Raw genomic sequence first — 70,523 nt, forward strand, 5'->3', positions numbered from 1 at the left:
CTTCTCTCCTCAATTGTTTCCAGCCAAAGCTTGGCTGGCACCGTTTCCGGGGACGAGCAAAAGTAAATGTTTAATAAGTAACTGTCCAATCGAATGACTTATTTTTCAGCCGATTTCCGCTCGGGGGACCGGAGAAATCTTCCAAAGCGGGGGCCGCGCTTCCCCGGCCACTGCCGCCCAGGCGCTGCGCTCACGTCCTCCCCAGGGTCGGCCGCGCGCCCGGGGCGCTCGGGTCCCGGGCCCCCGCCCCTCGGGTGTTACTCAAGCCTTGGCGCGCAGGGCGGAGCCGCGGGCCGGCGGCGCAGGTGGGGAGGGGCGGCCGGTGCGCGTCGGCGACACCCGCGGGGGGCGGGGAGGCGCGGCGGCCGCACCCCGCCCTGGGAAGAAGCCGACCAGGTGTGGCTTCGGCGCCGGGTGCCAGCGGGGAGGAGACTCGCGCCCCCGCCGACCAACACCACCACCCAGCCGCGGCCCGGCTCCTCTGCGCCCTCGTCGCCCTGCGAGCCGCAGCTCTCCCTCCCGCTCCCGCTCCCGGCCCGTCGCCGTCCCCGGCACCCGAGACGGCCCCGGTGGAGAAGCGCGTCCTCGCGATCCTTCTGCGCCCCCCAGCCCACTCCCCGGTCTTGGCCTCTCCTGGGAGCCCCTCGCCTTCTCCGAGCCGGCCGGCCCTCGCGTCTGCCTGGGCGCTGAGCGGCTCCCAGAGCGCCCGCCGACATGAGTTGCAACGGAGGTTCCCACCCGCGGATCAACACGCTGGGCCGCATGACCCGCGCGGAGTCCGGCCCCGACCTGCGCTACGAGATGACCTACGGCGGCGGCGGCGGCGGCGGGGGCGGCGGCGGGGGCACCACCAGGATGTACTACTCCCGGCGCTGCACGGTCACCGACCAGAACTCGGACGGCTACGGGTGGGTACTGGGCCGGTGGGCCGGGGCCGCGGGGTCTCCGCACTCCGCTAGCGGAATCCCAGCAGGCTGGGACCGGGAGGCACCGTCGTCCTCTGACCGACGAGGAAGCCCAGGTCCAGAAGGGGAACGGTCTCTTTGTCTGAGATCATGCACGCATTTCCTGTCCGCCCTCGGGCAGGCGCCAGGTGTCCCGACGCCGAGGGCGCCGCGCAGATCGGACTCTTGTGTGTGCGCGAACCCCGATAGGAGCGGCTCCTTCCCTGTCCGCGGGGACTTGGGCTCCCCTTGTTCCTTTCCACGAGCCGGGGCCGTAGGCGGGCCAGCGAGGGTGCAGGCAGGGTCGGGGCCCGGCTGCCGCCGGACTCTCCCCCGCGCGGCGGGCCGGCGGTCACCTCCTTTGTCCCGGCCCACAGGTGGGAGGTCAGGCGGGCGGGGCTGCCACCACTAGGTCCAATCTCGCTAACTGTAACCGAAAGTCCAACAGTGAAAGAGCGGGGGCTCGGGCCTGTCGGGTGGCCCGGCGGACGCGGCGCTGGGCTATCGCTACTGGCTCTTCGGCAAACTCGTGGTCACCCCGAGACCACGTCCGCAGCGGCGCCTGGGCTGCTCGGCCACCCGGGGGCTTTTGTATAGAGGCTGTGCGCCCCGGCTGCTCGGGTCCCGGGTCGAAGAGGCCCCACCTTGGCCTCCTCTGCTCCCCAAACCAAGTTTCCTGTTCCCCAGGCCCAGTTCGTCACACGGTAGCCCCTGCCCTCGAGCACACCTGTAGCCCCAGGTCTGCGCCCTTTTTATTCTTGGTTTTTAAAAAGCACCCGAGGACCGGCCTCGGCGTCTGGGTGGCGCAGCTGGGGCGCAGGGTCTTGCGCTTGGAGCGGACGAGTGCGGACAGGGGCTCGGGGAGGGGAGGTGCCGCCCGCGCTGCTGGGGGCAGCCCAGGCCCGGTCTGCCTCTCAAAATCAACGCGGAAGCCGATCGTGGGAGTCAGTTGGGTGGGGGTGGGGGAAGATAATGAGCCTTCGGTTGCCAGGTCCCTGGAGCCCGACTCGGGATTCCCACGTGAGCCGTGAGAATTTTGCGGCCCGCACCCCCGTCCCGGGCCCCTGCAAGACCTTCCCTTCTAGGGCTTTGAGGAAAGAAGCCCGAGTTCCAGGACTTTGTCGACCTTGCCTTGAGCCCTTAGGCTGGGGAGGAGCAAACTGAATACTGTCCGGGGGGGGGGTTGTTTTGCCAGCAGTTTTGGAGGCAGGGACGGATTACTCGAGTTGCAGCTTGCTTCCTGCTTCGATTTATTCCTTTATCTTCTCGGAGCATCTTGAAAATTTCGTTTCTCTTTTTGAGTTAGGAAAGAATTGCCTCAGTCTTGGAGCTCTTTGTTTAATGAACAAAATGCACCTGGGGCTTTCCAGGAAAAATGTGCCAAGCCATTAAGGAGAGTGGGGAGTTTTTTGTTTTTGTTTTTGTTTTTGTTTTTGTTTTTGTTTTTGTTTTTTTTTTTTTTGGCCAGTTTTCACTTTGGTTTTGAAGTTTGTTTGAAAACTTGGCCCAACCATTTAACTCCGAAACTTTCCTTTTCCCTCCCAGTCTTCCAGTATTTGGAAAACATACGCTTCTGAGTGTATACATTTAAATTCCAAGTCAGAATTTGCAAGGCTGCTTCTTTTTGGCATTTTATGAACCAAATGCTTTTTTTTTTTTAATGCTTCTGTTATCCCAGAGTCCCTATATTTTAAATGGACAATAAACATTACTGTTAATGGAATATTTCACTCCCTTGGCTTCTTGTAGAAGTAAATTTGTAATTAATATCTTGGTTAGTGAACTGCATAAAGATACGTGGTTTATGAGGATTCTTCACTGAAATGTTAAATTTTGGGGAGGCTTAATGTTTTCTCATAGCATCATTTCTTGTGTTTGATTTTTCCAGCCTAAAAGTTGTTTAGAAACCTGTCAAATTTCACGTCTCTCTGGGAAGGGAAAACAGACTCAAGTGAAAAAATCACCAAACTTGGAGGAAAGGTGTTTTTCTTTGCCTGGCTGTTGAGTTGCAGGGCCCAGGGGCGGCAGGCTGGGGGCTTGAGTTAGCATGCGGTCGTCATTCTTTCCCCGTCCAGGTACTGGAGTTTCCCCCGGCCTGTCCCGGCCTGCGCTAGTGCTGCATGCCCTTAGAGTCGGAGAATTAACACAATACCAGGTAGCCTGCAAATGCTGACTTCTGCATTTTAAAATGATGGTGGCAGACTGGAGAGGGTCGGGGCGTGCACCTCATCTGTTATCCTGGTGTGTTTATGGTTTTGGGTGGAGGGATCTCTTTGTTCCTGTCACACACTTTGAAGTAGGGTGCCATCTCCCACCCGACTGCCCTCTGCCACATAGATGATCAAGGACTTTAAAAGCACTTTTCTGATGGAAAGTTTTTCAAACGGTGTTCTGTTTTGTTTTTAAAGCAAAAAAGCAAAACGACAAAAACCCCAAATGGAACCAACCCCCCACCCCCAACCAGCATGAAAGCGACTGGTTGAATCTAAACTCACTTATTTCTAAAACTGCTGCCTTATTGGCTGAATGGACTGGTGATTTTTTTAAATGATCAGTGTTTGTATTTAGCCCTTCCCTAAATAAACTAATTTGAGTGTGCACAGAGCCCATATCTGATTTTTCTTTTCAAGTGATTTTACAGCCTCTTCTTTGTCCTTTACATTAATAACACTTGTCATTGTTCAGGACAGTGTTATTTCTCACTCTGATAATGCCTCCTTCCCCCTGTCTCCTGTGTCTTTGTTTTAGGCTGCATGGAATCTGCAACTACTTTACCTCCTTCTGTGCTCTACTTAGTATTTTAAAGTTTGGTACATGTTACGTGCTTGATAATTTAATAGGTTTCTTTTTGAAAATTTAAACTTCAAATTTTCTTGTATAGGATGTTATATTGTTTTCAACGAAGGTAGATTTACTCTAGTCTTATTCCTGTAGTCAAAAGGAATTCCTACGAATCTGTAGTGAAATTTGATGGCCCAGTGACAAAGTCCCACAGTCAGATCTTTCGCTGATCAAAGTGTGGAATTTGTGGGAGGATTAAAAGCCTAATAGAGTCATTAAGCTTCAAAAATATGTGGTTAAAAATATTAATGCTTCCTTCTCTACAAGACTGCTGATTTCAAAACCGAAATGTGTGTAATCACTACTTGAAACATACTGTAAAGTTTGTTTTAAAGTAACTTTGAAAAGAAGCCTTTTTCTTAGCATAAGATTAACAGATCTATTTGCATTTAATTCTAGAGTGGAAGGGAAGTGCTTAGGACAGAAATCTCACTTTTTTTGGAGAGACAAGTAGAATAAGACTTGCCCCAAATCCTAGAGTCTACTCCTGGCAGAGTCGGCACGAGAACCAGAGGCTGGTCACCTCTTCCCTTTGTCATCTGTCACCCTGAGCCTTTAGACCATGTACCTGTGTGAGACTGGACAGCCCTGTACTTACAGGATGAAAGGATCTCAGTTCCAGTCATTCATTCATTCAGTAAATATTGACTGAGCATCTGCTGTGTGTTAGATGTCGGGGAGATTCAGAGGGGAAATGCAGACTTCTGGAAGGACACACATGCTCTTTAAAGGGAGATAAGTCCATCAGGACTATAATGCAGACGGCTAGTGGACAGGAGGGGAGCACATGACTCAGAGGCTTCACGAGGGGAGAAGATAACGTCTGGAGTGGCGGCACTGGTAAGACTTCGCACAGGAAGTGGTGTCCAATTAGACTGGAGAATTTCAGCTGGTGAAGACGGGTGGGCAGAGAGTGCTCCATGGGGAGGGGAGAGAAGAGGGTCACAGGTAGAAAACCAGGAGCAAATTCGAAGCCTAGAGAGAGCTCTCCTTTGGGGCATCTGCTTAAGTGGGGAAGTAGTAAGACATAAAGGGGAAGCAGAGCTTGCCCGGAGCCAGAGCCTGGGAGACCTTGAGTCCATGGTGGGGAATTTGGATGGGCACAGGGGAGGCTTTGCAGGTTACCTGGAAGCCAGTGAAGGTCTCCTCTGTTGAAGGAGCAGGGAAATAAGACCGTCACGGTCAGCTTCAGGACCGCTTCTGCGGCAGCCGTGTGCAGAAGGGAGCTGGCTTAAGGAAGCAGTGGTGCCAGTGAAGGAGGGAGGTGATGAAAGTCCGATTGAGGTTGGTGGCAGTGGGACAGGAAGATGGATACAGTAGTGTGGCAGCTTCAGCTCAGAACTGGATCAGAAGGCAAGGGAGCACACAGGCTTAGAGTTGGGTGACTCATAGAATGATTATCCTAAATATACTTCTGGAAACGATGGCAAAGTAAGATTCGGTTTAGCTTAATAAATGGCAGAAAACATTTACATGCTGATTATGTTTGTCAATTATATATTTAATACAAATATCAGATCAGTGGTTAATAATAGTTACCATCACCTGCAAACACCTCCGATGTGCCAGGTAGATTGTAACCTTATGACAACCTTCCCATTTCCCAGATGGGAAGCTGAGGTTAAAGTGGTGAGATGACTTGGCCCAGGTCACACAGCTAGTTAGTGGTTGAGCTGCATTGGAATCCGGTATAACACAATGCCTCAAGGAAAGATCAAACCTAAATTATTAGAATTCATCTTTTCGGCTTGTAAACTCTTCTATCCAATATGAGTTTTGGTCTCTTTTTAACTTCTTGCATTCCTGGGAGAGATTTATTTCAGAACCATTCTGTTCTTTCACTAATACTCCTAGAGAGTTTCCATCTGGTTAGGAATAAAACAGTGCGATGCATTAAGCCACCTAATTGCTGAGTAGATCTACAAAACGGCTTCCAGCAAGTAGTTAATTTTTTCTCTAAATATGGGCATAACTTCATTGTTGTTCAGGTGATTGAAATGTCTTGGGAAAAAGAAAAAATTGCTGATGCTCCCACGCTGACTTCGGGTGGAGCTGAGGACGGCTTGGGTGGGTGTGACTTGGGGAGCCTAAGTCAGCCCTCAGCTGACCAGTCTTTCCAGCCCAGGAGGTTCTGGAAGGCGTGCCCCAGTCCCGAGGCCGTGGTGCCTGGGGCACTGCTTCCCCACCCTTGGCTTTCCTCTTTCTCCTTCCTGCACTCCTGGGAAAATGCTCAGGTGTGGTTCTGGGGTTGAAGCCAGCGCCCCACAGACCCCAAGTGTCAGTGAAACTCATTTGAAACAGCATCCCGGAAAATGCTAGTGCAGGCGCATGCTGTGAACCTCACCACCAGCACCTCGGGCTGGGAGGGCCCAGAACCCTCAGAGACCTCAGAAACGTGAGACCTGCATTGCATGACAATGACACAGGAATGAGAACCTATAGGTCTAAGTTTTTGCTTGGCATGAACATTTTTGACATGCAGACAGAACATCCCTTGCTTCGTCTGTTACCTGAAAAAAATTAGAAAGGAATTGGCTTCTTGATGGGTAACCAGGTAATTTTAAACGATTTTTTTTTAGGCTTCAGAATGAATACAAGTTTTCAGACAAAAAAATAATGCAAAATAGAAATCTCTATTTTGGCATTGACTTTGTAAAGGTCAAATATTCGTATGTCATGCCCACTGAATAAGGGAAAGGAAAGCATCTCTTTCTAAATTTTCTTATCCCATCAATAAATTTCTTGCAGTTAAAATGTATCACTCTCTTTTGGAGTGTCTCAAATAAGAGTGTCTCTTATTTTAGGCCTTATAGGTAATTCTAGGAACTGCTGAAAGGCCTCACACTTAATACCCAATCTTAATTTCTTTTTTTTTTTTTTGGTTCTCACTTCCCCCGCTACCCTCCCTCAATTTGCTGTGAGATATCCTTAAAATAATGAACTAGGCAAAGCTCATAATTGTGAACTGGGGCAAAAAAACACAAAATGAAAAATAAAAATGAAGTCTGAGAATCGTGTCCCAGTAGCAGCAGGCGCTCCCCTGTGACAGCAATCTTGCAGACAGGACTTCGTTTTTTGTGGGACTTTGCAGGCGGTACTGGTGTCTCCTCTAAGCATCCGGCCAACCCCAGGGGTGGCTGTGTTCCTACAAGTCACAGGTGCCGAAACTCGAGGGACAGTGCGTCTAAAGTCAACCTGCTCAAAGTCACCGGCTGTACAACCGGCAGTGGCTGAGCAGGGGGTGGACCCCAGGCTCTTTATGAAGTTAATGCTGTGTGATCAGGTTGCACTCCTGCCCCCGAATCCATCAAAAACGGTGTGAAAATAGTAAACATGGACAGGAAGTCGAACTTTATTAGAGCACTGCTTCCAGACCTCCTGGGTGAGGATGAAATGAAGGGGAGGCTCTCTTTCTAAAATGTGTAGAAAATTTTTTTTTTTTTTTTTGCTCACTGTTAGGGTGGGAGTTGTGTGTGTTAGGGAGGGCTCCCTGACTGAGCTCTTGAAATCAGGGTAATGAGTAGTAATGCCCTTATATCGGTTTTGTATTTGCCTCTGTCTTTCTTCTACGTTCTTCAACCAAACAAACATGCATTGAGTACCTTCTGTGTGCAGCCCTGTGTTGTTAAGTGCGTGTAGGAGTCGAGGTGACTAAGATGTGGGACTTTGCTCTCCAGGAGTGGGGCAGACAGGTGTGTAAATAACTTGGGCAGAGGCGGGGCGGGGAGAGTTCTGTGGAGGATGTAGCACTTGGTGTGTAACTTCTGAAGGATGATCCGTGACATTTCCACTGACGCTCAGTGTGTTTGGTGGGTCTTGGAGGTGGGGTCTTGTCCTTAAGTGAAGCAGTGCAATTTTTTCTTACAAACTTCATGTATCTTTTTCTTTTTGCTTAAGGTCTTTTGAAGACACTCAAACACAATAGTATATAGAACATGCTTTGAAAATTATAAAGAGCTAAGCAAATGGACTTTAAATCAGTATTAATGCATCACACAATTATCATGATTTCCAGCAAATATTTATTGAGCTTTTCCAAGGCCATTATTCCATGAACCTGGATACACATAAGATACCATATCTGGCACACATACAGGACCCTATGTTGATGGGATGAACAAAAAGAGGAGAGAAATAGAGATCGTGGGAGAGAGAAGGGGAAACGGGAAGAGGAAGGAAGGAAAGAAGGAATCTGGTGGAAGAGAAAGTATATTCACAAAAAGAAATAGGGTTAGGTGGCACAGACCAGGGTCTAATGAACAGCATAGATGATTGTAAAATGACTTTTATAAAACAGAGAGCAACTATTAAAAATACTTTTTACCTTGTGATGTTGCATGCCTCTCTTCAAAATATTTGCTTTGCATTTTTTTCTAAAATAATCTTGGAAAAAGTGTTAAGCTACTGCCTTCACAGTTAATTTTGGAGTCTTATTTTTTAAGGAAAGAGTGTTGTTTGGAGGTAGTCAGTTAAAGCAGATAAAGCTCTACAATATTGTTCACATGTTCACGTGGCCCATCCTCGGATGAAGATCCAGCCTGCGTTTTCCTTTTAGCCACTGATGAAAGGATCTTTCTGTAAACGGCTGGAACCATTACTTGTTTAAACAAGTTGTAGAATGAATTAAAAAAAATGTGCAGGCAGGTTCTTGGTGCTGTGAATCATTTGTCTCTGTGAGTCTGTGATGGAACAATTTCGGGAAAATTAACTTTTAAAGACAAGTTTTATTTTTTCAAGGTCAGCTATTAATTTTAGTTTAGAAGTCAATATTTTTTGATCGATTTGACCCTAACTAGTTTTGTTTTCTTATTTATTATTATTTTTTTGCATGACATCTTCCAACTTCCATGTCACTGAAGTGGGATTTAAACGAACTTGGTGGAGGCGGAGGGTATAGCTCAAGTGGTGGGGTGCTTCCTTAGCATGCATGAGGTCCTGGGTTCAATCCCCAGTACCTCCCCCAAAGTAAACAAACCTAATTGCACCCCCCAAAAAATTAAAATTAAAAAAAAAGGAAAAAAATTGAACTTGGAGCTTATTAGTTCAATTCCTAACATGGTTTGGAATCTCTACACCTCTAACATCAAGATGGTATGGAAGATTTCTTTGAAGCTAGAGATTTTTAAATTCCTTTTATGCTTGTTAAATAAGTATTTATTTAAAAATGATTTCTTCCTATATGATAGAATTTTGCATTTTTCCAGCGTGTACTGTACGAATTAAAGAGTAAACTTCATTACCTTCAGACAAAATGTAGACTTGGATTATTTTCAATAGGAGGAGTGAGTTTGGTGGTTTCATAAAATAAAGTTAGAGAGCAAATGAGCTCAAGAAGTCTTAGATATAATCTAGCCCAACAGATGAGAAAACAGATCCAGAAAATCTCTGAGATTTTTTAAAAAAATCCAAAACTAGGTGCAAGAATATGTTTTTTGACTTAAAATGTTTTGACTGACACACAAACTTTGAAAAAACACCCGTGTTCCCTGAAGCAAGTTCTGGCTTTCGAGCTGAAGAATCCAGCTCTGCACAGCGTCAGAGTGGCTGGTGGGTCAGAACCCTCTCTCTGTTGACGGTGCCTCCTTGGTTTAAGTACAGCCCGTTCTGGGTGCATCCTTCCCTGGGCGGAGACAAGCAAGCTGAAACTTGAAGGTGGATTCTCCCTTCTCATCAGTAAACCTCAGGGGGCCTCTCTCTCCCTTCCTTCATCTCGTTTTGATGGACTGAGCTGTTCCAAAGGTGTCCACCTGGTTCCATTTCTCACCTTGGTCTGTTTCCGAAGGACGTTCCAACCGAAGGGAGATTCTTACAGATGAGAGACAGGATCTGAAGATCTTGCTTTAAAAGACCAGATGCAGTCTTGAAAAGTTGTGTCTGAGATGAAATTTGGTTAATCAGGTCATACTTCCCCATAGAAAAATCATAGTACCAAAGATTCTTCATGACACTGTTCTAACACTTCAGCTTTTCCTGTTTTTTTGTTTTTTTTTTTTGCCTCTTAAAGAGATTAGATTTTTGTGCATTACAGTTATTCATCTGTTTCCTGAAATGCCAAGCAAAACACATAGGGTTTTAGTGTCTGTCAAGGGAACGTTATGGTGAATATAGGCAAGTCTTTTAGTAAAGCCTGAAGAATTTTTTTTAGTATTATTAACAACATATACAGTTACCTTTTTTTAAAAGTGCAAGTCCACCAATATTTTAAGACAACATTTTTTTTTTAAGCCAACATTTAATTGCCTCACCTCTTTTTCCTGGATTTAGTTCTTTTTTTTTTTTTTTTTTTTTTGGTGTGTTCTTTCAACTTTCACTGTATGATTTTTTAGCTTCAATTCACTTAAAAATTTATTTAAGCTTTTTGGAGAGGGGAGGTAGGTAGGTTAATTAATTAATTTATTTTTAAATGAAGGTACTGGGGATTGAACCCAGGACCTTGTGCATGCTAAGCACATGCTGTACGACTGAGCTGCACCCTCCCCGCCACCACTACACAGGTCGTTTCTAGGTGTCATGTAATTAACTACTCTAGTAGTTGGAAAAAAACCCAATGAGTTTCATATTTTGTTGTCAAATGAACTGAGTGTCATAAACTCACTTTAAAAGGACTTGTGCGTACACTTTGGAACATTCATTCACAAGTGAGTTTTGCCTCCCTGCTTCTGTCTTTTTTTTTTTTTTAATACATTTTAATTCTGAAATAATTTTAGGTTTGTAGAAAAGTTGCAGAGACCCAGGAGAGTTCTCGTATACCCTTGCCCCGTTTCCCCATCTGCCTCTGTCTCAGAGCTCACTGTGTTTGTTAGATTTTACAGAAGCACACATTATTAAATCACCTAAGAAACTCTGGCTTTCGACTGTGCTGAGAGCCATTTTCTTCGTATGCTAGAGACTGGCATTCTTTGTGGAAGTTGCCCTGGGAACCAGATTACTGAACAGGATTAGTAAATGCTTCAGAGGAAAGGTACTCTCGACCTGCTTCAATCAGGAAAACATAGATGATTACACAGGGCCTTCCTTAATTACCTATCCTAGAGTTCTGAGTGACTCTTCTGTAGTTCCTAATTTCTCCCTTTGTCTTTTGAATTGCTTTCCTGTCGGTTACAATTGGTGCGTTTGGGAACGTGTTCTGATTCTGTCCATTGGAATTTTGCACAAGTTTTGACAATGGCTGGAGTCCTGTTTATATCTCAGTAAGACGAGAAGTGTGCCAGATTTCCTGGCTGATCCTGAGTAGGAGGCAGAGAAGGGCTGCATTCATGCGGGGTGAAGGTGAGGATGGGGCGTCCTGGTTTTGCTAGGTGGGCGGCACTTTGCCGGGACCTGCCTGGAGGAGCCGCGGCCTCACCTGGGAGTGGCTCCCAGGAGAGCTGGGTCCTCACCCATGCACCTTCATACACTCAGCCAGTGCTGGCCTGCAGGGGAGCCAGGCTGGCAGGGACGGACTGCAAATGGGCGGTGGAGAGAAAGTCAGTGCCTCTCCAGTGAGAAGTGATGCAGAATCCGGCGCAGTGGGAGAAGTTTCCCATATTCTTGTGATTTTACCCGAGCTGTGCGTAGTCCAGCCTGGGCTTTTCACACTGTTTTTTGTTTTTTTTTTTAATTTAAACAGGGAAATTCTTTCTTTAAGACACACACAGACGCCCGTCCCGACACACACACACACATAAAAGAGAGTCCAGTACATCAAACAGGCATCAGACGGTTTTATCTGCAAGCGCAGGCCGGTCTGGCTGGAGGCCTGGATGGCTCTGCAGTCCGGGAGGAACTCGGGCACGTTCATAAGACCTTTTCTTAAACATGAAACAATAGTTTAATACGCTTTAAATCTCTCTTAAATCGAGCTCCAGTGGGCTGGGCTGTGGCAGAATGTATCTTGGCAAATTAAAAAGTAAGACTTGTTTTATTACAGTTTATTCTTACTTACATTTGGAGCACATTAAATTCCTATAAGCTCGCTCTTTAAAATGTGGCAAAACGTGTTTAAACACCACTGTTGTCTTAAGGTTTCTGCCACGTCTTCCAGGAAAGTGCTGCATTTGAAAGGTGCGCCTGAATAAGCATCATGGTGCAGGAGAATGTTCTCGGGCCCTTTGGAAAGGAAAAGTGGCTTGTTTTTGCATTAAAGATATTTAAATTTCCCATCACTCCCTTCGCACCATCATTTCTTTACCATTATCGCCTGTTAACGATGATCACAGAAAACATTTTTATAGAATAAGCTTTTCTTTTGTCTCCTACAATTGTCCTCAGCCAGGCTGGCCAGTGGAACTGTCAAGCTGTGGGTCTGACGTCACCTGCCCCAGAGGCACTGGTGATGGCGTTAGGGACCGCGGTGGGTTGAGGTGGGAGGCGTGACAGATAAGCGGCGAGAAATGTGTTTTCACAACTCAAAGGGATGTTTCTGGAGCAGATCTTGGACCTGGAAAGAAAAAGTTGATGTGAAGATCATCATTGGGCTAATTCGTACAATTGGGAAAAAGTTCCGTAGATTAGAAAATAGTATTTCGTCACTTTGAAGTGTCCTGATTTTGACAGTTGTCCTGCGTTTATATCTTTGAATGTCTTTCTTCTTAGGGAGTAACGTGCTGAAATATTTTGGGGTAAAGGAACACAATTGTTCTGAAATGGCTCAGAAAAGCGTGTATGTACAGACAGAAATACCCCCATGTACAGAGAGGGGAGGGGGGACAGGAGACACGAGACACGGGAGGTGTGAACACCTGGGCAGTCTGGGCGAAGGGCCTGCAGGAGGAGTTTTGTCTCGTTTTTGCAACTTTCCTGAAAGTTTAGAATCATTTCCAAATTGAAAAAACAAATGTCATGTCTGCTTTCTTTGCGTTTGTCTCATCAGTCAAACTGGGACCATGTCCAGGCACCAGAACCAGAACACCATCCAGGAGCTCCTGCAGAACTGCTCGGACTGTTTGATGCGGGCAGAGCTGATCGTGCAGCCTGTGAGTTTCCCTTTTCTCCTAAATGTCGTCCCCACCCAGTTTTGTTCCTGGTTTTGTACCGGGTTTGGTTCCTAGTTAGCTTAGCCTCACAGCCCTGCCCTGCATTCGCCTTCCCTGCCCTCCTTTGCATCCTTAGTGTTCAGAGATGATCTTTTGCAAAACAGACTAGACAGGGAAGTCTGTCTTCCTCACCTCTGTTGACTTCACAGTGGGAACCGGTTTTCACATCCAGCCTGTTACTGTTACATGGCTTTCTCTTCCTAGAAGTGCAGCCCAACGTGTGTATGTCACTGGATTGTCATGGACTGTGATGCGCACCACCAATTTAATGTCTCTTTTCAGGAAAAAAAATTAGCATCTGGTGAGAGCAATTCTACTGGAGAAACATAAAAAAAAAACCTGGAAAAAAGGATCAATGGAAAATTGAGGGAAAATGATAACATTCATGAAGGCCTCGTGATGTTTCTTGACATCACTGAGACAGCTCTGCATCTCACTGAAACAGGCTTAGGGGTCACGAGATCCATGATGTTTTCTGTGTACCCCTCCCCCCGCTTCCCCCAACGGTGACAATTCACTAAGTGTCACCCCTCCTCAAAACCAGGAACTTGATTGGCCCAGTACAATGAACTAGACAGCTTTCTTTTAAAGGACTGAAGCTTTATTTCCCACAAGAGGCAGGAAAAGCTCAGTTGATGGGTAGAAGACCTTACCTGGTGTAACAGTACAGTGTCCTTATCACAGTGAAATTCCAGTTAGATGGGTGTCCTGTGTGAATAAGAAAGACAGGCATGCAACAGAGAAGCAAGGGACAGATCAGCATTCGGTGAATATGCTTTTAAAAGCCTCTGCAAATTGGAAGGACCATCTGCACATGTTGGTTCCTGATTCTCCCTAAATTGACCTCCCTATTTCAAATTAAGAGGAGAATCTTCATTTCAGTTGGAGGGATCTGTTTGCAGTCACATGGAAGCGGAGAGGTGGGGGACTTACAATATGTAAGTTGATCGCAGAAGCTTTTGCTTCCATTAACTCACATGAAGCTTTTCTTCCCGGTATTGTGTGTTTCCTTCATGTGAACTCTTTCTCTTAGGAACTGAAATATGGGGATGGGATACAGCTGGCTCAGAGCAGAGAACTGGATGAGTGTTTCGCCCAGGCCAACGAGCAGATGGAGATTACCGACAGCTTGATCAGGGAGATGCGGCAGATGGGCCAGCCCTGCGATGCTTATCAGAAAAGGTACCGTCCGCAGAGCGAGGTGCAGGCGGGAGTTACACTCCATCCCGTGTCCCAGGTCCTCCCTCGCAGCAAGCACAGATACTCCCCGCGGAAAGGCCCACTTGCTTGGTGTTTTGCAGCTCTATGTGTCTCTAGCACAGATTGACTTATCCCACTACCTTCATCTTTTGTGGAATCTCAAAGCTGCCGGGAGAAAGAATTCAACAGGCCTGCTCAAGGGGGTGTGCTTATTCTGAAGAGTCGGGTTTGCTGTGAGATGTTCACTGGGCTTCTGCTTAAGGGGCTGCAGAAGCAGCTTGGCCCAGTAGTTGACTTTTCAGAGTCTAATATTAAGTCCAGCTCAGTTTAATGAACATAGAAATGAGACTTGTATTGTTGAAAATGCCGTTGAAGGCAGAGGTGTGTGGTCTGATTTTGCGATCATGGCGCCCAGGGCGCAGGGTCCTAGGAAGTTCCCAGAGTGGATCCCGTGAGAAAGTACAAAATGCTGCTGGGTTGGGCAGAGACAGTTACATGCTCTCTGATGCTTCAGGCTCGGAGCATCAGAATATCTTAAGGTTTTGAATGTGATCAAGAGGAGAAGTCTTCCAGTAAAACATCTGTGTTCTCTGTACTGACCCAGAGGAGACGCGGAAAGGGGAACACCGGCCCGGGACGTGTTTTCCGGCAGCCGTGTGATTGTCTCCCTTTCCTTCCAGACTGCTGCAGCTGCAGGAGCAGATGCGGGCCCTGTACAAAGCCATCAGTGTCCCGCGAGTCCGAAGGGCCAGCTCCAAGGGAGGCGGCGGGTACACCTGCCAGAGCGGCTCCGGGTGGGATGAGTTCACCAAGCGCCTCACCAGCGAGTGTCTGGGCTGGATGAGGCAGCAGAGGGTAAGTCAGCAGCTTCCGGACTGAACAGGTTGGTTCTCAGAGCTCCCAGCCTGCCTGGGCCAGGTGTGTAGACGCGGCCCCGGGGGTCCGGCCTCAGAGAGTAACTTGCTGTTTTCAAATTTTCTTCATACCCAATTTAGAAATGAAGGTTTTTATTTTGAAATAAGTGAAATCTTCGGGTTTTTTTTTTTTCCTCCATGTGGCCTAGGGAACCAGTCTCATTGCTTTATGGTTGTACTTATCACACAGGTAATGTTTAGTAAGTATCCTTTAAATTGGTAGAATGTGCAAATCAAGTTGTGGCATAGTTTTTTTTTGATGGAGGGACTGGGGATTGAACCCACTACCTCGTGCACGCTAAGCATGCGCTCTAGCACTGAGCTGTACCCACCCCAATTGGAAAATCAGTTGTGGGAGTTAACGTGCTGAAAAACCTCATCGTTCCAACTTGAGTGGTCACTGAGCTCATCTGGTGTTGCTGATAGGTACTTAAGATTAAAAAACAACATTGTGGAGGTTCATTTAAAATGTTCACAAATTGGAGGAGCTGGACACGTAGTAAAACTGGATCTGCTGGTTTGGGTTTGTTCACCTTACAGTTCTAAGTGTCAGTTGTGTTCTTGTGCAATCATTACGTCACTGGTGTGGGAGTGAAGTCAAATAATGGCACCAGATGTGCCCAGCCTTTCCCTAGAGCTGGAGTTTCTACAAAGGATTTTTCAATGCTAATTATTGTTTTGTTGTCTTATGCAGTCATTATGTGCTGTAATGAACAGGTGGCAGGAGAAATAGGTCATCATCATGTCGATGGGAATTTTATAATGAAAACCCGGTACTGACGAACCGTCCTTCTGTGGAAAAGGTGGAGATGTTAGACGCATCAGTTGTGCAGAACTGTTGTTGTCGGAAACGGGTTTTTTTCCTCGTTGTTGGACCAGTTTAGCTGTGGGTCTGAAGTTTCTCAGCCCCTTAAAGATTTTTGTGTGTCTTCTTTCCTAAGTGTGAGGGCTTATGGGACTAAGGATTCATTCATTCATTCATTCATTCAGTTAACCTTTTCTCCCACTTATTATAAAGACTTTATAACACCCTCATAGAAGGTAGGGCTTATAGAGGAGAAAAGTCAGTCTGAATCCTGGAAACCTAAATGCGAACCTATTTTACATGTTTCCCAATCCCCTTCTAATCTTTGACCACAAATTTCTGGAGCATTTAATAGGTATTGGCACCATGCCAGGAAATGAGGGTGCCAAGATTATGTCCCATAGCTCTAAAAATGAGTATTATTGAAGAAAATGAGACACATACACTCAAATGCCAGATTTTCATGCAGAGCAGCATGGGGTTGATTGTGGGGTTTCAGCTGTGATGGAACTCTGCTCAGAGAGGAGCTGGGGCTGGGTGGCACACCAGCCCCTTGGAAAGGAGCCAGCGAGGGGAGGGGGCAGAGTTCCTAGGGCTCCAACTATCCCAGGAGGATCAGTGGTGTGGGTGAAACAACCTTTGAACCAAATTACTCCTGAAATGGCACATCCTCTCATTTTTAGTCACGATGACTGTTCTATAAAATGACAGCTCATGACTTGTCATTTTCTGTATTCATGTTGGGTGTAGCTCTGTGCAGATCCTTTGTTGCAGAGGCTGAACATTTAAAATTTTGGGCAAATGGGATTATCACACGGACTCAGTTTTCCATCGTGGTGGAGGAGCATTTCCTAATAGAAACGGTTGATGAGTGGCGATTTTCAGATCACGCGGTCCTTGTGGTTTCAAAGGGACTAAAAGCAGTTTTATCACTTACTGCTGGTTTGCTCTGGGGTTCTCGGACCCTTCCCTCTTATCCCGTCTTCCCCCAGCAGAGCCTGCATTCTTCCTCTCCCTCCCAGAGGACTGAGCTGCAGGCCCAGCTGATAAGGGAGTGGTGTCCCCAGAAGCACAGTCAGGACGCAGTCACACATCTCCCGGGCCAGGTTTTTGTTTCCCTGATTTGTGTTTCTGCTGATGTACGGGTCAGATACTATACACCTGGCTGGTAATGAGAGGCGGGAGCGGGAGCTCGGTCATCTCATTAACTTCCCAGTGTTTCTGTTTTAAAGCTGAAATGCGCTTCTGGGGACAAAAGTCAGAGTCCTGGGTAACTTAACAGTCGTCTGATGGCTGTCTGTTCTGAAAGCTTGCCAAGGACATGAGAACGTGGATGTGGCTTAAAACAATGTGTGTTATGTTCTTGCTGCAACACCAGACTGGAATGTCTGCCCTTGGCACGTCCGAGAGATGACACTGATGATTTGGAAATCTACATGAGCTCATGCGAAAGACGAGATAATAGACTCACTACATAGTGTGAAACTTGTGGAATAATGTTTGATTCTTTCTGTGTGGCATTCTTAAATTTGAAGTAGTGGAGACTCCAATTAGACAGATTTAATTTTTAAAAAGCTAACGTAAATCCACAATCTTAATACGGCCAACATTAATTGAAATGAAGGTGTTGAGTATATATAGTAATTTCTCTTTGAAATGGGCTGAGGGGAGTTTTTGCGTCCAGAAAAGCAATGCTAAATCCTGGATTTAAAGAGTCAACAGTTGCACTGATGAAAACAATTTAAAGAAAGAAACAATGAAATACTTCTAGGTCAGCTGTTTAGCTTGGGAAGTAGTACCTAGTGGAGCTGAATGAACAATTTTTTATGGACATTTGAAAATAACTGAATGTGGGAACCTCTGTTCATATCTTATAATATTATATCACATGTGGGTAAACACACAGCTGTGCATACCACTTGCATGTGCCCGGGTAGATTTTTTTTTTTCCTTCAGAGGATATGATCTAGGTTTCAAAGATCTCATTCCTTTTTTTTTTTTTTTTTTTAATTTTTTTGGGGGTGGGAAGTGATTAGGTTTATTTATTTATTTATTTATTTTAATGGAGGGACTAAGGATTGAACCCAGGACCTTGTGGATGTTAGGCACTGTGCTCTACCCTCCCCAACTAAGGACCTCATTTCTGAATCCTCTCTCCTCAGCCCATCTTGAGCTGGGGACAAGTAAGTTAAGGGAAGTCATATTTGGCAACCCCACCCTCCCCCCACCATTAGCTGTAAATCCCAGACCTTTGCAAAATTTTTTTTTTTTTTTCGTTTCAAAAATATTGACTATTTACATCTTTGTGTAATCTGAGTGGAAGTGTGTATGCCTGCGGTGCCCTGAGCCCTGATGCTGCAGGTGAGGGGTGGGAATGAAGGACACACTCTCTCTCTCGGCAGGCAGAGATGGACTTGATGGCCTGGGGTGTGGACCTGGCCTCGGTGGAACAGAACATTCACAGCCACAGGAGCATCCACAACACCATCGGGGACTACCGCTGGCAGCTGGACAAAATCAAAGCCGACCTGGTACTTTGGAATCTTTCCTTTCTGAGTCTTCAAAGAGCACAGTGAAGGGTTGTGTAATTACTCCATCCCAGCAGTGGTGGCTGAAACGGGGATCTGTGATTTCTTCCCCAACAGACTGGGAATTTTAGAAAATCCCATTTTGTAAATGGGGATGTGGAAACAGATAGACCTACTCCAGATGGTGCTAACCTTTTCCAGGACTGAGGGTGCACACACACGCATTTAGTGCAGTTGGTAAATGAATATTTGGAGGGTAGTAATTCGTTTCTGCAGAAAGCAGAGCACATCTTCAAATGGAGAAAATGGGACAATCGTGTAGTTTTATTTTGGTGAATCCTTGAGTCCTTTCCTATGTGGTAATTGAAGTGTATTTCTTCTTTATTTTTTTAATGGGGGTGCTGGGGATTGAACCCAGGACCTAATGCATGCTAAGCATGAGCTCTGCCACTGAGCTATTACTTTCCCTGCCTAAAATGTATTACTTAAAAAAAATTTGGGGGGGGGTCTTTTTTCTTTTTAAATTAAAGTGTAGTTAATTTACAATGTTGTGTTAGTTTCTGGTGTACAGCATAGTTATACATATATATATATTCCTTTTCATATTCTTTTTCATTATAGTCTATTACAAGATGTTGAATAGAGTACCCTATGCTATACAGTAGGATCTTGGTGTTAAAGACCTTTTTTTATTTTTAAATTTTTTGGGGAGGGGCTAATTAGGTTTGTTTGTTTGTTTGTTTTTTTAATGGAGGTACTTGGGATTGAACCCAGGACCTCATGCATGCTAAGCACGTGCTCTACCGCTGAGCTATACCTGGCCCCCATCCTAAACTGTGATGTTTAGTTTTATTTTATTTTATTTGTTGGAGGGGGCGGTAACTGGGTTTATTTATTTATTCTTAGAGGAGGTACTGGGGATTGAACCCAGGACCTCAGGCATGCTAAGCACGTGCTCTACCGCTTGAGTTATATCCTACCCCTGAATGTGTATTTCTAATAAAGGAAATTGTGTCTCATCCTGAATGTTTCCCTGGAGGAAAGGACTGACTTGAAGCTGGGTCCAGAATTATAGCCTAAAATATTGATCTGATCTTAAGTGCCTGGTTTCCACCCCCCCCCAGGTCTCTACACTTTTAAATCACTGACTTTTGTACTTTCTCTCACATCTTATGCCCCCCCCTTTTTTTTTTGCCTACTTTTGTCCACCTGAGTATCTGATCAGAATTTTCCCTCTGTTCTCTAAGACCTAGGGAGTCCTAAATGATATTTTCAAACTTTTAAAACTGTGTAACAGTGAGTCTTTAAGTGACAGTGATGAGCCCTTTGCTTTGGAGAGGTGCCACCCCCACGCCAGTGAGGGTCTGCCTTCAGACCAGCTGGGAAAGATCCCTGTGGGTGAACGGTTTCATAGGGCAAATCCCCCTTTCTCCTGGGGGAGCTGAAATTAGTACGTATCTGATGAGAAGGAGGTTTAGAAGGGCTGTTCTTGCTGTGCAAACCCTCGGGGCGAATTAAATAATTACCTGCTGTTGGTCTCCTTCTAGCGTGAGAAATCTGCGATCTACCAACTGGAGGAGGAGTATGAGAACCTGCTGGTAAGCCCACTTATTTCTAAAGGGTCTGTGTTCAAGGCAGTTCAGGTCCATAAACATGGGGTTTATGAAGGTAAGTCATCTGCTCGGTGTTAAGGACCCTGGAAGTACCTGGAAAATGTCCCGAGGGGCTTATAGATGCTAACTTCATTTCTACTGCTGCCTCCCCTTTAGAAGGGACTTTTAAAAGACTTTTTCTGAAATCAGTCCGTGCGTGGTGCTGTTCTGTTTGTCACTTGAGTGTCACCTAAATGGCATTTGTTCAGTACTTGCAGTTAAAGCCGTAAAGCTCTTCCACTTGTGAATTGCAGCCTTTTATGACATATAAGCAAAAATAAGACGTGTTTTCCTTTGAGAAAGATTTAGCAGACCGTCACCACCATTTATTTGAGGACAAACTGAATTATTACTTGACTCATAAGAAGAACTGTTTCCTTTCTTCTGCCTATTTGGGTCACCCCATCTTCACTTTTCCATATTTCCTTATTGGTCACAATACTTTTTAAATAATGGGGCTTAGTCGTGACACAACTCTTTTCCAAAGTGGGACTCATGGCACCTTGAATTTTGGGGATGTGGGAGAGGGAAGGAAAAGCTTGATTTATCCTTTTAAGAATCCATTTACCCTTCATAGTCTAAAACTAATTATTGAACCCAAACGTCAGTGTCTGGATTAAGACTCTTCTGGGTTAGGCTGTTGCCTTGAATCTAAAATTGCCCCCAAGTTGGGGTGGGTCCTTTCCACATACCAGGTGGTCACTAAACGCAAGAGGTTAACGTTGTATTGATTCTTGGGATTTTTGTGGGTCAAAGGGACCACCTGGGTTTATCTGTGAAATCCACAGAGAGCACCATTCACCTGCATGTGGTAATTCTAATGCTGCTTTGACCCTCCTGTGCAGAAAGCATCCTTTGAGAGGATGGACCACCTGCGGCAGCTGCAGAACATCATCCAGGCCACGTCCCGCGAGATCATGTGGATCAACGACTGTGAGGAGGAGGAGCTGCTGTACGACTGGAGTGACAAGAACACCAACATCGCCCAGAAGCAGGAGGCCTTCTCAGTAAGCCCCCAGAGGCGGGAGCTGGGGGCCCTTCCCTCGAGGTGCTGCCTCAGCGGCTGCGCGGTGGCCAGGAATGGGCTTGGAGTCATTTAATCGGCCACTTGTAATTCAGCTTCAGTTGAACGGTCAGGAAAAAAAAAACATTCCTTCCCGACAGCTCTTCAGTGACTTAAGAGGGTCAGGGTGGGGCTCGGCATCTCAGAAGACAGTAGACGGGGTAAGATGAGTCCCCTCAGGTGCCACTGAGGGTGTGTAGCGCGGAGGCTTCACCTGCGTGAACCCGGACGAGACGTGTCACCAGTCTGGCCTCAGCCACATACTGAAGGGTCTCAGACATCCTTTCTGGTCTTAAAAATGCCACGATTCTTGAGGAAAGCATAAGACAACTGTTTGGCCTCATTCATTGCCGAAGTGCAGTTTTGTATTTTACTTCCTGTAACTCCGGTGGGAGGGACGGAGGGCCGCCAGTGACTTGTTCTTGAGGACTTGTTTTTCTTTCCTTCACAGATTCGCATGAGTCAGCTGGAAGTTAAAGAGAAAGAACTCAATAAGCTAAAACAAGAAAGTGACCAACTTGTCCTCAATCAACACCCAGCTTCAGACAAAATTGAGGTCGGTCTCATGAGATTCACATTTTTGTCATGGGGTCTGGGGAGGAAGGGATCCTTTTCAAAAAGAAAGACTATACAGATAAATGATTCTTATCCGTCACAAAGCCATGCCGAGTTTATTTTATTTTTTGAGATTACCACCCTAGACCAGGATTGGCAAGCTTTCTCTGGAAAGGATCAAATAATAAATATTTGAGACTGGCAGGGTATTTGATTTCTGTTGAAATTAACTCTGCCATTGTATGGTGAAAGCAACCATGGCAACTTGTGAGCAAACGATTGTGGCTGTGTTCCAATAAAACTTTACTGATAAATGCAGGTGGTGGGCTGGATGTGGCCCTTAGACTGTAGTGTGCTGACCTGTGTCCTAGATCGCCATCCGTGGGCTGCACTCAAGGCTGACACCAGCTGGTAGCACTGGTGTGGCCATATTGGTTGCTAAACAAATCAAAATATTTTCATACCAGTTGGTAAGAGTCATTGCCTTAAGCCCCTCAACCCTCCGTGTGGGTACCTTGGGCCTCCCTGTGACCTAGCAGCTGTACAGGACCGGGGCTGAAGCCCCAGTGCCCTCCCCAGTGTTGGTTCTGGTTGCTCAGTGGCTGTGCCCCATTTGGGTCAATCTTTTGACTAATACCCCTAATGGTCTCCGTCTGTTAGAACTTAAATTTGATTTTTACGATACGAGGAGTTCCCTGTTGGGAAAGTTTGGTTTCAAATTTTAGAAAAAAAAAGTTGGCTCGATTTGGAATCAGATGACAAAGGCTTCAGATCGTTCATTCAGGCTCACCCACCTCCAGATGAGTGGATGCCTCTCTGTGGAGGGACAGCAGTGGTTTTCTTGTTTCAGGCGTACATGGATACCCTTCAGACACAGTGGAGCTGGATTCTTCAGATCACCAAATGCATTGATGTTCATCTCAAAGAGAATGCTGCCTACTTTCAGGTGTTTATACTTCGTAATCATTGAATTGTGTCTTAAGTCTTAATACCTTATCTTTTTTTCTTTTTACTTTGGAACTGGCTTTGTAGTCTATTTTTTTAACTTTTATTTTGGGGGGAGCTAATTACGTTTATTTTTTTAAATGGGAAGTGGTACCTGATGGAGCTGAATGAACTATTTTTGATGGACATTTAAAAAAAAATGAATATGGAAACTTCTGTTTGTATCTTACAACATTGTATCATATGTTGGTATCCACACACAGCTGTATAGACACACACCCCCCGTTTGCATGTGCCTGGGTAGATTTTTTTTTTTCTTCAGAGGACCTGATACGGGTTTCAAGGATCTCACTTCTTTTCTTTTTTAAGTTTTGGGGGGAGGTAATTAGGTTTATTTACTAATTTTCATGGAGGTGCTGGGGATTGAACCCAGGACCTCATGCATGCTAGGCACGCACTCTACCACTGAGCTATACCCTCAACTATTAATACCCTATCTTTTGAAGGTGTTTGAAAAATCACTGGGAGCAGTCTTCACAGTAGTGCATAAATGCTATTTATTGGTTTTTAGTTTAGAAAAACGTAGATTGGTCACCAATCAGGTAGTCTTTTGGTGTCACGTAAGTTAATAGACTTTCTGTCTGCTCTTTTCCTTGAACCACCTGTCAGATAGACCCGTAGGGAAGACAGTCCCTGAAGTAGAAATACTAGGCCGTACTGCTTATTGAGTTGCTGTTTGTTGACTTGAGGTCCCCCCCATTCTTCATAGTTTTTTGAAGAGGCCCAGTCGACAGAAGCCTACCTGAAGGACCTCCAGGACTCCATCAGGAAGAAGTACCCGTGTGACAAGAGCACGCCCCTGCAGCGCCTGCTGGGGCAGATCAAGGAGCTGGAGGTACCGCCCGGCCCGGGCCCTCAGCGGCCTCCCCTGGGGGTGGCAATAGGCGTGCCCTCCGACGCAGTTCAGGCTTGAGCTTTTCTGCAGAACGAGCGCCCAGGGCGCAAGCCAGCAGAGTCTTCATTTTCAGTGGCTTTTCTCAAAGTGCATTCTTTGCACACTCAGCCACTGATGAAAATTACTTTCACTTCAGTAGTTTCTGTCACTCAAAGCAAAAGTGGAGAGACTGCTGATGACTTAAATGCCAATTCCCTTGGGAAAGCATACTTCACATTTTATCAGCACGGTCCTTTCACGCCCTGATGGTCTTTCCCGCCCACCTAGTTCATGGCTGCGGTGCCTCTGCAGGGGCTGTGTGGGAAAGGCACCCACGGTCCCTGCAGCTGGAGGAACCGGTGGCTTTTTACAGCTGATGCACCTTTGCTGGTATCTCATTTGTAATGTCATGATAGCTGCAGTCACGCCCTATGAAGATCTCACGTAACATTCACAGAGTATCTATGTTTAAGTATGATTTTATTTGCAACGACAGAAAGAACGAGAGAAAATCCTTGAATACAAGCGTCAGGTGCAGAACTTGGTAAACAAGTCCAAGAAGATCGTGCAACTGAAGCCGCGGAACCCGGACTACAGAAGCAATAAGCCCATCATTCTCCGGGCTCTCTGTGACTACAAGCAGGACCAGGTGTGTGCTCGGTTCCTCGGAATGCTGCCAGACTTTCTCCTCCCTTTACGTACAGATTTTTGTCCTTTAGGAGAGCAGAACTTTATTAAAGTTTCAGTGCGCACCCTAGTAAATATCTTCCTTTTGTACACAAAACAACAAGCTCTCGGAAAAAATGCAATGGTTTTGTTCTGCATCATCTGATAGTTGTCAGTAATTAGAACAATAGTTATTTATAAACTATGCTAATTTTAAGGCTTAATACCTTTGGTTCTTCTAATATGCAAAACTTACTTATCCATGACTACTCATCTCTGAATTTCTGAGACGAAAGAAAAATGAGAAACATGACCATTAGGCTGCATGTAAACTGAATGTCATTGCAGATTCTATGCGGTAATTAAAGATCAATTCTTTAGGCTCAGTGGTACATAAAAACATTCACACAGGAAGATGATTTGTTTTTAGTAATTATTTATGTAATTCTCCCAGCTCTATTTTCTTATAAAAATTAAGGAGGATTTAAGAAATATCAAAAAAAAATGAAAAAAAAAGAGAAACATCAAATATGATCAGTTGGTTACACAGATGTCAGAAAACAGTGGAGTTCATCCTACCATGCAGAAATGTTTCAAGAACTTGTGTGGAGAGAAGAAAGGTGAAGTGGAGCTTGGAATACCTCAATGTCAAGCTTGTTTCATTTGACTAGTTAAGAGAGTTGTCATATTTTAAGTACCCATTTTAAGAAGCGATAGAGTTAATTTAGAAAAGAAGCTATTTAGATGCTGGAGTTAATTGAGAAAGTTTTCTGAGGCCCTGATAGCAGAATCTTTGTTTTTATTTTTAAGAGCAAATGAATGGGACAGACAACTCCCGCACTCTGAAATCTACTATATAAAACACAAACTCAACAAAAATAGAAAAGCCAGAGGGTGACTTTTTGCCTTCCTGAAGGATCCCTCACTTCACTGGTAGATGCCCCAGGCCATCTCTGGAAAGTTGCCCCCCCCCCCCATTCACTTCGTACACACCTTGCAGGCTCCCCTGTCTTGCGTAAAGCATCAGTCTTGGGTGTTGTTGGGACCAGCTTCCGTGGAGGAAACGCTAGTCAGATAAAAGCTGAAAAACCCGTTTGCATTCTGTCTTCACTGCTGCTTCTGTCTTTGAGATAAAAGATACACATGTGGACTCGTGAATAAAGCCCAAACCCGGGGCTGCTTGCCTTTTGCAGAAAATCGTCCACAAAGGGGATGAGTGCATCCTGAAGGACAACAACGAGCGCAGCAAGTGGTACGTGACCGGCCCGGGCGGCGTGGACATGCTCGTGCCCTCCGTGGGCCTCATCATCCCCCCGCCCAACCCTCTGGCCGTGGACCTCTCGGGCAAGTACGTGGTGGGTGCTCCTCCTGGCTGTGACGTGACCACGGGTGGGAGAAGTCGGGCCAATGCTCACATTGGACAGTTAGACACATCGTTCCTTACTGATCACCCCCCCCCCCCCACCGAGGGGAACCTGGTGAGGGTCCCGTGCCATCTACTTCATGTGAAGGTCCTACAGTTATTACTGCAGAATAGGAATGTCTGCTTTTTTTGAGAGGGGAGGTAATTAGGTTTATTTTTAGAGGAGGTACTGGGGGATTGAACCCAGGACCTCGTGCATGCTAGGCACGCACTCTGCCACTGAGCTGTACCCTTCCCCCTGGAGTAATCGTCCTTGTCCTGCACTTGAAAGGCGTTGTTTCAAAATTCTTCTTCCTTTTAGACAATCAGTAGTTTTGCCTGTAGCCTCAAATAGAAAAATGCCCTGAGCATCTATATTTGGCCATCAGTAGGTGGAGTGTTCCTTTCACAGACTGTCCATGGCAGATTCTTCCAGACTGTCTCTGGTGGAAGGCTTCCACCCCCTCGGGGTGGGGACAGTAGCACAATGAACTCGTTTGATGGAGAGCAAGTCTTTAGCGTGTTTTTTCCTTGGCGCCTCCTAGGATTGAGCAGTACTACGAAGCCATCCTGGCTCTGTGGAACCAGCTCTACATCAACATGAAGAGCCTGGTGTCCTGGCACTACTGCCTGATCGACATCGAGAAGATCAGGGCCATGACCATCGCCAAGGTACGTCCTCAGGACCACCCGGCCGCCTGGAGGTTTCCGCCAGGCGAGCCTTCTAGCTGTGCAGATGATGCTTTTGTGTCTCGGCAAGAGTCAGCTGAGCCTTCCTTAGAGGTTCTAGTCCGTCCAGCCGAGAATGGGAGGAATTCGCACGGGGCTCACTACTGACAAACAGAAGTACTAGTTAAAGTTACTTGACAAGCCAGAAGTACCTGTGGAAAAGGCATGGGGTCCTGTGATGCTCTGGATACCATCCACCTTAGATGTAATGGAAAATTAGTTTGTAATTATTGACTGGATATCACAGAAGTAAAAGGTGGGATAGAATTCTTGGAAGAACACCCAAAACATTAGTTACTCTAGATCAGTGGTTTTCATGTTGGGGTCCAAGGATCCCAGGTGAGGGAGTCTTTTGGGATGCCCAGGACAACAGGGAGGAGAGGGGCATGGAATGAGGGAGTTGGGAGCTCCCCCCAACCCGTTTCCTCTTTCAAGTCAGAGCAGTTTTGCTGTGATCTGCTTTACATTTGGGGTTTCTGAGTCCTACTGCCTTTAGAGAATAAAATTCCATAGGAAGAGAAAAATTGACAACCCACCGCTCGGAGTGTTGCCCCAGGCCCCACCGAGCCTAATGCATTTTCAAGCAAACTCTTCTTGGTCACACTTTGGGGCCGTCAGAAACACCCCTGCCTGGTTTACTTTCAGCTGAAAACCATGCGGCAGGAAGATTACATGAAGACAATATCTGACCTTGAGTTGCACTACCAAGAGTTCATCAGAAACAGCCAAGGCTCAGAGATGTTCGGGGATGATGACAAGCGGAAGATGCAGACCCAGTTCACGGATGCGCAGAAGCACTACCAGACCCTGGTCATTCAGCTCCCTGGCCACCCCCAGCACCAGACAGGTTGGTTTGGAGCTGCTCTCTGTTTGTATCCACCATACATACAGTTTGGTTTGTTTGTTTTTATTGAAGTATAGTTGATTTACAGTATTGTGTTAATTTCTGGTGTACAGCACAGTGATTCAGTTATACATACATTCTTTTTTATGATAGGTGATTATAAGCTAGTGAATATAGTTCCTTGTGCTATACTGTAGGACCTTGTTTATCTGTTTTATTTTTTATTGAAGTGTAGTCGGTTTACAATGTGTCAATTTCTGGTGTACAGCATAATGCTTCAGTCATACATATACATATATTCATTTTCATATTCTTTTTTATATTCGTAGGTTAATACAAGATATTAAATATAGTTTCCTGTCCTATACAGAAGAAACTTGTTTATATATCTGTTTTATATGTAGTAGTTTGTATCTGCTAATCTCAAGCTCCTAGTTTATCCCTCCCCCCACCCCCACTTTCTCCTTTGGTAACCACACATTTGTCTTCTGTATCTGTGAGTCTCTTTCTGTTTGTAAATAAGATCATTTGTCTCATTTTTTAAGATTCCACATGGAAGTAATACCATATGGTATTTGTCTTTCTCCGACTTACTTTTTTAAAAAGCAAGTCGGTAGTTTGCCAAAAACCAGTTTCAGAATTGCTTCTTTGAAAGATAATATCTCAAAAGCCATTTATACACTAAATTTTCAGAATCATATCAAAGGAAGTAGCTACGCTGTCATGCAGTGTGGATGGTTTTGTATTTTGAGGTATCATTCCCTTCTGGCCCGGAATCCTCTGACTCTTGTGGTCCTAATGTATTTTTACAGTAACCACAACTGAAATCACTCATCTCGGTTCCTGCCAAGATGTCAGCCGTAATAAAGTAATTGAAACCAACAGAGAAAGTGACAAGCAAGAGACGTGGATGCTGATTGAGCTGCAGAAGATTCGCAGGCAGATGGAGCACTGTGAGGGCAGGATGAGCCTGAAAAACCTTCTCCTGGCCGACCAAGGGTCCTCGCATCACATCACAGTCAAAATAAACGAGCTGAAGGTATGGATCCCTCAACATTTGGCTTTTTTCCAGGTATCTTTACATTTAACCATGAACTAATTAAATACTTAAAGGCAAGAAAACCTTCATTTTTCAAGGAAACAGTCTTCTGGCATGATTTCCTTTTTTCTTTCCCCTGCTTCCAAATTTATAGAAGGTTACCTGGGCTGGAGATCAAACCATCTTTGCTGTTAGTGTGTGAGTTGTTGACTCAGGCTGCAGTATCTGCCTTTTCTGCAGTGTCAAGTTTTTAACCACACATTAATTCGGCTTCTGCCTGAAGCAACCTATGATATGGGCTAGACAGGTAGAATGATCTTTATTTATAGACAGGAAACTGACCTGGAGAGATTGGGTGGGAGGCTGGGGTGGGGGATGTGTGAACTCCAAGCCATGTGCAGAGCTGGGACGGCAGCCCAATATTTCAGTGTTTAGCTCTTTTCCACACAGCCAGGCCTGGGCACTGCATTGGGCGGTCCAAGGCATGTGTCCTAAGGAAGTGGGTCACATTTATCCAGTGCTGGTAAGGCCTCCCTGCTGAAGCACACGGAAGGGCAACTCTGTTGCTTGAATCTTTGACATTTTGTAGGCTTTTTTTAATCCAAAAAAGAAAAATAAATTTTTAAAACTCAAAAAAATTTTGTGGGCTTTTTGAGAACGCAGACAACGGTGAGAAGCACACAGCTAAATCCAAAGTGTTCTGCTTTTTTTGCACAGAGTGTGCAGGCTGATGCCCAGGCAATTGCTGAAGTTCTCAACCAGCTGAAGGACATGCTAGCTAACTTCAGAGGCTCGGAGAAATACTGCTATTTACAGAATGAGGTATTTGGATTGTTTCAGAAACTGGAAAACATCAATGGCGTGACAGACGGCTATTTAAATAGGTAAACGCGGCTGACACTCACCTCAGATGTTTGACTTGTCTGCAGCTTCATTTTTGATTTGTTTTCGGGGCTGCTTACTTTCCATTTCTCTTTTCGCTCGAGGCTCAGTCACATTCTGTGCTTTTGAAAGAGGGTCTTTACGCCCAGTGTCCTCATCCCCCTGTTCTGACATCAAATGTCCCTTACACCTAAAGCATCCTGTAAAGGCCAGAGCTCAGAATTTTAATGTTAATGCAACGTGGTAGTCAGAATCATGATAGCGAGGGAAAAAATGAATTGCTCTGCTGTTTATAAAATAAGCAAAATAAATATTTCTCCACTTTAATACGGTTTTCTTTTATTAATAGTGGCCAGAGCCAAATGTCCAAAGTCTGATTATGTCCCCGTCCGTTTTGTTCACCTCTTGCTCCTCGCAGCTTGTGCACAGTCCGGGCGCTCCTGCAGGCCATTCTCCAAACAGAAGACATGTTAAAGGTGTACGAAGCCAGACTCACCGAAGAGGAAACTGTTTGCCTGGATCTGGATAAAGTGGAAGCGTACCGCTGTGGCCTGAAGGTGACGTGAAGGGCTGGCACAGTGGCCGCGCTTATGGGAAATAATACAGGACTACTCAGTCCCCAGTCATAAAGCTTCCCTAAGCTTTCATGAGATTCAAGGATGACTGGATTTTGTCGGCCACACATGGTTGACATCAGCCATTATCTCTGGTGCACTGTTGTCCAGGGCGTGTTGGCAGGAGCCACGTGAGAAAGTCATCTGTGGGGAGAGTAGTCTGGGGAATTCCAGTTAAACGTAGTTAAGCTGGTTACTGTTGTACTTTTCAGAAGCTTTACTGTGTTAGTATATTTTGTGATTTTTCAGGAATGGAATGGTTAATACACTTTATAATTTTTCAGGAATGGGGTGTCATATTTAGCATTTCCCAAACTAATTGACAATTTGCATACTTTTTTTAATGGGGTGGCACCAGGAGCAAGATTGCTGGCACAAATATTGGGGAATGACATCAGTAAATACATTTTCCTTGCAGTGTAGTGTCCGGCAGGAGATGAGATTGGTTTGTACTCTTTTTTTTTTTTTTTTTTCCCTCTTGTGACAGAAAATTAAAAGTGACTTGAACTTGAAGAAGTCATTGCTGGCCACCATGAAGACAGAGCTGCAGAAAGCCCAGCAGATCCACTCCCAGACTTCCCAGCAGTACCCGCTCTACGACCTGGACCTGGGCAAGTTCAGCGAGAAAGTCGCCCAGCTGACCGATCGCTGGCAAAGAATTGATAAGCAGATAGACTTCAGGTGTGCCAACCTCCTTCCACACTTTCTTCCCATTTGGTTGTTCCCCACATCCTGTCACTTGAAGTGATCACCGTAAAGCCAGTGGTTTTGTTTTGTGTGTAAGTTACGCAGCCTCGGCGCTTTCTTCGTGGCCTCGCTGTACCGGAGGCAGCTCTGTTGGTAATGGGACAGGGAACCTCCCAATAGCCAAGCTCGATGCCAAGTGCCATCCAGATTCTTAGGGAAACAGTGGAAGCCATTGATCAAGCTCCTTCATGCCCCATAAATTCAGGAGTAGATGCTTGTACATCTTACACAAAAGAAATGCCTTCCTACAAAGCGAGGTTTAAGCAAATATCTTGAATCCTGCTTGTAGTTTATTTTACCAGGAGTGCTTCTTGAGTTACAGATCATTGATACGTAATTCACATGCCGCACAGTACACCCACTGAAGGTGTACAGTTCAGTGTTGTGTCGTGTATTCAGAATGTGTAACCATCACTACAATCTTTAAGCTTAGAATATTTTTTCTTACCCTAAAAAAGAAACCCCATACCCACTGGCGGTCACTCCCCATCCCCTCACAACCCTCCAGCCCCAAACGGCCACCATTCTGCTTGCTGTCTCTGTAGATTTGCCTATTCGGACATTTCATCTAAACGGAAACATCTGATATGTATCCTTGGTGATTGCTTTTTTTTGCTGAACATAATGGCTTCAAGGTTCATCCAGGGTGTAGCACGTGTCAGTACTTCATTTCTTTTTATGACTGAGGGATACTCCGTTGTCTGGCTGTAACACATTTTGTTTATTCTCTCATCAATTGATGGATATTGGGGTTGTTCCCTGTTTTGGGCTCTCGTGAAAAATGCTGCTACGAACGTTCATGGAGAACTTTCCGTGTGGATGTCTGTTTTCAGTTCTCCTGGGTGGACTTGCTGGGTCATCGGGTAAATCTGTGTTAAATGTTTTGAGGAGCAGTAGCCATGCTTTAATGATTTTATTGTATCTGTTTTCCCCAGATTGTGGGACCTGGAGAAACAAATCAAGCAACTGAGGAATTACCGTGATAACTATCAGGCTTTCTGCAAGTGGCTCTACGATGCCAAACGCCGCCAGGATTCCTTAGAATCCATGAAATTTGGAGATTCCAACACGGTCATGCGATTTTTGAATGAGCAGAAGGTATGAGCTAATTTACCACTGCATTAGATTTCATTGGGCGTAAGTTGTATTTTCCTCTGGTTGTGTTTTCATAGCGGTACCCAGGTTTGAAATAATAAATATTTAATAATTACTAGTCCCTTTTGTGAATGCTTAAATCGTGCCCAGAGGAAAAGCAATGGAGATGTTTACAAAGAAATGTGCTTATGAATGTAGAATAATGTAACATTGTAGTAAAGTATCTTTGTGAATTAAGTGATAGGACCAGAAAAGAGTGCTGACCAGACAGTAATCTCTTAGATAATAAGAAGTTGAAGATCTTCCTTCTCTTTTCTGAATAGGAAACATGCTCATCTTTTAAGGTTTCGCTGTGAGAATACGGGTCGGAACATGTAGTAATAAACTGAGGGAAAAGACCAAGTAACAGTGGTTTAAAGAGTAAAAGAACATTTGTTTTAAAATAGGTGTGCACTTTAACATTTGTAAATATTTTCTTTTTTGTAAAGAACTTGCACAATGAAATAAGTGGCAAACGAGACAAATCAGAGGAAGTACAAAAAATTGCCGAACTGTGTGCGAATTCCATTAAGGTATGTTGGTTTCACAGAGGATGTCGGTTTTTCACAGAGAATATTATTCACTGTGTTTATTTCGGCAGCACGTATACTAAAGCGGGAATGCTGCAGAGAAGGTTGGCATGGCCCTTATGCAAGGATGACATGCAAATTCATGAAGCGTTTCATATTTAAAAAAAGAATGTGATTAACTGCATTATTTTCTGATTCACTTCAAAGGTTATAGATTTCTTGGGGACAGCGATTATGGCTTTTGTATATTCTCTCCTGAACAAACCGTAAACGCTTGTTATCCATCAGCTTGAATTCATTTTGCATAGGCAGTATCTCCAGGAATGGGCTGGTCTTCATTCTTGAAACTGGTGTGTCCAAAAATCCCCATTTAGCATATAAAGATGTGCTGCCTGGTTCAATAATGTGATGTTAGGTGCTTGCACATTAGGAGCATGTGATAGCCTTTGGCGTTGGTCATTAGAAATGCAACTTGGTGATTTAAAACTGTGGAATTTGTAGCTGTCAGTGATTCCTTGGAAGCCCATTAAGCATGTTTTTCTCAAACTTCGTGATTCTGCAGGATTATGAACTGCAGCTGGCGTCATATACCTCGGGACTGGAAACGCTGCTGAACATACCTATCAAGAGGACCATGGTTCAGTCGCCTTCTGGGGTGATTCTGCAAGAGGTACAGCTCTCATGACATATCTCTTAGAGTCTGCCCCTCCACATCTTCTCTCTGCCCGTCCCCTTCATGTCCTCCCTACACTCTCTGAATTCATCTCTTGTTACAGGGTAGCCACTCAGAAAGGTTTAATACATTCTGCTTTCTCTAGTGTGAGTCATCAGTTTAAGATGCATTTTAGGAAATGATCACTGAGAAGTCTGGGTCTGTTGTTTATATGTTCGAGACTTTGCAGAAACTGGGCTTAAATTCTGGGTTTAGTGAGGGAGACTTCTAAAAAGTGGAAAATACCTGGTAGATTTCGAGAAGACAACTTCTCAAAGGTATCAGAGACCATCATCTGTTCGATGGTTTAGGGGGAACACCCTGGAGTGATGAGAATGGAGTGCAATGTTTTCAGCCCTTTGTTTAGTGGTACATCTGGGTTTGGGAATCAGCCCACATGAACGAAAGAGAATTCACTCCTTAAATTATAAGGTCATCATTTGATGGTTTTAGAAAACAAAATTGGTCAACTGGCATAGGACGTTTTAAAATTTAATTTTTTTAATTGAAGTATAGTCAGTTACAATGTATCAATTTCTGGGGTACAGCATAATGTTTCAGTCATACATATACATACATGTATTCATTTTCATAATAGGACTTTTTTTTAAATGCAACAGCTTTTATTTTTCCTTTCTCTCCTTTTCTCCAAGGCTGCAGATATGCATGCTCGGTACATAGAACTTCTCACAAGGTCTGGAGACTATTACAGATTCTTAAGTGAGATGCTGAAGAGTTTGGAAGATCTGAAGGTAATTTACTTTATCTCCTTGGAGGATCCAAAAAGAAAATAGGATAGAACTTTATTATTACTGCCTCATTATAACATGGATTTGGACATACCCACTGGTACAACTGTATTTCCTCCAAACAGTTAGTATAATATAGTTTGTTCAGAAGTCAGGGGTCAGTTCTCTTCTCTGCTACCCTGCTCTGAATGGGCTTAGGTAGCATTTGCAAAACTACAGCTACTTTACCTTACCCCCCAAATCCAGTAATTTCATTTAATGTTTGGTCAAGGAATTTGCTTTCTTTCTTTGTGTTAAATCAAGGAGAACACCCTGTATTAGCGGGATTTGAATTCTGCATGTCGAGTGATTGTTTAATTCACTCCTCATTTCTAATACTTGATTTGAGTCCATATGGAAACTAATACTTTGAAATAAAAGAAACATAATTTATGAAATCATAAGCGTTTGGTTTTGGAAGAAATCACCTCATTTAAGAAAGCTGATAACTCAGAGGTGATACATCACTTACTGACATGATATAAGCAGTTGATGGAAGAATTATGACTGGAGTAGAGATCTCTTGAATTTTTATCTGGTAGCCTTTGTCTTGTATCACTCTTTATATGTGTACTTATGTGTGTGGTGTGTATGTGCACATGTGTGTGCAGGTGTGTAACAAGAAATGAGAAAGCACATTGGTCTTATGGGGAGAGAGTACTGCTTCTTATGATGTGAGGCATTTTTTTTTTCAACATACTTATTTAAAAAATTGAAATATCGTTGATTTACAATGTTGTGTTAGTTTCTGGTATACAGCATAGTGATTCAGTTGTATATTCTCTTTCATTATAGGTTATTACAAGGTAGTGAATATAGTTCCCTGTGCTCTACAGTAGGACATGTTATTTTTCTATTTTATATATAGTCATGTGTATCTGTTAATCCCAAACTCCTAATCTTTCCCTCCCCCCACCTTTCCCCTTCAGTAACTATAAGTTTGTTTTCTATGTCTGTGAGTCTGTTTCTGTCTTGTAGATAAGTCCATTTGTGTCATTTTTTTAGATTCCACATATAGGTCATCTCCTATGATATTTGTCTTTGCGTCTGACTTAACTTCGCTGAGTATGATCATCTCAAGGCCCCTCATTCAACATGCTTTCTATTTCACTTCCACAGCTGAAAAATACCAAGATCGAAGTTCTGGAAGAGGAGCTAAGGCTGGCCCGAGACGCCAACTCTGAAAACTGCAATAAGAACAAATTCCTGGATCAGAACCTGCAGAAGTACCAGGCGGAGTGTTCCCAGTTCAAAGCCAAGCTCGTGAGCCTGGAGGAGCTGAAGCGACAGGCTGAGCTGGATGGAAAGTCAGCCAAGCAAAACCTAGACAAGTGCTACGGCCAAATCAAAGAGCTCAATGAAAAGATCACCCGGCTGACGTACGAGATCGAGGATGAGAAGAGGAGGAGGAAGGCCGTGGAAGACAGGTTTGACCAGCAGAAGAGCGACTACGACCAGCTGCAGAAAGCGAGGCAGAGCGAGAAGGAGAGCCTGGGCTGGCAGAAACTGGAGTCTGAGAAAGCCATCAAGGAGAAGGAGTACGAGATAGAGAGGTTGAGGGTCCTGCTGCAGGAGGAGGGCGCCCGGAAGAGAGAATATGAGAATGAGCTGGCAAAGGTAAGAAACCACTATAATGAGGAGATGAGTAATTTAAGGAACAAGTATGAAACAGAGATTAACATCACGAAGACCACCATCAAGGAGATAACCACGCAGAAAGAGGATGATTCCAAAAACCTCCGAAACCAGCTCGATCGACTCTCCAGGGAGAATCGCGACCTGAAGGAGGAGATCGTCCGGCTCAATGACAGCATACTGCAGACCACTGAGCAGCGGAGGCGGGCGGAAGAGGATGCCCTGCAGCAGAAAGCCTGCGGCTCCGAGATGCAGCAGAAGAAGCAGCAGCTGGAGGTGGAGCTGAAGCAGCTCATCCAGCAGCGCTCCGAGGACAACGCCAGGCACAAGCAGTCCCTGGAGGAGGCTGCCAAGACCATCCAGGACAAAAACAAGGAGATTGAAAGACTCAAAGCTGAGTTTCAGGAGGAGGCCAAGCGCCGCTGGGAGTATGAGAACGAACTGGCTAAGGTAAGGAGCAGTTACGATGAGGAGATCATTAGCTTAAAGAACCAGTTCGAGACGGAGATCAACATCACCAAGACGACCATCCAGAAGCTCACCCTGCAGAAGGAAGAGGACACCAGCGGCTACCGGGCCCAGGTGGACAACCTCACCAGAGAAAACCGGAGCCTCTCAGAGGAGGTCAAGAGGCTGAAGAGCACTCTGGCCCAGACCACGGAGAGCCTCCGGAGGGTCGAGGAGAACGTCCAGCAGCAAAAGGCCACGGGCTCGGAGATGGCTCAGCGGAAGCAGCAGCTGGAGATCGAGCTGCGGCAGGTCACACAGATGCGGACGGAAGAGAGCATGAGGTACAAGCAGTCTCTGGACGATGCTGCCAAGACGATCCAGGACAAGAACAAGGAGATAGACAGGTTAAAGCAGCTGCTAGAGACAGAAACAAAGGAGCGCAGGTGCCTGGAGGAGGAAAATGCGAAACTGCAGCGGGCCCAGCACGAGCTGCAGAAAGCCAACAGCAGTGCCACGGAGACAATTAGCAAACTGAAGGTTCAGGAGCAAGAGCTGTTGCGCCTGAGGATCGACTACGAGCGGCTGTCCCAGGAGAGGACCGTCAAGGACCAGGACATCGCCCGCTTCCAGAGCTCCCTGAAGGAGCTGCAGCTGCAGAAGCATAAGGCGGAGGAGGAGCTGATGCGGCTGAAGAGGGCAGCCTCCGAGGACTCCTCCAAGAGGAAGAGGCTGGAGGAGGAGCTGGAGGGCCTGCGGAGGACTCTGAAGGAGCAGGCAGTGAAAATCACCAGCCTGACCCAGCAGCTGGAGCAGGCGTCCATCGGCAAGAAGAAGAGCGAGGATGACCTGCGGCAGCAGAGGGACGTGCTGGAAGGCCACCTGCGGGAGAAGCAGAGGACCCAGGACGAGCTGAGGAGGCTGGCCTCCGAGGTTGAGGCCCTGCGGCGGCAGCTGCTCCAGGAGCAGGAGAACGTCAAGCAGGCTCATGTGCGGAATGAGCACTTCCAGAAGGCCATCGAGGACAAGAGCAGGAGCCTGAACGAGAGCAAGATAGAAATCGAGAGGCTGCAGTCCCTGACCGAGAACCTGACCAAGGAGCACCTGATGCTGGAGGAGGAGCTGCGGAACCTGCGCCTGGAGTACGACGACGTCCGGCGGGGCCATAGCGAGGCCGACAGCGACAAGAACGCTACCATCTCGGAGCTAAGGAGCCAGCTGCAGATCAGCAACAGCCGGACCCTGGAGCTGCAGGGCCTGATTAATGATTTACAGAGAGAGAGGGAAAATTTGAGACAGGAAATTGAGAGATTCCAAAAGCAGGCTTTAGAGGTATTCACAAATATTTGATCGCAGCTCCACTGTGTCTTGAATGATGCACTCCGCGGTCCTCTGATCTCAGCTGTGCTCTTGCTGCTGGGGTGGCTGCTTGCAGAATATCTCACTTTTCTTTTGGTTGCTGTCTGCCACCGGCTGGCTGCTGCTGTGGACTGATTTCAGTGCTGTTTGCCTGGCTCTTTTGTCACTGCATCAAGTGTCCATCTGCGTGTGACCCAGGCCTGGCTCTGCTTTTAGACCTTTCACCTGGGTGGAGCATCTGAGATCACTTGCCTCTCAGTGACCCACTCTGTTTTCTACACACTGGCTCTTTGGGAGCTGTGACTATATTCGTAATTAAAATTTTGCTAAAGAAAAATCCCATTAAAGGGGTTTTCTATGCAATTTTTAAGTCATTTTTGAATTCTCACCTGCATGGTTTTTCTGCATGCCTTATCCTGTTCTCTCTTGATCATGGCCCTCCTGTGTTTCTTTTTGTTTGACTTTTCTTCTTTTACCCCCTAATTAAAACATTCAGCTTCTTTAACTTCTAACAACTGTTTGACTTAGGTAGAAAATATTTGTGTGGGGCTGGGTGTGGGGTGTGTGCGTATATGTCCATAGATTTGTATTGTTTTATTAAACATATTAGTATAGCTGTAGCAGGTGAGATGTAGGTATAGCGGGTGTGATAGCCTGGAACAAAACTCCCCGTATTTGTTCAAACCATAATTACTATTAAGAATGAGACAGGTCTGCAGTTGCTCCCATTTCCTTCTATGGGAAAATACAGTAAGTATAGAAGCCATTTATCAGAGTGGCAACATACATGCACAGAATTTTTTTCCATGAACTTGTAAGATAACAAAATAACAGTATATCCGAGGAAAACAGAGAAAGGGCAAATATGTAAATACACTTTTTTTTTTTAATGTAGAAAAAGGTTAAGTGATGGTAGTCCTATGATATGATCAAATCATTTTTTCCTGTTTCTTTCTTTTCACCTTCTAGGCTTCTAATAGGATTCAGGAATCAAAGAATCAGTGCACTCAGGTGGTGCAGGAGAGAGAGAGCCTTCTGGTGAAGATCAAAGTTCTGGAGCAAGACAAGACCAGGCTGCAGAGGCTGGAGGATGAGCTGAATCGCGCCAAAGTGGCCCTCGAGGCAGAAAGCCGGGTGAAACAGCGCCTGGAGTGTGAGAAACAGCAAATCCAGAATGACCTGAACCAGTGGAAAACGCAGTATTCCCGCAAGGAAGAGGCTATCAGGAAGATTGAGTCAGAAAGAGAAAAGAGCGAGAGAGAGAAGAACAGCCTTCGGAGTGAGATCGAGAGGCTCCAGGCGGAGATCAAGAGGATCGAGGAGAGATGTCGGCGGAAGCTGGAGGATTCCAGCCGGGAGACGCAGTCGCAGATGGAGACAGAACGCTGCCGGCTTCAGAAGGAAATCGACAGACTCAAACAGCGCCCGTATGGGTCCCACCGGGAGACCCAGACTGAGTACGAGTGGTCCGTGGACTCCTCAAAGCTGGTGTTTGACGGACTGAGGAAGAAGGTGACGGCGATGCAGCTTTACGAGTGCCAGCTGATTGACAAGACGACCCTGGACAAACTGCTGAAGGGGAAGAAGTCAGTGGAGGAAGTGGCCTCCGAGATCCAGCCTTTCCTCCGGGGAGCAGGCGCTATTGCTGGAGCTTCTGCCTCCCCGAAGGAGAAGTACTCTTTGGTAGAGGCCAAGAGGAAGAAACTGATCACCCCAGAATCCACAGTCATGCTCCTGGAGGCCCAGGCAGCTACCGGCGGGATCATTGATCCCCACCGGAACGAAAAGCTGACCGTCGACAGCGCGATAGCCCGGGACCTCATCGACTTTGATGACCGCCAGCAGATATACACGGCAGAGAAAGCCATCACTGGCTTTGATGACCCATTTTCAGGCAAGACAGTGTCTGTGTCGGAAGCCATCAAGAAAAATCTGATCGATAGAGAAACCGGAATGCGTTTACTGGAAGCCCAGATTGCTTCAGGGGGGGTGGTGGACCCCGTGAACAGTGTCTTTTTGCCGAAAGACGTAGCCTTGGCTCGTGGGCTGATTGACAGAGATCTGTATCGGTCCCTGAATGATCCCCGAGATAGTCAGAAGAACTTTGTGGATCCGGTCACCAAGAAGAAGGTCAGTTACATGCAGCTGAGGGAACGGTGCAGGATCGAACCGCACACTGGCCTGCTCCTGTTGTCGGTACAGAAGAGAAGTATGTCCTTCCAGGGAATCAGACAGCCTGTGACCATCTCTGAGCTGGTGGATTCTGGCATATTGAGACCATCCACTGTCAACGAACTGGAATCCGGTCAGATTTCTTACGATGAGGTTGGCGAGAGAATTAAGGACTTCCTTCAGGGTTCAAGCTGCATAGCAGGCATCTACAATGAGACCACGAAACAGAAGCTTGGCATTTACGAGGCCATGAAAATTGGCTTGGTCCGACCCGGCACTGCTCTGGAGCTGCTGGAAGCCCAGGCAGCTACTGGCTTCATAGTGGATCCTGTTAGAAACTTGAGGTTACCAGTGGAAGAAGCCTACAAAAGAGGTCTGGTGGGTATTGAGTTCAAAGAGAAGCTCCTGTCTGCGGAACGCGCTGTCACCGGGTACAACGACCCTGAAACAGGAAACATCATCTCCTTGTTCCAGGCCATGAACAAGGAACTCATCGAAAAGGGCCACGGTATTCGCTTGCTGGAAGCACAGATCGCAACCGGAGGGATCATCGACCCGAAGGAGAGCCACCGTCTGCCGGTTGACATAGCGTACAAGAGGGGCTACTTCAATGAGGAGCTCAGTGAGATTCTCTCCGATCCAAGCGACGATACAAAAGGATTCTTTGACCCAAACACCGAAGAAAATCTTACCTATCTGCAGCTGAAAGAAAGATGCATTAAGGACGAGGAAACGGGGCTCTGTCTTCTGCCCCTGAAGGAGAAGAAGAAACAGGTGCAGACATCACAAAAGAATACCCTCAGGAAGCGCAGAGTGGTCATAGTTGACCCAGAAACCAACAAGGAGATGTCTGTCCAGGAGGCCTATAAGAAGGGCCTCATAGATTACGAAACCTTCAAAGAACTGTGTGAGCAGGAGTGTGAGTGGGAAGAAATAACCATCACTGGGTCGGATGGCTCCACCCGAGTAGTCCTGGTAGACAGGAAGACGGGCAGTCAGTATGATATTCAAGATACGATCGACAAGGGCCTCATTGACAGGAAGTTCTTTGACCAGTACCGATCCGGCAGCCTCAGCCTCACTCAGTTTGCTGACATGATCTCCTTGAAGAATGGGGTCGGCGGCAGCAGTGCCGAGGGAGGTAGCGTCAGCGATGACGTTTTCAGCAGCTCCCGACACGAGTCTGTGAATAAGATTTCCACCATATCCAGCATCAGGAATTTAACCATCAGGAGCAGTTCCCTGTCTGACCCCCTAGAGGAGTCGAGCCCCATCGCAGCCATCTTCGACACAGAAAACCTGGAGAAGATCTCCATCACGGAAGGGATCGAGCGGGGCATCGTTGACAGCATCACTGGGCAGAGGCTTCTGGAGGCTCAGGCCTGCACAGGTGGCATCATCCACCCGACCACCGGCCAGAGGCTGTCCCTTCAGGATGCGGCCTCCCAGGGCCTGATCGACCAGGATATGGCCACCAGGCTGAAGCCTGCTCAGAAAGCCTTCATCGGCTTCGAGGGAGTGAAGGGAAAGAAGAAGATGTCAGCAGCAGAGGCAGTGAAAGAAAAATGGCTCCCCTACGAGGCGGGCCAGCGCTTCCTGGAGTTCCAGTACCTCACGGGAGGCCTTGTTGACCCTGAAGTGCACGGGAGGATCAGCACGGAAGAAGCCATCAGAAAGGGGTTCATCGACGGCCGGGCGGCTCAGAGGCTGCAAGACACCAGCAGCTATGCCAAGATCCTGACCTGCCCCAAAACCAAGCTGAAAATATCCTACAAGGATGCCATAAACCGCTCCATGGTGGAAGACATCACCGGCCTGCGCCTCCTGGAGGCCGCCTCTGTTTCGTCCAAGGGCTTGCCCAGCCCGTATAACGTGTCCTCCGCCCCAGGCTCCCGCTCCGGCTCCCGCTCTGGCTCCCGCTCCGGCTCGCGCTCCGGCTCCCGCAGTGGGTCCCGGCGGGGAAGCTTTGATGCCACAGGGAATTCTTCCTACTCTTACTCCTACTCCTTTAGCAGTAGCTCTATCGGGCACTAGTAGCCGGTGGGAAGTGGTTGCTCTACCTTGGCTTTCATTGCTATGAATTTTCGCTTTACCAAATAATAGAAAAAGAAAGCCCAGCGCTTGGGGATAGTGATAGAACTTTCTGTGCTTAAGAAAATGTAGCCATGGTCGGAATCAAATAGTAAAGGCTGTTTTGGCTTTTGATCTTCTTAGCCCCCGCCTCGAGAATGTACTACATCTGGTGGTGTGTGTACGACGTGGTAATCAGTTGTAAGGATAGCACAAATTGAATTGCTTCTCTGTTTAGATTTTTGATCGCTTCTTCTTGAACTTCTTTTGGCCTATGATACAGATTTCTATTCTCAGAGATAAAAATTAAATTGACCATTGATGTTGTAGTCCGCATTCTGTTTCTCAGCTAAATATTTCCTTTTTCTGTATTAGGAGAAAATTATCCTACCTTGGCCTCCTCCCCCCACAAAAAAAGAACCCCCACCGACCCAAGCATTTTGGTATGAGTCTCCTTGGATTGTAGAACCCATATCCTCTTAAATGTACCTGTTCGGTTTGGTATTAATTTGACTATTTGTGCATGACAGCAGCAGTCTCTGCTTTTCTTTGGTCAAAGTTTTCTGTTTATTTTGCTTGTCATTTTCTATGTACTTTAATAAGGTGTCTTGATGAAGTTTGCTATTCTGGCAATAAACTTTTAAACGTTTGAAGTTTTTGTGTTTTGATTTCCTAATATGTTCATACACACAAGGGCATTTAGCAGAAGCTTTTTGTTTATTGTAACATATGTCAAAAACTATTTACTAAACACATGCTAAGAAAGACCATTAAAAACCTGTTTCAGTTCTGAATTCTTGTTAGATGTTGGTCTTCTGAAGTTAGTTTTTCAACATTTCTTGACCAGGCAGAGTCCTTGAAAAGAAGTCTATGTAAAGAGGCCAGGCCAGAGGTCAATACTCAATTCTGGTTTTTTCTGGACAGTGAGTAGCATGGGGGCAGGTCACCATTATACCATTTAAAATACATGAAGTGGGTAAGACTCCATTTTGGTAGTCTCAAACTACGTGGTTGCATTTTGTCCCCTAAGAGGAAAGAATTGTCCTTGGGTCTATGAAATTGATCCTGAAGAATTCTTGGCTCATTCAAAAGACAATGAAATATAAGCCTTTTCTTTGGATCAAAGAAAAACTTGAAACTCAGACATTTGTTATTAAATTAACATGACTTTCCTGAATGCCTAGTATGTGTAGTCTTGGGTGAGGTACTAGAGGATTCAGTAGAATTTATAAGCCCTTGGCTTCTAGGCATTTGCAGTGTGGATGGGGACAAAAGACACATGTGAAACAGTGGGGGAAACAACTTGCATGTATCAGCAGTGTGTGTTAATACAATCAAACAAATCTTTTAGTACAATAGAAAATAGGAAAGCAAATGACATGCTAATTGTGTAGAACAAAAAATCATACTCAAGATCATCCTTAAATGATTGGAGCCTTTTGGTACGTAGTGTGAAAACAGCATTCATTTCTTTGTCACCTCTCCTATTCTTCCTCTTCTCCCCTCCCTCCCTGCCATTTGGAGGACTGGTAATTAATTTCATTCACTAAATACTGAGTTCTGTGTGCCACGCGTTGTTCCAGAAGCTATAGACCTCATGGTAGGAATACCTGACACAAATACAGCCTGTGTAATAGAAAAGGAAGGCAAATACGTGATAAAGGCTGTGTTGGAAGAAATAAAGGCAGATCTGTAGACCAGAGCTGGGAAGCTGCATTAGCGCGGGCTGCTGTAACAAGATACCACAGACTGGGTGCATTAAACAAACATTCACTTTAGTACGGTTCTAGAGGTTAGAAGTCCAAGACCAAGGTGCCATCGGGGCTGGTGTCCAGTGAGGGCTTTCCTCCTGGCTAACAAGCAGCAGAGGAGTTCCAGGGTCTCTCTCAATTTATAAGGTCGCTAGTTCTGTCACGTTAGAGCCCCACCCTTCTGACTTCATTTAACCTTAATTACCTCTGTAAAGGCCCCATCTCCAAATACAGTCACGTTGCCGGTTAGGGCTTCAATATATGAATTTTGGGGGCACACAATTCAGCCTACAATAGAGGTCTAACCTAGAACAGGCAGCAGAAGACCTCTTTAGGAACATGGTGAGCCAACAGATAAACGTACATCCATGTAAAGGAGTCCTTTGGCTTGAAACAGTCCACCCACTCCAAGCTGCTGCCAAAGTTGTCAGTTAAGGTCTGAGATGAGAGGGTTGGGTCCTGGAGAGGACATACTTACCCTGGACTGAGTTTGGATTTGGTTCACATACACTGTACATCCACAGAAAAGGGAACCATATATTAAAATTTTCAATAGCAGTCATCACTTCACATCCCAAAATAGTCTCACATTTTCCAGGAGGCTTGGCTAACTATGTAACTGCAAATAAAAAGGATGCGGTGGGCAGGGTATAAATAAATTACTTACCACACATCCACTTGTAGCTACTGGCCTATTTCTGTATTATCATCATTTATTTATTTATCCATTTATTCATTAGTGACAGAACTGTGCTATTTGCCTTTGAAAATAGCTGTTCACAAAAATTTCCTTCCTGGTGGTGTTGGGGGTTTTTTGGGGTGGGTGGGGGGGCCTGGAGGAGACAAGTGCAAAGGAAGGCAAAGATTTGGCATCAGGCTTGAAAAAGAAAAATAAAAAATAACATTACAGGGATTAGATACTGGGAGTTAAGGCCATTTGGGGAAAACAAAAGGGCTGATTCCAGGTCTTGGGTAGCAAATGTACAAAGTACACCTGGGTTAATCAAAGCAAGGAGGTCCTCAAGGACTAACAGAGACATGTCAAAGAGACATGGGTGGTTATAGTGGTTTCCACTGGTCAAATTGGGACGACTTGAGCATCAACAAGAATTATATTAATGGAGTATGTAATAATGAATTTAAAACCCTTTAACACATAATAATTTTCTAAAAAAAAATAAACCCTTGATTCCACAGTGAAACAAACAACAAAATGAAGGTATGGTAAGAATCCCATCTAATAAATGTGGGAGCCATGACAGAATTAGAGAGTCGTCGTTAGTAACTCCTAATGTCATCACAGATTCTGTGAGGGATTGTGTGAGTTTGTTGGGAACAGAACGTTCCTACCGCCTTAAGGTATCATCCTTCAGATTACTTACCAACTACCAAGAGGAAAATGTACAATTACAAGGGGGCAACACAGCCACTACCCACACCAGGTGATCAAATTTAGCATCACTAATAGCAGGAGAATCTAATACATGTCCTCTATGAAACATGATAAAGAGGTACACACATCTTGCAAAAGTGCTTGAACTTAATCTAATCATAAGGGGGGAAAATCAGACAAATCCAGAAAGAGGGACATTCTGCAAGACAACTGGCTGAGGTTCCTGACAAAAATTCAACGACTTCGTTTAAAAAGGAGAGGGGAAGAGGCTGTTCTAAATGAAAAGAGACAAGAACCAGGGTTGAAAAAAAAAATCAAACGTCTATAAAAGGAATTTGGGGGACAACTGGGGGAATTTGAATATGAACTACATTAGATATTATGAAATTATCATAAATTTTCTTAGGTTTTATCATATATTGTTTTTATGTAGGACAAGGTCCTTAGGAGAGGCGTATGGACATTTTGGGGGTGAAGTATCTGCAACTATCAAAACAATTCGGCAAAAATAAGCGCGTCTGCGTCTGTGTGGTTTGTATAGAGCGCGAGAGAGGCCAAATGTTAGCAATTAATGAGCTGAAGGAGGGCTACGCGAATGCTCATTGTACTAGTGTTTTAACTTCTCTGTAGATATAAACCGTTTTTTCTTAAGTTTGGTGGGGCAGGGAACTCCGATCTGGGACGGCCCAGCGCAAACGCATCCAAAAACAGTTGCAAAAGGCAGGGACGTCTGGAAGAAACGGAAGAGACGGTCCAAAAAATGGCTTCCGCCCTTCGCGGCGCCCTTCCCTATTGGCGGCCCCCGTCACGTGGCGACGTGGCCCCGCCCACAGTTCCCAGAGGCCCGTGCGCGCCGCCGGCGTTCCAGCCGCTTCCTCCCGCGGGCGGACGGACGAGCGGCAGCCATGGAGGGCGAGCCTCCGCCGGTGGAGGAGCGGCGGCGGCTGCGGGAGGAGCTCAGCGAGTTCGTGGAGAGCTGCTGCCGGACGCTGGAGGAGGTGACGGCGTCTCTGGGCTGGAGCCTGGACCGGCTGGACGCCGGGGACGAGGCGGCGGCGGAGGTGAGGGGCGCGGGGTCCTCCCGGGGGCCCTCAGCCTGGGGTCTCCCTGGCGGCGGGGGAGGGGGGTCCGCGTGGGACCTTGTCGAGAGGGCGGGGGTCCGACTTCTGCAGGGCCGCGGGGTACGCGGATACCGGCCTGCGGCGCCCCGACGGCCCCGGAACGCGGTCCGCGCGGGCCTCGCCCCGCAGGAGCCCGGAAACCGCGGTGGGTGCGGAGCGGGTGGCAGGGCTGCGGTGTGATTCAAAGTACGTGGGCGGGCCTCGGAGGGCTGCTCGCGGGCCACCGGCGGTTTGCTTTGTCATCTGTCGCACGGATTCCGCAGTTGCACCAGATTCGGTGTCTGGAGAGCCTGAGGATGCAGTTCACCCTTTTTCTGCCTTACGGTTGTGCAGCACGGATTCTAGGATTATTAAAGGATTTCACCAGGAGACGGTGCTAGCAACTCTCCTGGACGTTAGGATTGCTTTGGGAAAAGATGTAGGCAGGTGTGTTAGGGTGAACAGTCCTAATTTTGTTTTTGCCCTCAGTGGAATGGGAGGAAGTGAAGCGCTCTCGTGTGGGATAATTCATGATCTCCGCTGTTCTTTCTGCGTTCACCATGCTGTCATAATTTATCTCAGGTTTAACTAACATAACTGATTCCCAAGAGGCATTAAAAGTATATTTGATTTATCTACAAACCGCTCACATTTGTTGTATTAAAAACGTAGTGGAATTAAAAAAATTGTTTAGAGCCATAGTCAAAGTTGTGAATTCCATTGAGTGGGGCCTCCCAAGCCTTTTCACACCATCCTTTACACAGCATTGTAGTAAATTTAGTTTTCTTGTATTAATACTTAAATAGCGCTTTGTATCTGCCACTTACTGTACCTTACCTCACTTAATACTTGTAATTACCCTGTGAGTTAGGTAGATACTCTTAGCCGCCTTTTACAGTTGAGGAAAGAAACCCAGAGAAGTGGTAATTTGTCCACGGACACACTGCTAGTAAGTGGTAGTTAGGATTTGAACCCAGGCATTTTACTCCTAAGAGTCTGTGTGCTTAATTGCTGTCCTGCCTTTGTAAAGCTCCTTTCTGAAATTCCAAAATTCTGACAATCAGCTGTCGATGTGTACCTGACTTTTGCAAAACCAGTATCTGATATTCAGGAGGGTGACTGGCTTAAAAATCCTTGTAAGTGACATCATTCCTAGACTTGGTGCAGTCTGGCAGCCAACCCATCTTCACTTTCCTGCCAGCGTGTTTTATACTGAAGTGTGAACAGCAGTCACAGTTCCTGTCCTCACGGAGTGGACCGTCTGGTGGTGCTGAGGGGGAATACAGAGAAATCAGCCATTATGCTATAATGGGACAGAATCTGTGATGGGTGGATTGGAATTGCTGTAGGGCAGGTTATTGTAGGCGTGGTGGGACAGCCAAGACGTTCTGGATAAAGTGAATTCTAGGCTAACAAATAAAAAAGGGAGCTGAGTTCGCTAGGGGAAGCACAGAGAAAGCATCAACAGCACGTGTCACAATCCAGAGACAAAGGTGTGCACAGATCCGGAAACCCAGGTTGTTAAGGATAGTTATGGGCATAGGATGTGAAGGAGGCGAATGGTGGTCCGTAGGGGCCAGAACTTAAAATTCCTTGTGTCAGCCGTGTTAAGGAATGTAGATTTTTTCTTTTTTGAGAGGGGAGGAGATAATTAGGTTTATTTATTTATTTATTTTTAATGGAGACACTGGGGAATGAAGCCAGTACCTCCTGCATGCTGAGCACGTGCTCTACCACGGAGCTGTACCCTCCTCCACCAGGTTTTTTTTTTAAATGAGAGCAGTGGGAGAGGCATGAATGTATTTTAAGCCAAGATGTCATAATTGTATTTGCCTTTTAAGAAAATAATACTTGGTTATATTTATTGAATGCTTGGGGTGTTCCCGGCCCTGTTCGAATTGCTTTATGTGTATAAACTCTTGTATAATTTACTTAATCTTCACAGTAGCTCTGTGAGAGGTTCTGCTATTATACCCATTTTATAGATGAGGAGACTCAGGCAGAGAAATGTTCAGTACTTGGACTGAGTTCATACAGTCGGTGAGAGCAGGCCTGGGGTTCGAGCTGGCTGCATTGTGCAGCGTGGAGAGCGGACGGCGGGCCTGAAGTAGAGAGGGCCGCTACACGCGGGCTGTTGTAATCCAGGAGAGACAGCGCCATCCTGAATGGGGATGTGGCAGCGGGGATGAATCATGTGGCAGGATTTCAGAGTTGTTTGGGAGTCAAAAGGACTCGCAGGCTGCTAGGTGAAGTTGTCGAGGTGGTGAGTGTAAACAGATCTTTCAAGAATTGGACTTTGAAGGGGTTGAAGGGGCAGAGGCTGTAAAGGGGAGAGAGACTGAGGGAGTTTTTTTTTTAATATGTACATACTCTCACAAAGGGGTTTTGGGAGAGGCCTGCAGGAAAGGATATATAATTTTTTTTTAAAATTATGTACCCTTTTTTCTTTGCTTCTGTTTGATTTTTATAGGATGAAGTTGTGATATGCCCTTATGATTCCAATCATCACATGCCTAAGTCATCTTTAGCAAAGCACATGGTATCTTGTAGATTGAGGAAACTGGGCTATACCAAAGAAGAAGAGGTACCATATGTTTATTATGTATATGTTGTGTAATTCATGCATTAGTAAATTCACAATATTTGGAAGGTATGGTGTGAAGTTTTTTGACAATAGTCATTTGTGGGGTACAATGGTACTTGCCTAATTTTACAAATTATTACAAAGAAGTGTTTAAATGATAGTAATCTATTGTTGGTTTATGTTAAATCTTAAAATAGTTCATTGTCTGATGCTGAAGAACACTAAGATTTTGTGTTTTTTTGCTGTTTAGGATAAAATGTATAATTCTGATTTTTTCTATGAGAATGCGAAGATACCTTCAATTACTTTGAGTAAGTATTAATATAGTTACAATTTTAAAATGTCTTAGTAGAGATACATCTATATAGATATTAATATTTCACTTTTGAATTATCAAAAGAACAGGTTTTATAAGTGCTTATGATTAAGAATGGTGTTTCTTACAGTGACACTAATTTGCTTAATCTGAAATTTAGAGATCAGGTGTATATTAATAGGCAGTGAAAACCCTGCAGAGCTTTGTACAGTAGGACAGACGCCTTCCTTCTTGGTTATAACACAAATCTGGCCACACACATAGTTTGAAGATAGAACTGAGGACGGGAGTGTGTTCCAAGTGTTCATAGCATACATAGAGGTTAAAATCTTGGCCTCTGGAATCAGAATATCCTGATTCAACTAATTTTGTCACTAATGGATGTGTGACTTTCAGCAAGGTAATCTGTCACCTAAATTTCTTTGGGGATGATGATAATAGCACCTTTGTGAGGGCTGAATGACACAATATGTGTAATGTGGTTAGAATAGTGTGTGACATTTAACTGGGATTCAAGAAATGTTAGATATTGTAACAGCCACTGTGTGTGTTTGATTATAGCGTTTTCTGAACGACTTGAAGTCTGGTTACTTACTGGGTTCTAGCTAGATCTGAAAGAATTCTGCATTCAGATTACCTAGGCAACATTGTGTGTGTTTCCTCTCTTAAGATTCTGGAAGGTTTCTCAGTATGCCCGAAGAGTCTGGACTGGAACTCAGTTAATAATTTCATTGTAGGCACTGATGATTTGTGTTTACGGATTTTATTTTATTTTTTTGGACAGATAAGGACTCACAATTCCAGATAATTAAACAAGCTAGAGCTGCAGTTGGAAAAGATGGTGATTATTCTAATCAAAGTAAGTGGCATCATAGTTTGAGCTAATTAATTAAACTTTTTCTCCCATAGCACATGTTACTAATTTTCAAGAAAAAAACCTTGTGGAAACAGTGACATGGGAAAGATTAAGTTTTACATTTGACATTAGACTGATATGCTTGGTGTCTGCTTCATGTGTTAGATATATTCTGCCCAAATACACCAGAGTCTCACAAGGACACTTTTAGCTCGGGGTTCATGCTTTAGAATTACCTACTAGGTGAGATTGCCTTGTAAATAATTTTTTAAAAATTGTGACTATTTAGTAAATATATCCCATTGAGTAGACTGTCTGAGATTTCCTCTCTCTCCTGAGAATTAGCCCAATGTTAAGTGTAAGAATGTTGAACTGCAAAGTAAAAGGAAAGACAGGCGAAAAGAGACCAGTTTCTACCGCCGCACCTCGGAGTAAAGCACGTGTGCAGTTTCATGTAGAGTTTCCGAGGGTTTGTGGGTCCCTTCCTGCCCAGCTGTGGACCTGGGTTAAGAGTTTCTGCCTGGGATGGAGTTTAGCAGAGACTAGGTTAGAATTTTAAAGTTTGAGCTTTTAGGACATTTAAAGAAAACTTAAATCCTCAAAATCCTAGAAGTAAAGGAGTAAATGGAGTTAGTAGATTTCTGAACCAGGTGTAACGTGCAGCCAGAGCGTGGCCGGCTCCTTTCACGAGGACTTCTCCGTTGTCTTCTCTGAGCCTTCTGCAGGCAGCCTTCTCTGGACTTCTGACCTTTTTTCTCCCTCACTCCTCTTTCTAGCTGAGTTACGTTCACCAGCCCATAGTTAGGGTTTCTTTTCTCGCTTGCTGATGTTCAGGGTTTTAACCCGTTGTGCTAAGCCAGTATCTGGGCTGGATTTCTCCCGCAGTTGCACTGGGACTTCAGAAGGAGGGAGTCTCCCACCCCTGGTGTACGTCACACTGGTCCCGTATAACAGCAGAAGCATGTGTCTTGTGTTTCCTGTCCTGAAGGTCCCAGTTAGTGCGCTCTTGCTGAATTCCAGGTTTTACTCTTAGAGGGAGACGTTTAACTCTCATCTTACTTGATTCCTGGGCTGTGGCCAGTGAAGCCTTTATTGGTTCAGTTAATGAACCAGTTTAAAAATCGAGATGTTGGTTAGTTAGTTGGTTGATTTTTGGAGGAGTTAAAGGACTTTATTTGACCTTAGCTAGTTAGATAGATATACTGAATTTATTTTGGAGTTGAAAGTGAACTTGGAGATCATCTAACCCATCATCTGGTTTTGACTGATAAGGAAACAAGCCCTGTCTGATAGAGGTGATGAAGTTCTGGTGTGTTCGTTCTAAAAGCCCTCAGTACTTTTGTATTTTAAAAGAGATTCTTTTTTTCCGAAGCTCTTTTATGTATTTCACTGCTCTTTCACAACAGACTTGCGATAGACGGGACAAGTGTTTCCCCTTTCATATTAGGTGACGAAATAGAGGTGCACAGAAGTGAATTAACACTTCTTTGCTATAATAGGAAAGCTGGGTTGAGAACCAAGTTTTGAATTTTACCGATTTAGACATTGAGTTTAGTTCTTTACAAAAGTGAAGAATTACTTTGAATAAATATTTCTTTCAATAGGTAATTAAGAGGAACTTTTATTTGGTTTTGAATTTTTGTAGTATCTTAAATTAAGATTTAATTGTTAAGAATAACTTTTTATATGTTCTGTAACCCTCTTTTTAAAACTTTTGTTCATCTTATGTAGAGTTCTGCAGTTTCTCAATAGAGATTATTTTTTGTGGCCCACTTAATATCTTAACACATTTAAAATTTTTTACTTCAGGACAAAAATCTCTTTAATGTCTTATTGATGTTTACTTTAATGAGAGAATGAGTAACAATTTTACATTTTCCTGTTTAATTAGTATTTTGTTGGTTATGCTCTAAATTGTAAGGTTTTTTATGTTTTCATTTCATCAGTCATATCAGGTCTGAACTCAAGGTATAGAATTCTTAATCTGTTAATCTTTGTGAAAGCTTGAACAACCATTAGGTCTGTTTACTTATTTATAGATACAGTTTGGTTAATTTTATAACCAGGATATTAATTTCAATCCCAAACAATCATTTTATCCTTTAGTGGTTTATCTTTTTCCTTCAATGTTAAAGATTCAAGTTGCTGTGCTTCGATTTCATGGCGTATGTCAGGGTCGTGGCCTTGATTTGAACATCACTGTACCCTGCTAAAGAATCCTGAAGAGACAGGATACGATGGTTCTAGACCTAATCTTTTACTACCACTTGTGAGACTTTTACAGATCATTTTACTTCTATGGGCCTGATTTTTTTAGTCTCTAATGTTAGGAAGTTGACTCTGTGTGAATTTTCTGTAAAATTCTGAATTTGTATCTTTAACACAAGTTAATATGAAGAATGAGAATTCAGATTATTAGAAAAGTAGATTAATGTTTCAGTTTGGGGCGATGAAAACGTGGAGATGGAGAGAAGTGATGGTTGCACAACAGTGTGAATGTACTGATGCCACTGAAACGTACACTTAAAAATGGTTAAAATGGTAAATTTCATGTTATGTATATTTTACCACAATTTAAAAAAACTACTGTTAAAAAAAGAGGGTCGCAGAATTAGTACAATTATAGCTCATTCAGATATACCTCTAAATGGTATAGAAACATTTGAACATTTACATTTTATGGAAATGTAAGGTTATTTAAGTGTGTTTATCCTTTTTTTGTCAGAAATATCTGTTCTGAATGATTTGAATGCAGTTTGTTGTTTAACTTTTCCTGTACTTTTTCTTTTTCAGTAATTGGGGTGAGTATAAAGAGGAATTAGGAACCTGAATGTACTCCTTATTTAAAGATATGCAGTATCCTTTTTGCAAATGATATCCTTTTAAAAGTATTACTCAGATTGCTAAACTATCTTAATCACTGTCACAATATTTCAGTCTTGATTTGGAATTTTAGTTGAATTTCAAAGAATTTAAGTATCAATCTTCAGCATACAGAGATTTAAGATGAATAAAGAAAACTCCAAATATTTTAAGGAGCAAATTGTACTTCTTTGTTTAAAAAGAATGTGGAGCTTGTTTATAATACATTAGTGTTTTCTAATCTTTATATTTTTCTCCCAGAATATGTAGCCTATATTCAAATGAATCTAGTTTATCAAAGCTAACTTATTTTTAGATTGCAAAATTAAACGTTTTAACATCTGACTGCGTAAGAGGGCTTTTCCTAGTGTCTACCAGAATTAGAGTAAGATTTGATTGAAAGGGAGGGAACCCTTCCGCACTAATTCAGAACCCCTCTGCTAGTACAGATGGTCGTGTCCGTAGCTGTTAAACCATGGGCTCAGATTCAGTGTAGCTCTCCTCTTAATTTGTAGACAAATGTAAAGCCATCTCTTTTTTTTTGTGTTCATAATATGCCCTTATTTGAATTTTTGTTTTGCCTATCTACCTAGGAAGTCAGTGGGGTCAGACTTTATCAAATATGAGTATCTGAGAGTAGCTACAGATTTTACATTGTTCTGTGAACCTGAGTTAGTACTTCCAGGTAACCTAGCAAACACTGAAAGGATTCCTTTAGTAGCTCATGTTCTTTGTTTACATTAGTGAATAATGAAGTCTAGAAAGAATTGTTTTAAATTGCTTTATTTACAGTTACAATAATTTTTTTATTTCTTTGAGAAAATTTGAATCTCAAAACAAAAATTTTCTTCAGTGTTTAATACATCATATCAAGGTATTGTATTTACTCTTTCTCATTAATGAGCAGATTTTAGAAAGTTTTGTGACTGTGGGGGGTGCTGTTAACTTTTTGCAGTTAATTTGGGGAAGCCAATATGCTTCCTCTTTGGAAAATTAAAACAGGTTTAGTCTCAGTCTGTTTTTCTCTGGTCTGAGGAAGTTTCAGATTTCTGCTACTTAATTATTTTTTGGTCCCTTGTGCTAAGTCATTGCACAAGTGAAATGCATTTTGAATATGGAGCATCTAGCTTGATGTCTCTCATAAATTTTTTTTAATATATTTTTCATGTTTCTATAGTTTATTTTCAAAGGGACTATAATGTATATTACCTATTGAAAGCATTTTTTCCCCCATCTTTTATGGGGAAAGCATATAAACAGAAAGAAAATACCTGCTTTTACAGGACGGGTAGCCTTTTAAAAGGTTTTCTTATGAGCAGATTGTCTTATGGTTATGACTGGCTGCCTTCGTGGGGTCTGTCTTACTGCGTATTGATGGAGAGAGTGGTGAACGTCTGCAGTACATCCTTTCTGTGGACGGAGCATTCAGGGTAGAGTCAGTGCTGACCATTTATCACACAGGCTGATGTTCTGTATTTTTAGGGATTACTGTGAAGACAAATTGCTTGTATTAATGTTGCATTATTAAAGTGCATGTTTAAAGATAAGTACAGTAGATCTTAAATCCACAGTGCTTCATGTATTGTTTATTCTTGTGATTTTATTTTTACTTTAGGGATTTACTCTTCATCGCCTGTTGAAGTTCCTCTGAATCACAAACGGTTGGTTTGTGATCTGACCCAAGCTGATCGTCTTGCCCTCTATGATTTTGTAATCGAGGAGACAAAGAAAAAGCGCTCGGATTCCCAAATTATTGAAAATGACAGTGATCTCTTTGTAGACTTGGCTGCTAAAGTCAATCAAGGTTGGAGACAAATATCAGTTTCCTCTTTCTTAATTGTCCTCGTATCCTTTGAGTGTTATTAAGGTGGTTTGTCAGGCCACTTGGAGTTGGAATAGGATGGTTTTGTATCATCTGCTATTCACACATATATTAAGATGTTTACTTAGTGCTTGAAATGCTGCTCTCTGATTTTTATATTAAGCATGCCTTCCTTCTGTAAGAATGTTACAGCTGCTCTGTTACTTTTTTTGTTGTTAATTGAAGTATAGTCAATTACATGTCAGTTTCTGGTGCACAGCACAATGTCCCAGTCATGCATATACATAACGTATATTGGTTTTCATACTTTTTTCATTAAAGGTTATTACAAGATACTGAACATAGTTCCCTGTGCTTACAGCAGAAACTTTTTTTTTAAATCTGTTTTTATATATAGTAGCCAACTTTTGTAAATCTCAGACTCCCAACCTAAGCACTCTTATGTTCAACTGATGGCTAGAGAAAAGGCATGATATAAAAAACTTAGTCCATTTACATAATGTAGAATTTCCAGAATATTTTTGAGTGCTACATTAAAACATGTTGAAATATCAGATGATTATGGTGTTCCTGCTAATTCATAAGAATTTAAAGCTTCTGAGGATGTAATGATTTTATTTTGTTTTTTTGGTTAGATAATAGTCGAAAAAGTCCAAAATCTTACCTTGAAATCCTGGCAGAAGTGAGAGATTATAAAAGAAGACGCCAGTCCTATAGAGCTAAGAATGTTCACATAACCAAAAAATCATATACTGAGGTGAGTTTTACATAATCTTACAGAGCTTTGTTGAAAACAGAAATTTCCTTTAGATAGTTGTCGTCTGTCCTGTGGATTTCCACAGTTCCTTAGAGATTTTCTGAGAGTGGCCCCAAGATAGCCACACCTGATTTATATCTGCTCCATCATTTTCAGACCCGCCCTTTACCAGACAAAGGCTTTTCGGGGTACAGAGACTTTTTATAAAGAGGTTGTACAGTCTTAGGAAAGTACCACTTTTGAGAAGATGATACTACATCATGAGAGGAGACCTGGGCTTGAGTTTTGATTCTGCAGTTTATCATTGGCAGTTTGACTTGGGCAAGTTATGTGAGCTTTCTAAGATTTAATTTTTTTCATTTTATAATAATACAGACTTTGCAGGGTTATTGTGAGAAGTAATTGAAATAATGCATGTGAACAAAGAAATTGTTCAATAAATAGTTACCTTTTTTGGGCAGAAATTTCAGTGTGCTTTTACATACTCTACTAAATATTTGGACTTAAGAAATGTCTTGGTATAAATTATGTATAATTTATAGTGTAAGATATATGTTATGTATATTATAAAATTTAATATCATTAGTTTCAATATCCATCTAGACTTATTTTCAGATGTCATTTAGTAGATAGAGTTGATGACTTTTTGGTACGAGTCACTTTGCTCCGACTCTAGAAATAAGTTCCTCATTGAATCTCTAGTTACCACATTATTTCTTACTTTCCTTTATATTTCACAGACCTTCTGTAATCTGGCCTCATTTTACCAAGCGTTTTCTTTTGTTTTAGTTGGGCATGTCTCTTAAACTGTATCTGATCACAGATTATTTCTACCTCCGTGTCCTAATACGTGTCATTTTCTCATCTGAAATGCTTTTTGTTTTGCTCTTTTAAATCTTGTTTGCATGAGGTGCTGTTGGCTCTGAGCCGTCTGCTGACTGACTGCACTTGCACTCTGCACCGCAGGGCTCAGCGCTTAACTTTATGCTGTTTTTACAATTGTGACCTCCTTTGGTAGAGTCTGGGACCATGCCCTCACCTTCGTGGTCTTGCGGCCCCTCCATTGCTTGGTGGTGTTTCTTCTCTGGTCTCATAACCGCGTCGTCAGGTGTCAGTGTTGCCGCTGGTGTTCTTTACAGTTTTATGGTCAGCTTTTTTTATGGTTAACTTTTTGTTGTAGAAATACTCAGATATACACTGAAGTGGATGGAATAGTGTAATGAACCCTTAGACACACATCTCCCACCCTCAACCATTATCAGCATAAGGCTTCCTGTTCTGTTTATGTCCCACTCGCTACCTGTCTCCTCCCCACCAGCACTTGGTAATTTTAAAAACAGATCCCAGATATCTTTCCTCTGTAAAACCTGTGTTTACAGATCTTTTAGTGATTAATCATATTTCTGGTCATGGCTTTTTTTTTTAACATCTTACTCATTCCTTGCTTCATTCTTACATCATTTTTGTTTGCTCTGAACTGGAACCTGAACTGACAGATGTCAGCAAAGATTGACCACAGACTGTAGCCGCTGTGCACACATAGCACACGGCTGTGGGGAAAGCAGAGAGAAATGGCACCCGGCCCCACCCTCAGGGAGCTTGTTTAACAGGTGAAACAGACCTTTCAAAATAGACTGTTGAATACCAAAATAAGGTGAGATCAAAGCACGTGGGAGGGGGCAGTTCTGTTTGAAAGGTAAGATTGGTGTAGGCCTCACGGAGGAGACAGTGTTGGAGAGAAAGGGAGAAGCGGAGATGGGGCGAGGGCAGCACCGTGCACGGCTCTTCCCCCGCGGTGGACCTGTGCTGCGTGGGCCCTGGAGCCCGTGTCCAGTGGCACTGGGGCCTCACGGAGCACAGGTAGAGCCTCTGGTGGGGGAGTCATGCGGGGCCGCCCCGGAGGGGCTGGAGCTGGAATCAGAATTCAGGCCCGTGTGGCTCTGCCACTCCCCAGGGGTGGGTCATGCACATCGTGACCCTTTACCCCTGAGTGCTTAGTGTGCGTTTCCTAAGAAGGCGCCGTTTCCTCGCAGTCACGGTGGGAGCGCCACCGCCTTCCTGCAGGGCTTCCACCCGCCCTTCACGCCCGGCGTTGCCCGTTGCCTTTCCCACGTTCTCTAAGCTGCACGGGTCCCGCTGTCCATTATGTCACAGCTCTTAGTAAATACTTGATTGACTGTTGTTAGCAGTGATTGTTTTCCTAGCTGCGTTTAGAGTCCTGATTTTTTGAACAGCTTTCTAATCTGAAGTGCGGTCTTCTCTCCCCTAAGGTGATTCGGGATGTGATCAATGTGCACATGGAGGAACTCAGTAGCCACTGGCAGGAGGAGCAGGAGAAAGCGGAGGGTGGCCCGGAGAAGTACGTCGTCGCATCTGTCCTGAAAATAGTTCTCTTCTCAATCTGTGCCCTGTGATTGACTACATGTCAGCGCTTCCAAGTCTGTTTAGTAGCGCACTGTAATTCATCAGGACGCCTGTGGTTTCTTTATTTTACCAGAGCTGTAAAGCATATTATTAAGAGCTGTGTTTCTTATACGGAGTGTGAGGTTACCATACTCACTTAGATGCAGTCACTGGTCTGATGTGGAATAGTGGACTTCAGGCTGGTCTGCACTGGTGACCGGTGGTTAAAACTCACCCACGCGTGCTCTTCATGTTTCAGGAATGAAGACAGGCGGTCGGCGTCGGTAGACTCCCGGCAGTCTGCGGGGAGCCATCAGGGTGCCGAGTGCTCCCGACACAGGAGGGACCGGAGCAGGAGCCCACATAAACGGAAGAGACATCAAGAGAAGGATAAAGGCTGGGGCTCAGGGAGAAGGAGAGAGAGGTAGGTCTAACACGGCATCATTCGGGGTCAAATTGTTTACTTTTGAGAAGTAAGCACTTCCTTCTGTCGCAGATCGTGTTGAGAAAATGGATCGTAGGCGTAAAGTGGGGTAAATGATTGTTTCCGTTCGAATCTGCACAGCTCTGGTGACATAGCTCTCTATCCGCCTGATTGTTGCGGGTTTCGCTCTTTTATTACGTGTTTCCTAACCAGGACTTAACGAAAGTAACGTCTAAGTAGAAAGTTAACCGCATTAACAGAGTGTTTGCCTCGCTCTTTGCTGCTTCCTGCCTCCCTCTCTTGTTTTCTTGTTCCTTCTCTTTCTCCTTTTTTCTTTCTCGCTAATTCCTCAAAGGATGTTATCAAGTCAGAAGATCCCAGCTTTAGTGTCCGTCAGCTTCGCCCTTGTTAATATTCCTGATAGCATTTTGATGGCTGGAGAGAGATGAAGTAATACTGAAATAATGAATTTAGATCGACCGCGGTCTGTCTTGTACTCCAGCTGCTGCCTGGGCACCTGCCTAGATCTCAGGTGCATCAGGTGTGTACCTGAGCTCCCCCAGCACTCCCTGTCCTGGTTAAGGGATGTCCAGCACCTGCTCACAGAAGCTGAAAATCAGCGGTCACGTTAGATGCTCCTTTTTATTCCGCACTGTCTGGCCTTAATGTTGTCGTTCCGTGTGCGCCGCCACCTCTCCGTCCTGAGTGCTGTCACCTGGAAGACGGTGGCTGTTTTCCTTGTCGTTCTGTCTCTAGGCTTGTTCCATGTGGATCCATCCAATCCTACTACCAGAGTGAATTTTCACTTCTTAAGAGTCTTAGTGGTAAAGTTCACTCACATTCTTTAGCATGGCTCTCAAGACCTCCAGGATCAGGGCACCCACCTGTCTACCTTGTGTTTCACCCTCTGCTCCATGAAACAAGTAACTTCTGCTCTAGCCCGCCTGCCCGCCCCAAATACAGACAGTTCCTCATCCACACTGCTCATCCGTGCCTTCCCACATCATGTTCTGCTGCCTGGTGTTTTTTAAGCCTGCTTGGTAAACTCCTCCTCACCCTTTAGACCCAGCTTAGTCATTTCCATTAAGCCTTTTTTTCACTCATTCAAACAGAGCTGATGTTTTCCCTCTGGTAGCCACTCTGCCTAGCACAAATTTTTTATTGACCTTAAATGATTACTCTCCCTGCCAGACTGGGCTCTTTGGAGGCAGGTCCATGTCTTATTTAGTATTATTTGCACAGTGTGTATCTAATAATGAGCTCTTAAATGATATCTCTCCAGGACCAGTGGAGATCAGGAATTAGTAAGGTTTACCTGTCTAATAATTTTGCTCATCTTAGTATCATTCAGTTCATAGGTTTAAAGCTAGCTATGATTTAGTCTTTTTCTTACAAAAATGAAATATTTGATTAGTAATCCCTTTTATTCATTTAATGAATGATATGTGATAATTATGCACAAATTAGCTCTTCATTAGCTATCAGAAATTGGGCTCTTTAACTTCTGGTTTGTTAGTAATTTTTGACATGTCTGATCAGTCCCTGATGACTTAAATACATTCAGTACCCTCAAAATCTAAGTGTGAATAATTTTCCTTTAGAGATGATAAACTGAGTTGTAGCAGGAAATACTCCTTAATAGGATAATCTTTGCTGTCCACCCCTGAGATGGAATGAACTGTGGGGAGTTGAGACGGGAGCCAGGATGAGGAGATCAGACAGGGTCTGAATTCCTCCTGTGATATGTATGTTCTATTTGAAGTGAATTCTCAGGTCATCAACCACGTAGGTATATTCAGAGTTGGTTTTAAAGTGTAGCTCCAAAGCGCAGTTTAGAAATCCATTTTGCTTATCTCCATCTCGATTTTGTCCTGTAGTTTTAATGATACATTTTTTATATTTACTCTTAAAAAAAAAAAATCACTGTTCTAAATGTATGCTTTAACTTGTTCTGGTTTATATCTGATAAAACTGTTTTCATCCCTTTCATTTCAGGGAAGGGGAAAGACATCATAGTCATAAAAGAAGAAAGCAGAAAATATAAATGGAGTGTTTGTGCATGTATTAATTATGCTTACACCATGGTAACCAATATGTTTTTTATCATAATTGCTTTGAGTAGAATGTGTTTATATGAACTGTTTAGTGCTCAGATAATTATTTTTCAATAAATACTTATGTCTCAAACCATGAGTGCACAGTTATGTCCCAGAACTTTGTTTCCCTTACATTTTAGTAGATGATTGCTCCCTATTACTGATTTTGTTTCATTCTTTTTGATAATTTATATATCAGAAAATTCTTTAACTAAAGTCAATACTTAAACTATATAAATAATACATAAATGCATTCTCATTGTAAAAAATTAAACCTTACAGATAAGGCTAAAGTCCCCTTGGAACACTGTCTGTAATCCCTGTGGCCACCCCTGTGGTGACCACTACTTCCCACTCCACTGGTGAATTGTAATAGGGGAGAAGCACCTGAATATCTGTCAGAAGGGGAAAGGCCTGGCTAAATAAACTAGTATAGTCATGTGATGGATTACTATGTAAACTTAAAGAAATACAGTTTATCTGTGTTAACATGGAGAGATCTCAGAAACATGAAGCTAAATGAAAATAGCAAGTTTCAGAAACACATACAACTTACATCTAAGTGCAAAACAATACTGTACGTTTTCTGTGCCTCTATGTGTATGTAAATGCACTTTTAAAGGTTCAGAAGAACTTGTCCAAAACTCAAAACAGGGTTATTTGAGGGAGGAGGTATAGATGGGACAGAGAAACATGGAAACCAGGACTGGGAGGGTGGTCAAAGGAAACTAGCTTTATCTGTAATACATTAATTTTTTAAAAATAACGTATTCATGTTTTCACTTGTGAATTAAAAATATACTATTGTTTTGTTTTTTGTAAGTCAACTTTATTGAGGTACTGTTTACATACAGTAAAATAAATTCATTTTAAGTGTACATTTCATTGAATTTTGACAAACGTATTCCCCCTTCCTCATGTAGTGTGAGGAAGAAATAAATCCTCGTTATGTTAAGCTCCTGTTAGTTCAGGAATAATTTGTTATCAAGGTTATCCTAACTATTTCGTGACTCTGTGTCCTTTTTTAGTGTAGCCCTAAGTACCTGTCCTGGGCTGGGCTCTTTAATGAATCCAGATGACTTTGAAATTTTTGGTGGAACATCTGAGCTGGTGTAAAAGAACAAAAAACTAAAACTCCTATGGCATGCTTACATTAGAAATAAGGAGCCTACCTTAGGGTTCCATGTTGCTTTCTCACATACTGACTGAGTATTGGAGCTGCAAAGACCCTTTGAGATCATTCAGGTCAGTTAGTAGATACCACTGCTTGCGAATCTAAATCCATTCCTCACTCTTTCTTTCTTACTCAGGGATAGGGCCTCCTTGGGCTCAGGTGTGAATCCTCACTGGTCAGAGCTAATCATGTGACCTTATCCCTGTTGCCAGTGATTGGTTTAGAACTGGTCATGTGACACTATTCTGGCCAATGTTACATGAGAGGCAGTCTCCTAGGGGTTTCCTGGGAAAGGCTTTCCTTGCTTTGAAAAAGAGATTTCTTAGAGGAAAATCCACTTTGTCACCTCAGTACATGGCTGTGTGAAGTGTGAAGCTTGGCCCCGGCAGCCATTTGTGATGGTGAGTGGAATCAGCAGAAGACGACGGACCAACACACTGAAGACTGCAGGGTGGGGGGAGCCTTGGTTCCTGATGACTTTGTTGACACTGAATAAATCAACCCTGGGAGACCCCACACCTGGACTTCCTAACACGTGAGATAAAAATATCCTTATTGTTGAGTCACTGTTAGCCTGAAACCTGCTAACTGCCCTGGTTTTACATTTGACAGGTAGAATCTGCCAGGAGTTGACTTCAACTTTGTTCTGCTATTTGTAAATTGTAGAAATCAGTGTATAAAATGTTATCACTGCTTTTTTTTTTAAACAGCTTTATTGCTATAATTCATCTAACTGTACATTTCATCCATTTGATGTGTACGATTTGCAGGTTTGGTGTATTCACAGAGGTGTGCGCCTGTCACCACAGTCAATTTTAGAACACGTTCATTGCTCCAGAAAGAAACCCTGTACCAATAGCCGTCCCTCCCGGTGTTAGTTTGCTTGGGCTGCTGTAACAACGTACCATAGACTGGGTGGCTTAGACACAAATTTAGTTCTCAGTTCTAAAGGCTGGAGAGCCCAAGATCAAGGTGTTGGTCAAAGTAGGTTCCATCCTGAGGCATCTCCTCTTGGCTTGTGGGTGGCTACCTTCTTGACGTATGCTCACAGGACCTCTTCTTTGTGCATGCTCAGGAAGAAAAAGCATAAAGTGGTGTCCCTTCTAAAAGGGCACCAATGCTATCACCTGAAGGAAGAGATCTCTGAGGAGCAGCTGAAACTCCCAAGAGCAGGAGTTGCCCGGTCATCTGACCCAAGGTATTCTTTCAGAAGGTCCCGGGTTATTAGAACCGTGGGATTCTCATACGCACAGATAAAAGCATTTGTTACAAACAACAGGCTTTGGACAAATTAATGTAAACTCATTTCTTGCAATCCCCAGACATGCTGCCAGGGTGGAGGGCTGCAGAACCCAATAGCCTTTGGGGAAGCTCGGGCCGTGGGAACCTCTAGGGTACCCAGTGGCTGTGCGGTAACTGACGGGGTGGTTTAATTTCTCATCCACTGGTCCAGCGTCGAGTGAAACAGGGATCACCTATTTTAGAAACACTTTCAACCAACCATTGAGGGCTGCTCTCCCACTTACGTGCTCTACCATATTTGGCTGATGAGACAGTCATTAAGTCAACCAAGAATGGTCATGATTGAGACTGGTTTGTGGGAAGAATTCTGTCTTTGGGTCCTAATTATTTGTGTAGACTGAAAAAATGAACGTGAGAATTGTGAGTTAGGTTTTATTCAGGGCAAGATGAGGACTATAGTCCGAGAGAGCATTTCAGAGGGCTCTGGGGAACTGCTCTGAAAAGGCAGAGGAAGACAGTATTACGTATGGTTTTAGTGAAGCGGGGGAGAGTTAAGCACACATTTTGGCAGAGGCTTATGCTAGTCACGAGGAGCAGATGTCACCGTTAACAATTTCAGTGCATTTCTAGGTGAGGAGATACAAGAATTTGGGCTCATAAAATCTCCTGAAAATTTCTCCCTCGGAAGGCTTGTTCCGCCAGTTTTTCCAGAGCACAGAGCGCCTCATTGCTGATCACCCTGAACTTTCAAGCTGAGTTGAAGATAAGCGGCTGCACTGAAGGTCAGCGGCTGCAGCGCCTCGTGATGTAATCCTTGCAGAGGCAGATGGCAAGTGCCAAGTTTTAACTGGCATTTGAAAGCAGGCGAATGACCCGCAGTCTTAGGAGGGGTGGGTCTTCTCTGCCTGCTGACTTCCGGTTCCCCCGACCCCAGCGCTCGCAGGGCTGCTGCACCGCAAGTGGCAAGGGACAGGCAGCAGCGTGTTACCTGGAGGGAGACAAACCTTCCAGTTTTTCTCGTTTTATAAAAGTTTTTGTCTCATGTGAAAGTGAAACAGCAGGTAAGAGGCTGACCAGCTTCAACTGGTTTTGCCTCCTTAAATACCTAGTTAGTCTACAGAGAGCACTGCGCATGTGCAAGACGGGACCGCGGGAACCGAGTACCTTCCGCCGCCGCCGCCGCCGCCGGAGCTCAGAGAAGAGAGACGCTGCGGCTGGAGCCCTTTAAGAAGGGGGAAAGCCTTCAGTGAGGAAGAGCTGGCTTCCAGCAGCACCGGTAGCTCGTGGGGACTGATTCAAGACTAACCAAGCCGCTTCCAAGTTTGAAATTCCCTGAACTCCTCAAGTTTTGCCCCCCACCCTGGATGGGGAGACGGCTTCGCGGGCTTCGCCTGCTGCGTGCTTCGCCCGTCAGCCTCACAGTATGCCTCTTTATTCCCTCAGAAGCTGTTGCCACGGCATTGGCTTCGCTGTGAGTCAGACAGCGAGCATTTGCTTGGTAACAAGAGGTTGTAAATACCCAAATTTTATCCTAGATATGTTAGAAACAAAGAGAAAAGAAAGGGACTTCCAGTTAAGCAAAGATAACATTGCTTTTACGTCTGAAGGGATTGAATTAACAGGTTGTAAATCTGTGATTTCTTTTGTGCTTCTCAGAAAGACTGAGTGCCTTAGAAGGATGTTTTCATTGTATTTTACGGGCATTGAATGCTAAAAGGAGCTAAAATGGAACTCCATCGTTGAAGCGGGACAGAATCAGGTGGAACCAGTCAGCGCTGATATGTTTTCAGCCCTCTTGTTGGGAGAACCACCCCGAGGGCCCACGCTGGGGTGCTGGGCTGGTGGTCCACCGCTTTATCCAGGCCACACCGACTCCTGCGGCTGCGGGAACTCATGGCCATCTTGGTGGGAATAACCAGTGCTCGAGCTGGGCTGGAGGGTGGAAGAGAAAGAGGAGGCCTGAAAGAAACGGCAGGTAAGAGTGGCGTTTTGGGATATATGAGGTCATTGTGTGGTTGAGTGCTGTTTGGAATTGGCAGTAATATGAAATTTGCTTTTTAAATATGGAAAAAAGCCCCCAAACAAACCCATGATTTGGAAGCAGCTCATGTCATTGAGCAGCTCTGTTCTCCCTGGCAAATCTCGCTGCAAGTGAACATTCCTGGGATCCACGCTGAGGTGGAAGTGGTGGCCCAGGCAGTCTGAGTGTTTCAAGATCAAGAGCAGAATTTGAAACGGCTGTTCAGAAACTGTGCCCCACTCCTGCTCAGGGAGAGCTTCCAAGCCTTCTTTCACACGGAAGACGCTTGAAGATAAGCATTTTCCTTCTCTCGTCTCACGAATCTTTCATTAAATCCATGAACACCCCCTCCCCCATATGATCTTAAGCACTCTCCTAGGCATAGTCTTAGCACCGGACATCAGAATCCTCGCGGGAGGCACGGAAGCCTTTCCTCTGAGCTCCCACAGCATTTGTACTTTATTATTTTTTTTAATTGAAGTATAGTTGGTTTACAACTTTGTGTTAATTTCTGGTGTACAGAATAGTGATTAAGTTATAATACATATATTCCTTTTCATATTTTTTTCATTATAGGCTTTTACAAGATATTGAATATAGTTCCTTGTGCTATACAGGTGGGCTATAATTTTTAAAAGTTTTTTAAAAAAATTGTGATAAAACACCAAATTTACTGCTTTAACTATTAAGTGTGCAGTTCAGTGATATTAAGTACATTCACCTGGTGCAACCATCACCACCATCACCTCCAGAATTTTTTCATCTTGCAAGACTGGAACCCTCCATCCATTAAAACTAATTCCGTATTCCCCTCTCCCTTCAGCCCCTGACAACCACCATTCTGCGTTGTCTCTGAATTTGACTGCTCTGGGTCTCTAATGTGAGTGGAGTCACATAGTGTTTATCGCTTGTTTCTGGCTCCAGGTTCATCTGTGGTGAAGCATATGTCAGTTTCTTCCCCTTCAAAGGCCGAGTGGTGCCCCACTGTGTGTGTACCACATTTTGTCCTCTGCCTTCCATCTGGCACTTGTCTGCTGTCTCTTAGTTTGTAAGCTGCATGGGGACAAAAAGACATGAAGGATCCACGCTTTAAATCCCTCCACCTTGGCAGGTGGCGGAGTACCCAGCGTATCATAAGTCTGCATTACTCAAGTAGGCTTGTCAGTGCTGACTTCACACACACAAACACCCCAGAATCAACGTGGAGGGCGTGGCTGGCTGTTACTGTGAGTGAGAGGATAACCTGGTCCTAGGCATGGATTGATTGCCTGACTGATTGGTTGATAAAATAATTCACTCATCCAACAGATACTTTATACCCACCTCGCATATGTCAGGCAGTTTGCTGATGACTGAGACCCCACGGCAGATACAGTACCTGCCTTCACGGAGTTTCTGACTAATGGAGGAGAAATTCGAACATAATTTCCCAGGTGAATACATATAATAACTGTAAGCTGTGACAAGAGGTGGGAGGAAAGTTACAGACAGGCTGAATGATACAGTGGAAACTTCTAATGAGATTCAAATCTGTACGATTGACCTGGATAGATGCCACCCCTGAGAGGCCAGGTGGGGAATGGGGGCCAGCAAGGAGGAAGACTGGCTAGAGACAAAGGCGGAGAACAAGGTGATGTCACAAAGCCAAGAGGAGAGGGTGTGCCGGGAGGAAGGGTCCATCTGCTGGGACGAGTGCTGGGGAATCACTGGGTGATTCGAGGGGGGGGGTGAGCTCTGGACAGGGACCTTGGATCTGGCAAAATGGAGGTGACAGTTTCCTTGCCACCAGCAGTTTGAGTGGAGTCAGATACTAGGTATTGAAAAGCTAGTTTCTGAAGAACCTTGAGAGACGAATGTAAAGGACTCCCCGGTAGCTGATGGCAGTTTTCTTGTCCTGCTTGTGAACTGCACACACTCCCTCCCTCCACCCACCCCCACCCCAGTGCTCTGGTCAAGGAGTCCCTACCACCTTCTAAAATTCAGAATAGTGCCTGGCATAAGGTGATTAGGTTATATGTGTTGAGTACTGGTCTAGGCTCTCTGTATTATTTTATATGAACTCATTTAATCCTTATGTAACAATTCTACTGTTGCCCTGGCTTATATTGGGGGAAAGAGGGGCCAGTACCCCTTCTTACCCTGGTGAGGAACCATGCTGTCTGGGTCCAACACTCCTGACCAGTGTCGGGCTCCGAGTCCATGTGGGCCAACGTGAGCCTTTCCCGACGAGTTGTCCTCTGTGGCAGGCGGCGCGGCGCGAGCCAAGCTTTTCCTTTTGTGTCTGCCTTTCACTCACAGCTTTATTGCTGACCTTGGGCAGTATTTATTACGTGTATTAATCAGGCTTTTCAGACTAGAGAACAGAACAGGCCACTAGGAGAGAGAGATGGTGAGGGACAGAGGTATTTAAGGAGCTGGCTCCCAAGATTGTTGGGACTGGCAAGTCTGAAGACTGCTGGGCAGGCCAGCAGGCTGGAAATTAAGGTGAAAGTGGATGCAGTTTTGAGTCTGAAGGCTGGAAACTCAGGCCAAATGTCTGTGTTGCAGTCTAGAGGCAGCATTCCCTCTTCTTAGGAGGACCTCACTCTTTGCTCTTAATGCCATCAACTAGTTGGTTGAGGCCCACCCACATTGTGGACAGTAATCTGCTTTACCCAAAGTCTACTGATTTGAATACAAATCACAGCTGGAAGAAAAATTAAAAACCTTTACAGCAACATCTCAGCTGGTGTTTGACCACACAACTGGATACCATAGCCTAGCCAAGCGGACACATAGAACTAACCATCACAAACATCTTCATTAGCCTCTTTCCTCCCATTTAAAGGCATTAAAAGGGTTTGGACTCTAGCTCTGCCCTTTGCTGGCTGTGCCACTTTGGGGAAGTTCGTTTTCTCTCTGAGCCCCTCTTTCCCCAATATAAGCCAGGGCAACAGTAGAATTGTTACATAAGGATTAAGCGCGTTCATATAAAATAGTACAGAGAGCCTAGTCCAGTACTCAGCACATATAACCTAATCACCTTATGCCAGGCAGTATTCTGAATTTTACATATATTAACTAATTTTCAAGAAAAAAAATTTTTTAAGTTGAAGTGTAGCCAGTTTACGATGTTGTGTCAATTTCTGGTGTACAGCATCATAGTTCAGTGACACCTATGCATACATAGTCATTTCCATATTCTTTTTCATTATAGGTCACTACAAGTTATTGAATTTAGTTCCCTGTGCTAGACAGTAGGACCTTGTTATTTAAAGAAAAAATTCTGTTCATCTTAAAATTGCATTTATACATTAAGAAACTCCCCCGTCACGGCCAATGAATGACTTGAATCAAGGAAAGTGGAGGGAAACCATATGTTCAAAGTAAATTGGACAAGATAAAGAAATGGGTTTCAAATGCAAATGTTCAAAAAAGAGAAAAGGCCCCAGAGTCTTTCCCTGCTCACTTTCTTATGGGCACTTTCAGGTCCTATCTTTTAAGATAATTAAAAAAATACAAACCTCCTTGCTCAGTGATATTCTTGTTTTGCTGTTTTATCATGACTATGGCAGAGGCCTTGGAGTTTTCTTTTTCTGGTAGTCTGTAAAAAGCATCTTCTCAAAAAAAAAGAAAAAAAGAAAGAAAGAAAGAAAGAAAGAAAGAAAAGCATCTTATTGTACACTGTACTTTAAATGTGCATTTGTGGGCTGCTGGGAACCCAGCCACCACCAATCACATTTCCAAGGGAAAATGTATTCCAAGGTCTAAGCAAAGGACTTACAGACTTTTAGTAAATAACCCGTCTCTGATTTGCTGAATGTCTACTTTAAATATAGACAAGATAATGAAGTGGTTAAGGACAAGGGTACTGAAGCTCTCAAACAGCTACGAGTCCCAGCCTGGCCATCTGCAGTCGTTTCTTTGTGGGCAAATTGCTTAAACCCCCAAAAGCCTCAGTTCCTGCACTTGTTAATGAGCATAACAAATACGAGCTCATAGATTTGTTGTGAGGATTAGAATGAATTTTTCTAGCCCATAAAAAAAGTGCTCAATAAATGAAACCATTCTACTCTAGAGATCAGAGTGTCCATAACATCTCAAATATTTGGTGCTCATTATCCTTATACCTTGCTTTCTACATGAGAAAACTGGGCAGAGAGATTAAGTTACTCCTCTAAACTCTGAGGTTATGCATTTATCCCATTGCTCCAAAGAGTATTTGTTTCCACTGAAGAACTTCCCGCAACGCACTGTCATCTGGCCTCAGCAAGCGCCACTGAGGTCAGCCATGATTTCTGCATCGCCAAACCCGAAGGACACTTTGGGTCTTTAAATTACTGAGTCTCTGTTATATTTGACTCTGTCAAACCCACTGTGATGGGCTGAATTGCAACCCCCGCAGATTCATATATTGAAGTACCAACTCTTAGTGATGCTTCAGATTGTGACTATTTATTTGCAGAGAAGAACTTTCAAGAGGTGATCAAGTTAAAATGAGGTCCTGAAGGTGAACTCTAGCCCAATGTGACTGGTGTCTTTGTAAGAAAAGGAGATTGGGTCACACACACACACAGAGGAAAGACCATGTAAAGACAGAGGGAGAAGATGGCTGTCAACAAGCCAAGAAGAGAGGCCACAGAAAAAAAAATCAACCCTACCAGTTGCCATGATTTTGGATTTCTAGCCCCCACCACGAGAAAATAAATTTCTATTGTTTTAGCTGCCCAGTCCGTGGTACTTGGTTACGGCAGCTGGAGCAGACTGATCCAGCCCCCTTTGTGAAGCTCGCTACTGCCTGGATTCCAACTCCACATCCTCTTTCTGGAGAGACTTTTTGTCCTTTGTGCATCCTTAAATATTGATGATCCTCAGTGTTGATGTTCTTTCTCATTCGAGAGGCTCTGCCCAGCAGATGTCACCTGCTCATAGGTTTCAACTATGTTGACAGTAAACAATTGTCTTGTGTTTTGACTGTGTTCACCATAATTCAATGACGTCAGCCCAGCCCTCTCTTCCAGGCACCATGTTTATGTGTAAAATTGCACATCTCCCCTGAATACTTTCCACACACCTCAGACTCTACAGTCCAAAATTGTGGTCGTCATCTTCTCCCAGAATGGGCTCGGCCTCCTGCTTTCTGGTTCCCTGCGTTCGGTTCACATCAGCTTCTTCCTGTTCACCCACCTGGAGCCTTGAGAGCCAGTCTCACTGTCGCCCTTTCCTTTACCGCTACTTTTATCTCCGCAAGTAAGGGGTTAGCCCTCCTGCCCTTTCTGTTTTTACCTCCCTGTGCTAGTCCAGCGGCAAGCATCTCTTGCTAGATGGCTGCCACCGTCCCCTCCTCCCTCTCTGCCTTCAGTCTCACTTTCAGATCAGTCCCAGCTGTAGTTGCCTCGGTAACCGCCTGGTCTCCCTCCCCGTTCTCTTCCCAGGACAGCACCACCCATCCTCTTAAAAGTGTTATCAGCTCCTTGGGAAGGACTTGTGGACATAGTTAGGGCGGTTAGACAGGGCAGGACTGACCAAGAAGAAGCTGTTTAAGAAGAGGCTGAGGAGGCACCAGTGTGGTCCTTCAAAACACCCAGCGAGTTATCAAAAAACAAACATTTTAAATGGGCTTCAGCTTTTGCCATTTTCCCAAAGGTCTTCTTTAAGGGTTGTTGGGTTTCTACGAAGCTGTCTACTGCCACCTTCTGGCAAAAAGTTGAAAAGAAACTCCCAGGTGTGAAATTCTCACTTCTAAAAGCCTGGTCGTCTCTGCTGTTGCAGTGGATGAGTGATCTTGCTCGACCCCAAGGACAGCACCTCTTCCTATGCACTGCAGTTGTCCTCCCTCACTCACCCAGAGACCGTGTTGGGAATAATCCCCTCTGTCCTGCGCCGTCAGGTCTTTCTCAGTGGCACGCAAATCTGCTGGTCACCCATCTCAAAAACAAAACAAAACAAAGTCAAGGGGAAAAGACCCTCAAATACCTGACATTCACACTAGACTTCTCTCTAGTTGCCACCCCGTTCTCTGCTCTCCTTCGTGGCAAACCTCTTCCAAAGAGTTTTCTATGCTCTTTTCTGATTATGTCAAGTCTATTCCCAGTCGGGTTTTTGCCTCTAACACTCCACCTACACTGCGGGGCCAGGGCCACAGGTGACTTTCTCTCGCCAAATCCAGTGGCCAAGTCTCAGTCCACGTCTTGACCCAAGTGAGGCTGACATCGTTGCTGAGTTCCTTCTTCTTTAATTTTAGTTTTAATTTAATTTAATTTTTTATTGAGTTATAGTCAGTTTACCACTTTGTGTCAATTTCTGGTGTACAGCACAATTTTTCAGTGATACATGAATATACATATATTCATTGTCACGTTCTTTTTCACTGTGAGCTACTACAAGATCTTGTATGTATTTCCCTATGCTACACAGTATAAACTTGTTTATTCCTTCTTTTTTAAATTGAAGTATAGTTAGTTTAGAGTGTGTCCATTTGTGGTGCACAGCATCATGTTTCAGTCATACATGTGCATACATATATTCGTTTTCATATTCTTTTTCATTATGGGTTGCTGCAAGATATTGACTAGAGTT

At 44.4% G+C, this 70,523-nt stretch overlaps 2 protein-coding genes and 1 non-coding gene across 4 annotated transcripts; all 3 read left to right on the forward strand.

Moving 5' to 3' along the window:
- The first annotated feature begins 381 nt into the window (after positions 1 to 381).
- Positions 382 to 41,818, forward strand: DSP (desmoplakin). 2 transcript variants are annotated; one of them, XM_010993303.3, is made up of 24 exons: positions 382 to 908; positions 12,637 to 12,739; positions 13,833 to 13,981; positions 14,680 to 14,854; positions 18,121 to 18,249; positions 19,794 to 19,844; positions 20,744 to 20,905; positions 21,413 to 21,517; positions 22,367 to 22,462; positions 23,231 to 23,356; positions 23,892 to 24,044; positions 25,255 to 25,409; positions 26,009 to 26,135; positions 26,838 to 27,039; positions 27,849 to 28,075; positions 28,793 to 28,959; positions 29,376 to 29,514; positions 30,059 to 30,252; positions 31,254 to 31,416; positions 31,902 to 31,985; positions 32,545 to 32,652; positions 33,348 to 33,446; positions 34,602 to 36,896; positions 37,893 to 41,818. In XM_010993303.3, the coding sequence occupies exons 1-24, from the start codon at positions 715 to 717 to the stop codon at positions 41,127 to 41,129; spliced, it is 8,640 nt and encodes a 2,879-aa protein (XP_010991605.3). In that variant the 5' UTR covers positions 382 to 714; the 3' UTR covers positions 41,130 to 41,818. The 2 variants fall into 2 exon arrangements, with proteins under 2 accessions (XP_010991605.3, XP_031291086.2); XM_031435226.2 differs by having other exon boundaries at positions 384 to 908; positions 34,602 to 35,099.
- Positions 32,038 to 32,144, forward strand: LOC116147858 (U6 spliceosomal RNA). The gene has a single exon (XR_004131449.1). It is a non-coding gene; the product is annotated as a U6 spliceosomal RNA (small nuclear RNA).
- A 3,354-nt stretch (positions 41,819 to 45,172) lies between the features above and the next one.
- On the forward strand, positions 45,173 to 59,623 carry SNRNP48 (small nuclear ribonucleoprotein U11/U12 subunit 48). The gene is made up of 9 exons (XM_031435225.2): positions 45,173 to 45,370; positions 47,880 to 47,993; positions 48,244 to 48,304; positions 49,094 to 49,168; positions 53,643 to 53,831; positions 54,485 to 54,606; positions 56,877 to 56,965; positions 57,269 to 57,433; positions 59,429 to 59,623. The coding sequence occupies exons 1-9, from the start codon at positions 45,215 to 45,217 to the stop codon at positions 59,475 to 59,477; spliced, it is 1,020 nt and encodes a 339-aa protein (XP_031291085.1). The 5' UTR covers positions 45,173 to 45,214; the 3' UTR covers positions 59,478 to 59,623.
- Positions 59,624 to 70,523: the final 10,900 nt, after the last annotated feature.

This window comes from Camelus dromedarius, chromosome 19 (genome assembly GCF_036321535.1).
Source record: "Camelus dromedarius isolate mCamDro1 chromosome 19, mCamDro1.pat, whole genome shotgun sequence".
NCBI lineage: Eukaryota > Metazoa > Chordata > Mammalia > Artiodactyla > Camelidae > Camelus > Camelus dromedarius.

What these genes read in the sequence shown, in the direction of transcription:
- DSP (XM_010993303.3), top strand. Translation starts at nt 715, where the DNA reads ATGAGTTGCAACGGAGGTTCCCACCCGCGGATCAACACGCTGGGCCGC. An exon ending in GGGCCATGACCATCGCCAAG is followed by an intron (nt 26,136 to 26,837) that starts GTACGTCCTCAG and finishes GTTTACTTTCAG; the next exon opens with CTGAAAACCATGCGGCAGGA. An exon ending in TCCAAAAGCAGGCTTTAGAG is followed by an intron (nt 36,897 to 37,892) that starts GTATTCACAAAT and finishes TTCACCTTCTAG; the next exon opens with GCTTCTAATAGGATTCAGGA.
- SNRNP48 (XM_031435225.2), top strand. Translation starts at nt 45,215, where the DNA reads ATGGAGGGCGAGCCTCCGCCGGTGGAGGAGCGGCGGCGGCTGCGGGAG. An exon ending in GGGACGAGGCGGCGGCGGAG is followed by an intron (nt 45,371 to 47,879) that starts GTGAGGGGCGCG and finishes TGATTTTTATAG; the next exon opens with GATGAAGTTGTGATATGCCC. An exon ending in GGCTGCTAAAGTCAATCAAG is followed by an intron (nt 53,832 to 54,484) that starts GTTGGAGACAAA and finishes TTTTTTGGTTAG; the next exon opens with ATAATAGTCGAAAAAGTCCA.